The sequence below is a fragment of the Callospermophilus lateralis genome, chromosome 4, assembly GCF_048772815.1.
Source record: "Callospermophilus lateralis isolate mCalLat2 chromosome 4, mCalLat2.hap1, whole genome shotgun sequence".
Classification (NCBI taxonomy): domain Eukaryota; kingdom Metazoa; phylum Chordata; class Mammalia; order Rodentia; family Sciuridae; genus Callospermophilus; species Callospermophilus lateralis.
In genome coordinates, this window is record NC_135308.1 from 47,389,810 (window position 1) to 47,461,898 (window position 72,089).

General features: G+C 38.9%; 2 pseudogenes; one reads left to right on the forward strand and one right to left on the reverse strand.

Moving 5' to 3' along the window:
* The first annotated feature begins 43,052 nt into the window (after positions 1 to 43,052).
* On the forward strand, positions 43,053 to 43,566 carry LOC143398217 (protein tyrosine phosphatase type IVA 1 pseudogene; annotated as a pseudogene).
* A 1,039-nt stretch (positions 43,567 to 44,605) lies between these two features.
* On the reverse strand, positions 44,606 to 45,325 carry LOC143398218 (transcription factor GATA-6 pseudogene; annotated as a pseudogene).
* Between the last annotated feature and the right edge of the window lie 26,764 nt (positions 45,326 to 72,089).

Below are 72,089 nucleotides of genomic sequence, written 5' to 3' on the forward strand. Positions count from 1 at the left end.
TTTGATTTGCATTTCTCTGACTGCTAGAAAAGTTGAGTATTTTTGTTGTCTGTTGGCCATTTATGTTTCTCCTTTCAAGAAGTATCTGTTTAGTTCTTCTGCCAATTTATTGTTTGTTTATTTTTTTGTGTTAAGCTTTTTGAGTTCTTCATATATTCTGGATATTAATCTCCTATGAGAGGTATAGTTGGCAAAATTTTCTCCCATTCTGCAGGTTGTCTCTTCATGCTTTTGTGTCCTTTACTATACAGAAGCTTTTTCATTTGATGGCATCCTGCTTACTGATTCTTGGTTTTATTTATTGAACTTTAGGGGTTTTGTGAAGGAAATCAGTGCCTGCATCAATATGATGGACTGTTTATCCTATGTTTTCTTCTAGCAGTTGCAAAGTTTCAGGTCTAATTCCTACACCTTTGATACACTTTGATTTTACTTTTGTGTAGGGTGAGAGATAGGGATCTATTTTATTCTACAGATGGATTCCAGTTTTCTAAGCACTATTTATTGAAAAGGCTGTCTTCTGCAACACATACTTTTGGCATATCTGTAGAGTATCAGATGTTTCTAAGTATGTGGGTTTGTTTCTGTGTCTTCTGTTCTACTCCATTAGTCTCTTCATGCATATTTTGATGCCAATACATGTGTTTTTGTTACCATATCTCTGTAGTATAACTTGAAATCAGGTATTTTGATGTCTCTTGCATCAATCCTTTGATCAAAGCATCAAATTATTGCTTTGGCTATTCTGAGTCTCTTATTCTTCCAAAAGAATTTAGGGATATTTTCCCTTTGTTTTTTCTGGAATAATGTTGTTGGTATTTTAATGGGGATTGCAGTGAATCTATATTTTGCTTTTGTAGTGAGACCATTTTGACAATATCAATTTTACCTATCTATGAATGTGGGAGGTCTTTCCATCTTCTAAGGTCTTCAATTTTCTTCTTCAGTGTTCTATAGTTTTCATTGTAGAGATATTTCACTTCCTTTGGTTAGATTAATTCCCAAGTATTGTATTATATTGTATTATATTATATTGAGGTTAGTGTGAATGAGATGGTTTTGCTGTTTTATTTCTCAGCATAAATCATTGTTGGAGTATAGGAAAGTAACTGATTTATGAATATTGATCTTGTATCCTGCTTCTTTGCTGAATTTATCAGCTCTACATGTTTTCTGATGGAGTCTTCAGGAAACAGATAATTTGACTATAGGATCATGGCTTCAGGCAACAGATAATTTGACTACTTTTCCTACTTGTATTTCTTTAATGTCCATGTATTACCTTATTGCTTTGGTTAGTTTTGAGAACTATATTGAACACAAGTGGTGAGAGGAGATATCCGTGTCTTATTCCTGATTTTAGAGGAAATACTTTCAGTTTTTTTTTCTTCTTTCTGTTTAGTGTGATATTGACTTTGAGTTTGACATATATAATCTTTATAATGTTGAGGTAAGTTCCTTCTATCCTGGTTTTCCAATTGTTTTTAATGTGAATGAGTGCTGGATTTTATCAAAGGCCTTTTCTGTATCTATTGAAATGATCCTTTGATTCTTGTCCTTAATTGTATTTACATGATAAATTACATATATCGATTTGCATATGTTGAAATAAACTTGCATCATGGAATAAAACTCACCTGGTCATAGGGTACTACCTATCTTCTTATTGTGTTTTTGTATGTGTTTGCCAATATTTTGTTAAAGATTTTTACATCTGTGTTCATCAGGTATGTTGTTCTGTAGTTTTCTTTCCTTGATGTGTCCATCTGGTTTTGGTATCAAGGTTATAATGGCTTCATAGAATGATTCACAGTATTCCATCTTTTTCAATGATATGAAAAATTTGAGAAATATTGATGTTAGTTCTTTAAAGGTTCTGGTAGAACTCAGCTGAGAATCCATCTGATCCTTGTCTTATCTTTTTTGGAAGGCATTTAACTTCTGATTAAATTTTATTCCCTGATATTTATCTGTTCAGGTTTTCTGTATCTTCCTTATTCAATTGGGCAGGTCACATGTCTCTAGAAATTTGTAAATGTCCTCCAGATTTTCCAGTTCATCAGAATATAAATTTTTAATGATCCTCTGGATTTCAGAAGTATCTGCAATGACATTTTCTTTTTCTTCTGTGATTTGTTTATTTAGGTCTTCTCTATTTCTTTTGGTTAGTTTGGCTAAGCGTTTATGAATCTTATTTATCTTTTTGAAGAACCAACTCTTTGTTGCATTGACTGTGCAATTATATTTAATTCTTAATTTTAGTAGTTTTGGGTCTGATGTTAATTATTTTCTGTCTTCTACTGATTTGGGACTTAATTTGTTCTTTTTCTAAGGCCTTGTGGTAGAGCATAACCTTATTTATTTTTGATCTTTCTATTTTTGTAATGTAGGCACTCAATGCTGTAAATTTTTCTCATGAAACTGCCATTATACTGTCCCAGAGATTTTGATATGTTGTATCTCTGTTCTCATTCATTTCTAAGAATTTCTTGATTTCTACTCTTATTTCTTCTTTGGTCTAGTCTTCATTTAAGGGAATATTGTCCAATCTCCATGTGTTTATGTGCTTTCTTTTTATTGTTATTTATTTCTAGTTTCATTCCATTATGATCTGATAGGATATATAGGATTCATTCATTCATTCTCTTTTTCTTTGTATATACTAAGACTTACATTGTGACAAAAGAATATGGCCTTTTTTTTTTCAAAAGGTTCCATGCACTTCTGAGAAGAAAATAAATTCAATTGTTTTGGGATGAAATATTATGTAGATGTGACTTAGGTCCATTTGATTTATAGTATTGTTTATGTCAGATATTTTTATTGATTTTTCTGTTTGGATAACCTGTCTACTGATGGTATAGACCAACAGAATGTTGAAATTACCTGGTATTATTGTTTTAGAGTCTATCTGAAATTAAATATCAAAAATTTTAAATGTAATTAGGTGCATTGATATTTGGAGCATATGTATTTACTATCCTTATATCTTCTTGTTGGATTATTCTCTTTATTAATATGCAGTGGCTTTCTTTTGTGTCTTTTGATTAATTTTTGCTTGAAATCTGCATTCTCAGATACTGGAATAGCTGCTTCTGCTCAATTTTGGACTCTATTTGAATGGTATATTGTTTTCCTTTCTTTTTTCTTTTTTTTAATTTTAGCTTGGGGGTGTCTTTGCTTATGAGATGAGTTTCTTGCAAATAGCTTACAATTGTGGGAACAAAAAGTAGAAATGTTTCAGAAAGGCAGATTTTAAAGAACTCCTTTCGTGAGTTTATGCATTTTCCTCCCACATTTCTGCCATTTACCACAGATTGAGTAGTCAGCTCATGACCATTGACTATATTAGGGCTTAAAGGTGTGTGCCAGGGGCTGGGGATGTGGCTCAAGCGGTAGGCGCTCGCCTGGCATGCACAGGGCACTGGGTTCGATCCTCAGCACCACGTACAAATAAAATGAAGATGTTAAAAATAAAATAAAGATGTTGTGTCCACCGAAAACTGAAAAATAAATATTAAAAAATTCTCTCTCTTGCTCTCTCTCTCTCTTAAAAAAAAAAAAAAAAAAAGGTATGTGCCAGAATCCTGAGTCACTCTCTGAAATGTAGTGGTGAATGATCAACATCCGGATTGGATGCCCTAGTGTGACTGGAATCAAAGACCAATTTCTTTAAAACTTCTAGATCTTTAAGGCCATCTAACTCCTCTTTAATCTTACAAGTTCCTAGAGAAAATACACTTGGTGGTAATCCTTGTCTTAAGATCCCTCCCCAATGTGGGAGCTCTGCTTTCTTTTATTACTTTAATAAATTCTGGTAAATTATTCTTACTCTTTTGTCCATGCATCTTATTTTTTTTTTAAATTTTGTGCCTCAGAGAACCTAAGAATTCTTATTTCTCTATTAGATTATTTTTTATCCATTCTGCTTATTTATGTCTTCTAATTGACGAATTAAGACCATTTGCATTCACTGTTATTATGCATAAGTGTTTGTAGTTTCCTGCCATTTGGTTCATTTGCTATAGTTCATTCTGTATTGATTTCTAATTAGTTGGTTGGTTTATAGTGATTTTCATTGATTTGGAAGATTTGGGGTTTGTTCTGTGGTTCCTCCACAAGTAGTATATTATTCAAGTAGTATAGTCTTTGTAGGGCTGGCTAAGTGTTCATGAATTCTTTTAGTTTATCTTCATCTTGGACAGTTTTTATTTTACTATCAATTTTAAAAAAGATAGTTTTTTCTGTGTTGGCTGGTAATTGTTTTCATTTAGGACTTGGAATGTCTTATTTTAGGCTCTCCTTGATTTGAGATTCTTGAGTTGACAAGTGAGAAGTGAACGCTATGGGTTTGCCTCTAAATGAGACCTGATGTTTTTCTTTTGTAGCTTTTAATATTCTATCTTTGTTTCCTACATTAGGCATTTTAATTATGATGTCTTTTGGAGAATTTCTATTTTGATCTTGTCTATTTGGGGTCCTATGTTCATCCTGCATATGGATATCTATCTTAATTCTAATATGGGGTAATTTTTTTCTGTTACTATCTATTTGAAGATATTCTTAATCTTTGTAGGCATATCTCCATGGTTTCTTCTATCCCAATGACTCTCAGGTTTGTTCTCTTGATGCTTTCTCAGAGTTCTTATATATTCTGATTTTGGTCTCCCCACCCCTGCCCTTTTCTTACATACAGGATATATATATATCCTGTATCTAGTGCCTGAATTTCTGTCTTCAATCCTGAAGATCTAGTTTCTATGCAGTCTAATCTGTTGGTGATACTTTCAAGTGAATTTTTAATTTGATCATTGTGTCTTTGATTTCCGTGAGTTCGGAGTGGTTTCTTTTCATTTATTTATTGAAATGTTCTTGTATCTCCTGTATTTGCTCTCTTAATTCATTCCTTAGTTAGATCTTCTTTTACTTCACTGAACATTTCAATAATCCATTTTAATTAATTTTCTCTGGAATTTCATCCACTTCCATGAGGAATATTCAGAAGTAAAATTATTAAATTATGAGAGCTGTAACCTAATTGATCCACTGATATGTATTAACTGGGTGGTAAATGTAGGTAGCAGGTAGGTCTTGGCTGGAGGAGGTAGGTCATTGTGGGGTTTCCTTTGGGATTTATATTTTGTCTCTGATGAGCAAATGTCTCTTTTGCTCTCTTTGCTTCTGCCATGTTCTGAGCTGCTTTCCTCTCCTTGCCCATCAGTTGGCCTCACCTCAAGCCAAGAACAATGGAGCTAACCATCTGTGAAGTGAAACATCTGAAACTCTGAGTCCCAAATAATCTTTTTCTCCTCTACATTGTTCTTGTCAAGTCTTTTGGGAACAGCAACAACAACAAAAAACTGACTAAAACAATCTCTATTCTTTGGTTTGTTGGTATTTTAGGGAAGTGGTAGAGAGAGAAGGAAATGCCTTTTTCTCTATGCAGACCCTAAGTAATTAATGCTAAGGCAATGAATTGATATTTCATACACCTAAGAGATAAAATTCAGTCAAAAGATGATTTACTCATATAAACTATTCCCTAATATTCTGATACTTCCTTATTGGGTTGTCAACTGTTGCAAATGTAGTTTCTTACTTTGCTTCAAAAGTTTATTTAATAGAGACCACTTAATGTCTACTTCCTTGGACAAAAAACAACTTTCCCATGTTCATTTCATCACTGCTTTCTGAGTAACAAGATGATAATGTTCTATATTTTATTATTAAAATAATGGATGAAGTTTATATGTAGGATTTGGTATTTATGCTTGTTGTTTGGGAAATTAAAAAGCAATTATTTTCTAGAAGAGAATTATTTCATAAAATGCATTTTCTTCACAGATTAAAAGGATAAAGTTGCTTTGAAAATTTTATATTTTTGTTAGCATCCTTGAAATATAGACTTAGTGTATGCATGTGTGTGTGTGTGTGCACGTGTACAAACGCACACATTTTATTTAGCATGACCGAGGCCTGAATGCCCATAGATTCATGAACCATGTTATATAAAAATATCAAGACATTTTATCAAACCCATAGTTATCAAGATGACCTAAAAATGCAGTAGTCTCTTCTCCAAGGATCTTCTGACACACTCACATTCTTTATTTAAATTAGTTCCATAATATTTTACAGCATTGTTTTTATTAAAAATATTTTTAATTTCCCAGTTTTTCTTAGAAACATCTGAGACTACATTTAAAAATAATTTTCCTTCCTTTCCCTTGATAACAACTACACAATCTAGCTGCAAAGTGGTTGGGAAACTATTTGAGGAATCCGAAAAGTAAATACCATCAGTCAGATCAGGGCAGAAAACCAGAGTTTGAAGTCCCATCAAAACAGATCTGAGTTTATCATTTTATTATTTCCCTCAAATGGTATCTAGTTTGAACATAGCATGCAACCCTAATGGAAGACAGAGCTCCAGAGGAAGCCTTCTGATTCTGGCTCCAGGAAATGAGACAGCAACTCCTAAGAAGCAGAGTGTAGAAACCTCCTGTCGTGCTCTTCCTTCTTTACTCCACTCTCTCATGATTTTCAAGAAATCTTGAAAATGTGCAGTAGAATGGAGTAACTAAAGCTCCAAACTATCTCACTGAAAGTTGGAAAGAAAGATAGCCCAAAGACAAATAAACTTCATTTTAAAGTGAATTATTCTTTGTGAACAGATTAGAGAAGATTGCTTTTGAAAAAAGAATTCCTATACAGATCTAGAACAGTGTTTATTTCTAGCTTGTTAATATCATGATAGAGATTATCAGAAAAATTAATTATTCAGGAAAGAAGAAAAAGTTTAAGTATTCCAAGCACCTGAAAATCAGTTCTGAGACTGGAGGATGCATGTGATAGTCAAAAACTAAAAACTGTCAGTATGGCCTGAGAGGAGCCTTGGTGGGTAGGCTGGTAAAAGGTCTTTTGTTCTATCTTAAGAGTTTGACCTCTATGGCCAAAACAAATGTTAAAATTTAAATGTTTTAGGTAAACCTTTGTATTTTGAACTATTTCTTTCCTCATATGAAGTAGATAAGAATGGAAAATAGATTAGGGAAGTACAAGTTTGGCTGAAGGGGAAACATACAAGGGTAGCTTCCTAAAATAGTTCCAGTAGGAGAATTTGAATGTGTCAGAGACATAGTAGAAAAGCTGATAGATTCAACTTGTTCTTGAGAGTTCAGATAAAGAGTGTTTGGGTTTTACTGAATATGTAAGAGAAAAAAAGCAGCTGTTGTCTAGAATCTTTGGTTTTAACCAAAGGTCCAATGTTCTCTCTGATACGCAGATGCTCACTCACAATAGGTGTGTGTGTGTGGAGGGAGGTTCACCAGATTGGCAGTGAGAGAAATGGAGGAGGGATGGGAATGGGAAAGACAGAAGAATCAATCACACACAAATTTCCTATGACCAGTGTAACTCCACATGATGCACAAGAAGATGGGAAGTTATATTCCATGCATGTAGGCTATGTTAAAATACATCCTACTGTCACATATAACTAAAAAGAACAAATAACAAATTAAAAAAGAAGAAAAATAAGTAAAACAAAAATTAAATAAGGAAAAGAATCTTGTAGGTGAAAGAAGGGTGGATAATGTGGATAAGTGAAGTGTACTTTTGTAAACGACATATACAGGTTAGAAATAAAGTTTTGCTAGCCACCTCTGAAGGTCTCCCCAGCCCTCTCACAAGCTTATCCCCTCTTTTCTGTTCACTTTAAATATAATCACTAGAAAAGTTAACTACTCTCCTATTTAATTGATATCAATTCTCTATTCTTCTTTATGGTTTTATAACAAAATGTGCTGAACACCATAGTAGTTTCTATAATTTTTTGAGACAAGGTCTTTCTATGTTGCCCAGGTTGGTCTTGAAGCCCTGGGCTCAAGTCTTCCACCTCAACACCCAAGTGCTCAGATTGTAGGTGTGCACCACCATACCCAGATTGTGCTTTTTATTCACTGAATAAATCGTAGCACTGAGTCTAGTGAAAGCAAAGTGAAGTGTGAAAGAGAATGTTTCTGAGGAGAAAATGAATTATTGCTAGCTATATTTTTATATCTAAGAATATAAATATCAAAAGTTAAGAAAAGAATGCAATATTCTTTATTATCTAACTCTCTGACATACCTTCAAAATCTATTTTTTTCTATACATTTGGCAGCATACAATTTGATCTCTTTTAATAAGACAATAATTTTATAATATTGTTTTCTACATGTTTAAAAGGCACTTCATTATTTGCTCTAGCATGATCAATCAAAGTTTGTCTTCATTTTTTTTAATTGCCTAGTGTGGTACACTGGATTACATAATTGATCATATAATTACTGTCCTACATATTTACTGATGAAAAAAAAAAGAATCTTGTAGGGATTCTGACCATGGAAATGTAGAAGGAAGAGTTCCCTTGGTGAGCAAACTCTTGGGGGGTAATAGACACCCTGTTTCCCACCTTTAGGTTGCCCTGTAATCTCTGTTGAGATCTAATAATATAGTTAATATATGTGCGATGTCTAGCTGGTATGGCAATGTCCTGAGAAGCCTACGTTTAGAGCCTCATCAAGCTTAAATCTTGATTGCAGGCACATAGCTCCTGGGAATAAAAGAACTTTTTTGCTACAACGTTTCATCAAACTCTGGTGCTTCTGGATCTGCCCACCTAACAGTAACTTCAAACAATGGACTTTCTAGAGAACTGCACAAAGCTCCTAATATTAACTGTAGAATGTAACTGCAGAATAAGCAACCTTACTAATAGTCTAAACGATAATGTAGTTATGGTATTAATGACCTAATGTAACCTATTAATATCAATAAACGTGGCGGCTTGGACAAAGAGCCACTCGGCCGCCTTCCCTGCCTCTGCACCCTATCTCTGTGTCTCCCTTTATTATTTCCTTACAGAATCTTTGGTTTTAAACTTCACAACAGGCTTAATTATGTTCTATTTACTGAGATATATAATAACAGAAGCAGATTTGGGGGAAGACTATGAAATCTTTTCTATATATTTTGAGTTTGATTTGCCTGGGAGAAAGTCCAACTGAAGAAAGGACACACTACATATTTTCTGGGACTGAGTTCAAAATGAAAATGTGAGGATCTTTGTCCAAAACCTCTTGGGGATTTCAAGACAGTGAACACAAGGCATCAAACCAAACCCCGAGCCCTGGGAGCACAGGGTCTGCCCAGGTCCCACTCCTTTGAGTCGGCTCACTAGGAATCATGTAAAGAGGTCTGAGCTCAAATATCAGTTTGAGAGTTAATGGAAAAATGGGATTGTATAAATTGCTTTAGGAAATAATATACTGAGAAGAAGAGCCAGCTTTGGATTATGCCCTGTGGAGTCTTGATCCCAAATTTGAAAGATTGTAAGAAGTGACAGAGTGACCAAGAAGGAAGTTTTTACTACTTATGTGAAGGAAAAAAAAAACCCACAAAAATCGTCACTGGAGAAATAAAAGGAATAAAGGAGGAATGGTAAATTCTACCAATATGCTGAGAGGTCATAGACTGAAAAGTGTTTGATTTAGTGGCAGGAAGGTCAGGGCAGATCTAACAAAGATGTTTTCAGTGGTGCTCTTGGGGATGAGAATAAGAAGTCAAGGGCAAAGATTAAGTTAGATGTGAGAATAGCAGAAAATGAAATAGCTAATAAGTTTCTGTGATGAGGAGGAAAGAAAGGATAACAGATAAAAGATGATGATAGTGTCAGGGAGAATTTTTCTTTAAGATAGGGAGTCTTGGAGCATACATCTATTCTTTTTGTTTCTTTCTGTCTACCTATCATCTTTGTCCAAAGTCAGAGAAGAGGACTAGGTGGAGCAAAATCTTTTGTTACAATAGAAGGCAATGGAGTGGAAGTATTTATTTCTCTAGATGTGGACATTGAGATATTGAGGGTCTTACTGAAAGTTTATGTTTTTCTTGGTCAAGTTATAACATAGGTCAGGAATTAAGAAAGAGGTGGTAAAAAGGAAGTAAGAGAGACCTGGTGAAAGAAAATTGTGCAGTTTTGCATGAATGGATTTAAGACAATTATATTACATTTTAATAGAGATAATAAATAGAAAAAAATCAGATTATTTTATATGTACTTTTAGAAAAAAATAAATCAATATTAAAAAATAGCCTTTTAAAAGTATTTTTAAGCTTACAGATAATTTAAAAAAATAGTATACTAATATTGATGACATCACTCTTAACTAAAATGCCTAGTTTATTCAGATTTCCTTAGTTTTCATCAAATGTCCTTTTTCTATTTCAGGATACCATCCACTACATTGTATTTTATCATCTTGTCTCCTTAGGCACCTCTTGGCTGTGACAGTGTGTAATTGATGACTTTGTTTAAAAAAAAAAAAAAAAATATATATATATATATATATTTTTTTTTTTTAACTGAGCAAGAAGACTAACAAGAAGAAAGAAAAAAATAAATATTTAAGCTAAAATAAGCAAAGCAAAAAAACAAACACAAACAAATAAACAAAAAACCTAACAAAATCCAGTACTTCAATATTCCTTACTTTTATACTGAAGAGCAATGTATGAATAATCTAAAAAGCTCCCTATTGTTTCTTTCTATTATAAGGCTGGAAATTTTTTCTGTTTGTTTTTCTTTACTTTTATTCTCTTTCAGTGTTTATTTTAAAATACAGATAGCTATCAGAATACTTGTAATGTTAGTAGTCAAAAGCCATCCTGTTATTATAAGTCGAACATAATTAGAACTCTCACCTTCATTGACATCTATGGTTTCAACTAAGACTAAAACTAAGTATCATGATCTATTTCTTCTATTTGGATGTGTTTAAAAGAAAAACTCATTTATTTTAAAGAGATATCAATCCAACAATCTGTTCATGATAATGAAAATTTATGTTTGGCTTACTAAGAAAAAATACTCACAAGGTTAGAGGGCTAAAATTTAACTTTTTTGTTCAAACTGTGTGACATGGCATCATGGAGACACAGACTGGGGGAAAGAATTGCTAGTTTATAATTGTATATAAGCTTCACATGATTCATCACCAGGATGTGATGAATAGAACCAGTGACCAAGATTGTCATATAATCATAACCTTTCCAGGAAGAGCAGAATTGTAAGGTACCAGCAAGCAAATATTAGTTTAATTAGTTTTACCCAGAAAGGAGACAAATAACACCTTTTGGAGTGAGCTTTATATAAATGTCAGAGTGGAAAGAGAAAACAAAGCATATGTGGATATGTTTTATGTGATAATAGAAGTGATAAGAGGACTGTAGGTATCTTTTGATTAAGAAGTTGAAGAGCAGCAGAGTATGCATGCTAAAATGTGTCCACTTTGATACAAGGATTATTTTGAGCTGAAGCATTTGAGAAGAAGCAGATACAGGAAAGTTCTCTTCCCTCCCCACAGTACCAAAAGTACTACCTACATTTACAAGGGTGTCCCTCCTACACTCTCTACCCTGAAGGACAGAAGTTAATAATTGGAGATAGACTTTAGATCATTTAGACACTCAGCCTGGAGATATCAGAAGTATCCATATAACAAACTTTACTAACTAGCCTTTATCTGTTCCATGAGATTCTCAGGAATTTCTCTCCCCACAATTTGCTGCCCCTAGAGACTCAACGTTCTTTTCATTTATCTTGTCACTTCTCTAAAAATTATTGTTCTTTGTTGGAGATGCTATATAAGCAAAAGTTCTAAGCCACTTCTTTCAGAGTTACTTTTTTTTCCCTGAGGAATATACATGCTAATAAACTTATGTTTATTTCTCTCATGTTAATCTGTCTTTTGTTATAGGAGTCCCCACTGAGAACTCAGAAGGGTAGAAGGAAAATTATTTTTCTCCCCTCTGGTCTATTGGATAACAATGATATAAACATTTCTAAGATTCTTGTTTTATAATAACTCATTTCAGAATTATTTGCCAATTTCTAGTCTAGTGTATCAAAATGCCCATAAGCTTGTATGCATATGAGCACTGGTTGGGAGTCTCATTACTCACTTAACAAAGAGAACTTTGCTAATCCCATAAAGGAAAATGGATATCAGGTTCCAGTTTTGAGTAGGATAAAGTAAGCATACTTATTTCCCTTCCTTCCCCTTGATATCAACTATACAAATTAGGCTAAAATGATGGAGAAACTATTTGAGGAGTCTAAAAAGTCAATATTGTCAGTCAGATCAGGGGAGAAAACCAGAATTTGGAGTTCCGTGAAAACAAATATGAGTTTACCATTCTATTTTCCTCTAATATTCTCTAATTTGAACATAGCCTGAAACCCTAATGTAAGCACAGTGATGTAGACAGAGCTCCAGGAGAAGCCCTCTAATTCTGGCTCCAGGAAATGAGACAGCAACTCCTAAGAAGCAGAGTGTAGAAACCTTCTGCCATGCTCTTCCTTCTTTTCTCCATTCACTCATGATTCTCAAGAAATCTTGAAAATGTGCAGTAGAATGGAGTAACTAAAGCCCCAACTATCTGACTGAAGGATGGAAAAAATATATCCCAAGGAAAAAGAAAGTAATGAAGAGATCAGAGGGTGGAATAAGCTCAAAAAAGTAACCATATGAAGTTCTTTTTGCACTTTACTCTTCAATTTGGAGACACATATGCATGGATTGTGTCTTAATTATCATAATAAATTTATCGAGAACTGAATAATGGATACCTATTGATCCACTGGGATACCAGCTGACCACTAGGCTGCACCAGGGGAAATATCTAAAGAATTCTACAAGGACTAAAAACTGAGTCAACATTGGAACAGGGAGGCTGAGAAAGCATGTTAGTCCTTGCAGTCTGAATATACTATGTTCAGACTTACTATGTTCAGTTACTATGGAATAAGAATATCAGTATTTCCCATATGATTTAAACTAGATACAGAATTTAATGCTGTAATAATAGAACTGCTCAAAAGAAAATTCAAAATTATTCAGAACACAAATAACCACAATGATTTCAACTTGCATAAGACAGTCAGCAGACACCAAATCTAGCTGTGATCCCAAAGAAGTTACATAGCTCACTATCCCAGTTTGCTTATCAGCAAAACAGAAATAACAGGAAATGTCCCAAAGTTATTGTGACCATCATATTAGATATTTATAAAAATTATATTCACAGTTTATCAAATTTTACACTTTAAATGTGTGGAATTTATCATGTCAATTATATCTAAATAAAATTGTCAAACAATGGAATATTGTTGTCTTGTTACTTAATAAAAATTAATATATTTTAAATTTTGAATTATTTATATTTTAGTAATAGTGACATATAACTTATAAAAGCTGGAACTTAAACTACCTTAAACATAAGAGAATATGAAGATAAAGCTAATTCTCTGAAATATGTGATATTATTAATCATTTTAATTTAACCATTTATTTTCCTTACTTGTGATAAAATGTTTCATAAAATATTTATTGATGAATAATTGACAACTGCACAGAATGGAAGCATACAGTTTGGGAAGGTATGACATATGAGTGCCCATGTGAAACCAACACCACAATCAAGACAAGGACAGGTGTGTTACCCCCAAGGCTTTCTTGTGTCTTTTTTTAATCCACTTCTTGTCTCCCTCCACTTTCTGCATCCTCTTGTTCTTCTCTGACATTCTGATTTGCAGCTTTATAGTCTACTTTTTGATATTAAGCTTTGGTTTGCTTTTCCTAGAATCTTATACAATTATATAGTTGATACTTTTGTGTTTCTCCTGCCTTTTACTCAGCACAACTAAGATTCTTCCATGTTGTGTATATCAATACTTCCTCTTTATTTCTGAGTGGCATTTTACTGAATGGATATAGGAAGATGTGTTAATCCATCATCTGCCTTAGCAGACCAATGAACAAACAAATGGGTGCATTAGTAACTTTGCAGAAAGGTGCTATGAACATTTGCTCTATACATCTTTTTTTATGGACATGTGCTTTCTCTTCTAATGGGTGAATAGCTACCTATGATTGAATAGAAGTGATTTAAGAAACTGCCAAAATGTTTTCCAAAATCACTGTATAGATGCACGAATGATCCTGAAGGATCTTCTCATATCCTTGTCTGACTTTGACGTCTAGGTAATGATAGCCTCATAAAATAGCTTGAAAGTATTTCCTTTTTAAGTTTTTCAAAGAACTTTTGAAGGATTGGTATTAGTTCTTCTTTACATATCTGGTAGTGAAGCTATTAGCTACTGGACTTTCCTTTGATAGAAGATATTTTATAATTGATTCTGTGTCTTTACTCATTATTGGTCTTCTCAGATTTCCCACCTGTTCATGATTCATTTTGCATAGGTTGTATGTGTCTAGGAATTGACTCATTTCTTTCAGTTTATTCAATTTGGGGCACATTATTTTTCATAATAGTCTCTTCTGATCTTTTATATTTCTAAGGTATCAATTATAATGTCTCCTGTTTCATTTCTGATTTGTCTTTTTCTTACTCTTGCTAAGGTTTATCTATTTCATTTATAGTTTCAAAAAACAATTCTTAGTCTTGTTGATCTTTTATATTTTTTTCTAGTTTTCACTTCCATTATTTCTGCTCTGATCTTTATTATTTCTTTTCTTATGCTGACACTGGGCTTAACTGGCTTCCCTTTTTCTGTTTCTTTGCAGCATAAAGTTGATCAAGGTCTTTCTTTTTTGTATGTATTTATTTCTGTAAACTTTCCTCTTAGCACTACTTTTACTGTATCCCATAAATTTTGGTACATTGTGCTTCCATTTGATCTGTGAAAATATATTTTTTTAAAATGTCCATTTTAGTTTCTTCATTGGCCCATTGGTTGTTCAGTAAAATACTGTTTAATTTCCATGTATTTGTGTTTCCCCCCCACCCCAAATTCCTTCAGTTATTTCTAGTTACTAATGATTACATTCAGAAAATATGTTTGAAATAATTTCAGTCTTCTTACATTTGCTCTGGCTTGTTCAGTGGCTTAACATATGACCTATGGTGAAGAATGGCCATGTGTACTCAAGAAGGATGTGTATTCTACTGCTGTTGGATGGACTATTCTGTATGTGGGTTAGCTCCAATGGGCCTAAACTGTTATTGAAGTCCAGTAGTTGTTTTTTTTCAGATTTTCAGCCTGGATGATCTGTCCACTGTTCAAAATAGGATATCAAAGTCCCTACTATTATTGTAGTGTAGTCTCTCTCTCCCTTCAGATCTCTTAATGTTCATCTTCAATGTTTAGGTTCTCCAGTGTCAGGAATATGTATAGTTACAATTGCTATAACTTGTTTAGGAATTGACCCTTTATTATTTTATAATGTTCTTAATGTCTCCTTTCACAGTTTTTGAATTAAAAACTTTTTCTGATAAAAGTATGCCTACTCTTGTTTTGGTTTCCATTTATGTAGGATATCTTTTTCTGTTCTTTAACTTTTAGTTAATAGGCATCAGGTGAGTCTCTTGCACGTAGCATAGAGTTGGGTCTTTTATTTATATTTTTGTAATTCATTCATTCATTCATTTTTTTAAAATTAAGGAATCTATTCCATTTATTTTCAAGGTAATTGTTGCGAGGATTACTACAGGAATTTTGTTAATTGTTTTCTGTCCATTCATTCCTTTCTTCCTCTCTTGCTGTCTTCTTTTGTGGTTTCATAGGTTGAATCCTTGTTATTTTGGTTTCAAATGGTTTATAGATTTTTGTTTTGTGGTTACTATGAGGCTTACATGTAATATTTCATAATAATCTATTTCAAATTGATAACAATTTAACATTGATTGCATAAAAAAAAGAATTCTTCTTTCCCCCATTTAATGGTTTTAATGACAAAATTTACATCATTTTGCAATACGTTTCCCTTGACAACTTATTTTAGCTAAATCTTTATTAATAATAACACTTGTATTTGGGATAAAATTGCTCTCCATGCCACCATTACATGCCACATATGAACCTGAACATGGCTCTGTATTACTTGGACCATATGGTTTTGTGCTGTTGTCACCTGTGTGTTATTAATCAGCAGCCTTTGGTCTCAGGTTAAACCCCTTGTACCAGTTTCTGTAAGGCAGGCCTGGAGGTGATAAACTCCCTCAGGGTTGGTTTGTCTGGAAAAGTTTTCATTTCCTTCTTATTTCATAAAGACAGTTTTGCTGGTAAATTATTCTTGGTTGGCAGTTTTGTACCTTCAGAACTTTGAATATTTGTGCTACTCTTGCCTGGCCCTCAGTTTCTGCTGAGAAATCTGCTGATCGTCATAGTGAGGCTCCTTTGTATGTGAGTTTTGTTTGTTTGTTTCAATCCCTTGGTGCCCTCAGAATAATTTGTCTTTGGTTGTTGATGGTTTGATTATTGTGTTTCAGTGTTCGCTTTGGGGGTTGAATTTGACTGTAAACTTCTGTGCTTCCTGGACCTGAACGTTAGCCTCTTTTCCACAGATTGGGGAAGTTTTTATGTTTTTTTTACAATATGATTTCTGCCATATTTTACCTCTTCAATTCCTGTCATACATGAATTAGGTCTCTTGATGGTGTGTCATATTTTCTGAGGACTTTGTTTATTCTCTCCCTCTTTGCCTTCTTTTTTTGCTCTTCTAACTGAATAATTTCAAATGTTCTGTCTTCAAACTCACTGATTACTTCTTCAGCTTAATTTATCCTGCTGTTAAAGCTTTCTATGGCATTTTTCACTTCAGCTGTTGTATTCATTATTCTAAAATTTCTGTTTTTTATTATTGATATTTCTTTGTCACACTTCTTATTTTGCTCAAATATTTCTTTTTAACTTTTACTTATTTTTAATACATATATTTTTCTGGTTCATAGAACCACTTACTTTCATTCTACCTGAACCTAGGTGTTCCTAGCCCTGCCATTTCATATGTGACATGTAATGGTGGCATGTAGAGCAGTTTTATCCCAAATACAAGTGTTACTATTAATAACAATTTAGCTAAAATAAATTGTCAAGGGCTATGTATTGCAAAATGATGTAAATTTTGTCATTAAAAACATTAAATGGGGGAAAGAAGATATAGAATTATTTTATGCAATCAATGTTAAATTGTTATCAATTTGAAAATTGAGAGAGATGGTGGGGCTTCTTGCGAAGTATCTTGGAATGCTAGAGAAGCTGGATGTTCACCTCTGTAGCAACCATGGTCTCTATGTGGCACTATTCCATGTTGCGGGAGGAGGAAAGAGCAATGTGTTCAAAGTGAGACTGTCTTTTCCTTTCTGTGTTTTTTAAATTCATTTTTTGTTTGTTTTTTAGAGAATATTATAATTATATATAGTATTTGGATCTCTATGTGCTTTTTATCCTATAATGTAAACCATAAAGTTGGCACACGCTCATTTATAATCTGTGGGGATTTTACAAAGGTAATCTTACCCATATAGTTGTGAGTTGAACTTTTTGGGGGAGTTGTGAACCTGAAATCTCTTATTCTGTTATCTTCCTGATGTTCACATTCATTTTTAATATTGAAGTCATATACTGTGGTCTTGCTGCAATCCATTAGTTCTTGTAAATTTCTTAAACAAATAAATTCTAGTGGTTTTCTACCTGGATAATCATATTGTCTGTTAATAAAACTATTTGATTTCCCTATTTCTAACTTTCCAAGTTTCTTTTCTTGCCTCATTGCATTGGGTAGAGTTTTCAGTGACATGATGAATAAAAGCTATAAGATTAGAATCCCTGAATTGCTCCTCATCTTATTGGGAAAGGTTAAATCTTTCACCATACTGTTAAGTATGATTTAAATGCAAAGAATATGTATGAAGACTTGAATTGGGTGTCAACATACCGTATATACAAACAGAGATATGAAAAAAAATCATAACACCAAAAAAAATAGAAGTCTGATTCTTAGTGGGATTAGGAGGGTGGCATGGGAAGACTAGATGAACTCTAGATAGGGCAAAGGACGAGGAGGGGGCAAGGGGTGTAAAAAAGAGGGTGGAATGAGATGGACATCATTACCCTATGTACATGTATGAAGACACAAATGGTGTGAATATACTTTGTGTACAATCAAAGATATGAAAAATTGTGCTTTATATTTGTAAAATGAGTTGTAGTGCATTCTGCTGTCATATATAACAAATTAGAATAAAAAATTTAAAATTTTTTTAAAAAGTAGATTTTGGTAGATAACTGCTATGGTTTGGATATGGTTTGAATGTATCACTCAAGGGTTCATATGTTGAAATTTAATCACTGTGGTGAGGTATTAAGTAGGTAGATACTTAATATTATGATGTTCAGCCTTGGGGATGTAGTTAAGATCCTCAGGGTAGATTTCTTCATGACTGAATACTGCTGACTTTAGGTGCCTTTCAACAGATGAATGGATAAAGAAAATGTAGTATATATACACAAAGGACTATTACTCAGCCTTAAAGACGAATGAAATGATGGCATTTACAGGTAAATGGATGGAGCTAGAGAATATTATGCTATGTGAAATAACAATCCCTCAAAAGCCAAAGGCTGAATGTTTTATCTGATATGTGGATGTTAATTCACAATATGAAGAAGTGGCTAGAGAAGAATAGAGTTACTTTGGATTAGGCAGAGGGGAGTGAAAGGAGGGGAGGGGATTCATAGTAGGAAGAATAGTAGAATGAATTGGACATCATTACCCTTTGTATATATATATATATATATGATTACATGACCAATGTTATTCTACACCATGTACAACCAGAAGAATGAGAAGTTATATATATATATATATATATATATATATATATATATATATATATATATATTGTGTCAAAATGCATTCTACTCTCATGTATGACTAATTAGAACAAGTAAAAAATTATTTATCTCTTAAGTGATCAATGATAAAATTCATCAACAAAGTGATCTAGATCTGGAGTTTTCTTTGTAGACAGGTATTTAAAAATTACAATTTCAATTTCTTTAATAGATTGAAATCTATTCAGGTTATGTATTTCTTCCTATAGAAACTCTGGTACCATCAGTCTGTCTAGGAATGTATCCCTTTTATTCATTGATACAAACTTTTTAACAAAAGTTTATTACTAACCTTTTAATAGAAATTATTATTTGATCTTTTTTTATTATTGTTGATAATTTATATCTTTCTGTTTCATCAGGCTTATGAATGTTTTTCAAAAATATTTTTATTTCATTAATTCTCTCTCCATTCCTTTATTATTAATTTCCACTCTGATTAGAATTTACCAAACTTATTATTTTTATTTTTTATTCCCTTTTCCACCTACTGTGGGTCCAAATTACCTCTTTTTATCTATTAGGGTGGAAATTGAGATCATTGATTTTAGATCTTTCTTTTTCTCTAAAATAAATGAATAATTTGATATAATGGTGTTCATTTTTATTCAGGTCAATATAAAATAATTATGGATCAAACAAAAACTTAAAAGTAGACTTAAAATATTTTACCATCCTTAGTATGTTAATACTTTCCAAAAAGTTGCAGTTTTTTCTAAAGACAATTCTATTTTTTTATTTCTAATTTGGTTCCATCGTGTTCAGAGACTACCTCATGTATAAAATGAATCCTTTTAAGTCCAATGAGACTAGTTTTGTATGCTTCATTTTGGCCTGTTTTACCATTATTAGGTTATTTATTTTAAAATATTTTTGTTCCTTCATCTCTCTCCTCTGCTTTGTAAGATGCAAGGTGACTTTAAAGTGTCCCACAGTTCACTGATGTAATTTTGTTTCATTCTTTTATTCTCTGGATATCATTTTGAATGGTTTCAGTTGATGTCATCAAATTTACTATTCTTTTGCAGTATCTAGTCTGCAGTATCTAATCATTTCAGCGTAATTTTTTAATCTCAGACTTTGTAGTTGTAATTTCTACAAATTTTATGTATATCTTGGTATATTTGGAATGATTTTCATGTTGGTATTTACCTTTTTAATATCTTCAACAGGTACAGTATCGGTTCAGTGCTCTTGTTTACTAATTCTAGTATTAGTGTCTATTGGCTCAGTTTTGATTTATTGATTTTTTTGTTCCTCACAGACTTTATATGCTTGGTCATCTCTGATTTGATGCCTGAGATTGTGAATTTTATCTTTTGGGGTGGTGCACATCTTTGTATTAATCTAAATATTAATTAATTAAATATTATCTAAATATTAATCTAAATATTCTTAATTGTATTTTCAAATTCAGCATAGCAACATAGAAAGCAGCTTATGTCTTGTTCTAAAAGATTTATTAAGCTAATGAAGGGAACATTTGGGGATAATTTTTACTTCTGTTGAGACAACAACTTTCAGAATTATGGACCCAAAATCTCATGAATTATGAGATTTTTCTATCTGGCTGGAGGAAAGAGTTATTATGCTAGGCCTCATGTGAGTATTGGCATCACACCCTCTAATCGTCTTAGATGGTTATTTTCTGAAACTCAGTTTGTTTCCACATATGCATTAGCCAGTCTGTATTCTGTAGATCTGCAGATTTGTCTCTTTGTGCAGGTCTCTCCTCTTAAATACTATGGTTGCACACCATGTTTTCTTGTTCTACCTGGACATTTACTTTTATCTTCTTACTTTGGGAATCTACTGGGCTTTGCCTAAGTTCTTACTCTGCCAGGGTTGGTACAGATCCTCTCAAGGCAGTACCCCATAGCAATCACAGGGTTTGCTCCATTTGTTTCCTGTCCCCTAGGGACCACCTTTTGTTGTCTGATGTTCAATAGCTTTGAAACAGATGGTTTGTATTTCTCTTTCTCCTCCCTCTTTCTGCCTCTGTCTGTCTCTTTCTTCAAGACACCTACTGGTTTGTTTTCATCAAGGAGGACAGATTCTGACTCTGTTATTCCATTTGAGCCCAAATTGGAAGTTTATGTTTAGGCAAGGAAGACTTTGAATAATGTCAGGGAAAGAAGGTGAGTTAAACACCTTGAGGCAAAGGGACAGTATTCAACATGCTACTGTAAACAGTAAAGGTGGTCAGAGAACGGCCTCGTAAAAGGGTCAGGAGGTTTTCTGCTGATGTACCAAACAGTGTTGCTGCTTTTGTAGACTACAAGAAAGTGCCATAAATATACTTACATAGGATCAAGGGGTGGATTATTTTAAAAGTGTAGTGAAGTAATGAGGTTAAATTGCCACTGAATGCTTTCTAATGTTTTCAGTGATAAGTGTTGTTCTTTATTACGTGTGTTTTGCTTTTTGCTTGGTATTTTTCGTATCATGTACCACTTCATTTCATAGAAGGTTTCTATTAAAAAGTTAGAGGATATAATGGCCATTTCCTCAATGAATGTTATCATCAAACACTAACCAACACTGATACTTACTATAATGATTGTTCAGTAAACCTCTCTCTATTAGACCATGTCAAATACAGAGTTCTATCAACAAACAATATCCTGAGACTGGAAGGAAAATAATAAAGGCAAAAAAGCCATTCAGAGTCCAACTGGCCTTCCCTGTTAACTGATTTAACAAAGTATTTCAAAGAAATTCAAAACCAACCTCTCTGCAGCATAACCTGTGGCTTTTCTGTCCATGGTGCTAACCAGCACAACTCTAATTGTGCTGGGAACCTGGGAGAGGAAAAGAAGAAAGAAGCAATTTTGTTTAATAAAGACAGAGAGACAACTCAGAATTAAAAAAAAAAAATGTCAGTTTAGGTAAACAGCTACCTGAAAACATGTTTTAGCAGAAACTTCTTAATATTCATCCTACCCAAACTTTAAAATCTTTCATTTCTCCTCACCAAGTGCATGCATGGTGCTAGAGAGATTATTTTAGTATGTTTTTGAAGTCAAAAGAAAATGAAGTATCACATTCAAGAAAGAGCAAGCTGCAAACAAGTAAAAATTCACAGTTTTGGAAGCAGGGAGATTGAATCACTTTAATTATTCTCATATAGCTTCTTCCATTTTCCTTTAATGGCACAGAGTAATAAACAGACAGAATCTTATTCACTATATTATTTATTTTCCTTCTTGGCATTTATGATATACCAGAACACAGTGACCACATCTGATTCACCATACAAATTAATGTAAAAAGCATTAGTTGCTTAATAATTCTCATACATCATCCAACTTTCTGAGAGCACCCAAATCCCATTGTTTTCTTATGTATCTTCTCTTTGCTTTAATAGAATTATCAGCAATTATCCTCTCTTTTTTCTTTTTATAATTATATTTATTTATGTAAGTATACATGCATACTTTTATCACTCCATATTTCTTGGTTTTAAATATCAAACCTTGAAATACCTGATGAAATAGGAATATGGGTTAAGTAAATCAAGTTAAACCCCTAAACATAATTTCATCCAACAAATCCACATATAACCATGTAACTAAGACCCCCCCACTTTTTTTCCGGAACATATATATATTCTCATTTTACTTATTTTCTTTATTAAACCTGGTAGGAATTTGCGTACCTACAAGTGTATCTTCTAGTTTTTTGTTGATCTGTGGGTCAAAGTAATTAATTAGTTAATTAAATTATCAAACATATATATATGTTAGACATTTTCCCAGGTGCTGGAGATATATATATTTATATTTATATATTTATATATTAGTTTAGTTTATATATATATATATGTTTATATATTTAGTTTATATATAATATATAAAACTAATATATAATATGGTTCATTAGAAAATGTTAGTTTGTCATTTACTACTTAAGGTTTTTTTTTCCTTTTTGTTTTGATGTTGAGGATTAAACCCAGGGCCTTGTGCATGCTAGATACCTGTTCTACCACTGAACTATATTCCAGGTCCCCTTAAGTTGAGACTTAAGTGTTGAAGATGATGATGATGATGATGACAATGATAATGATGATTTGTGCCTATTCATAACAGGATGGAACAACTAGAAAGGGATGGGCTCTCTACTCTAAGTAGTGTAAGCAATATAAGAAAATGTGCAAATATCTACAAACACCTGGCACTCAGGTATTTAATTGTGATTAGATTGAAAGGGACTGCTTGGAGGGTTAGGTAGGAACCTCCTAAGAAAGAACCATTAGAATATGGATACTTGTTAAGCAATGGTAAAGGACTATAGAAGGAAATGAATTAGAATGAAATTTAGAAATATTAATACAATATGTGAATAGAAATATGTATATAAAATATGCATACATATGTATGCATATTATTTATATATGCATGCATACATATATGTATCTGTCTATAATCAATCTATATTATAGTAAGTGACTGTAATCCCATTCCCAAACTATTATGAGACCACGTTTGTAGTAAGAGACAGTGATCCAGATTATAAATCTACTTCAGAATAAATAACATGTAAGAACCATGTTATGAAGATCTAAAAGTATAAATAACCATCAGTAATTTCAATTTATTTGTCTGGAAATGTCTTTACCAGTATCCACTCAAATGGGCATAATAAAAGCAGGATTTATAATTAGTGTTTTCAATACTAAGTTTTTGTGGATCTTGTTGCTACATAATTTATTAATGTTCATTGTTCAGCCTATCATTTTATAGATTTAAAATTTTAATCTGCTTAACTATTTCATTAAATTTACTGTAAATATAGTCAAACTATTAGTCATTTATATTTGATGATTATTTTTTTCTCCTTTTTTAAATTTTTTATTAGTTTTCATTTCTTAAATTTTAATTGACACATAATGATTTCACATATTTATGGGTACAATGTAACATTTCTTTTTTTTTATTTTTTTTAATCAGTTACACATGACAGTACAATGACCTTGACATATCATACATTTTAATCAGATGGGATATAATTTCTCATTTTTCTGAGTGTACAGGATACAGTTGCTTGTAGAAATAGTTTAGGAGAACAAATTTGCATTTCGAAAGAAAGAAGGAAATGTGAAGCTAAACAGCAAAAGACAGGTAATAAGATTATACAGCAGGATGCCTAAGAGACACAACTAAAATATTAGAAACAGAAATTCAGTCATTTGGCTACATGGGTAGTATCAAAATAGTTTTCTGATGTGTAATTTAATCTACAACCTAAGTATAAATTAGGGAAAAGGAATAAAAAGAAGTTATCCTTTTTTTCTAACAAAAATCACCTGAAACATATCAAAGAATATAAGAGTAATTTTAATCAGATATATTGGTATATGTTTAATCAATATGTATTTGTTGAGAATCTGTAGATATTACTATAGGTTCTGGTGATACAACAGTAAACAGAGTCCCTTCTATCATGATACTTATAGTATTTGGTCAGAAGAAGTGATAAATAACAACAAATGACAATTGATAAATTCATGGATGTTAATACTAGGGGAAAAGTAAGTAAAGATGTTAATTAGCAAAGGATGGCAGGAGATTTTATGTAGCTCACCAGGGAATATGTCGCCAAAGAGAAGGTATTTGAGTAGAGCCTGAAGGAGTGAGAGAGCACATTATGCAGGTAGTGGTGAATGACTGTTCCAGGCAGAGGAAGTACCAAGTACAGAGGCTCTAAGGTGTTGACATCTCTATTTTGAATTTTATCTAAAGTGAATTTATTCTTCAGAATATTGAGAATAGGAGCAGCATAATTTTGCTGAACCTTAAAAAAGCTTATGCTAGCTTCTATGTGGCTAACAGACCACGGAATGACAAGGATACAGCTGGAAGACCAGTGTGGAATCTCTCTGTCAATAGTTCAGGTGGAAAATATCAAAGTAATTTGGTTGGGAGTACAAACAGTGACATAATGAGAAAGGATAGGATTCTGGATATCTCTTAAAGCTAGAACCTATGAGATCTTCTAACTGAACGGATGTTAGGTCAGAGAGAAAGAGAAGAATGAACCATGGGTCAGAGAGAAAGAGAAGAATGAACCATGAATCCAAGATTTAGGTCTCACACATTGGAGTTCACAGATGGCTATCATTGAGTTTGGGTGGCTAGAGAAAGTTAGCAGCTTTGGGGTGAGGTAGTTATCACATGGCTCATTTTGTTTGAGGAATTTTAGATGCTCAAATTGTCTATTTGTTATCTAGAGAGAGATGCTGTAAATAGTTGAATATATGAGTCTAGAATTCAGAAGAGTAAATGGCTGGGATGCAAATTTAAGAAGTACCAGTGTTGTTGAAGGCATTTAAATGAATGAAAAAGAAAGATGTATATTCTGTAGTTCAGCTGAGGGCTAGGGATTTAGCTCAGGGATAGCATGCTTGTGCAGCATGTGTGAGACCCCAGGTTTGAACCCACCGTTGCAAAATTTTTTAAAAAGTCTAATTTCTATAGTTCAATTGAGAAACATAAATGTGAAGAAATGCCTTGTTCTTAGGGAGGAAGATATATTTTGAAAATATTGATTTTCTCCTAGATTAGAAGACACATTTAACATGGTCACAATCAAAATACTAAATGAAGATTTATCCCCCTTTTTTTAAACTGGGGAAAGAGATAGTGAAAAAATAAAACTGTACCATCTTTACTATTATTTTATAGTATTCCCAACAGTTTTTTTAGTTTCTTCTTTTATATTGCACCAAGAATAAATAAATGAAATAAATGGAAAAATGACCCCAAATTTTAATTTAATAAAGTAAGTAAATTGCTCTTATCTGCAAATATAAACTATAATGAGTAATTGTGAAATACAGTAAAATCTTGATAGAGGCATGGAAGAACTCATTATAAATGTCACTTCAGACCTGGGAAAAAGAGAAAGATCTCAGCATAACAAATGTCCAAGAATCAGTTTGATTAGTTTCACTGAAAATAATGCAAAGTTCTCTGTAGTTAAAAATGCCACGAAGGCAAAAGATAAATTATAAAACAAGAAAAATATTTGCAACACAATAAGAAACTTCCTAATATGCAAAAAAAGCTCTTATAAGAGTCCATAAACAAAGCAGAACTGGTAAAGGAACAAAATATCTGTTGAATGAATAAAAATTGCTTAGAAGCATATAAAATGGGACTGAGATAATAATAATTTTTTGCCAAATAAATTTAAAGATTAAGAGTTTGATGCACACAATATTGAATGGGATATGAGAAATATATACTTTGATCCATTGCTGTAAGTTTACAATGATCCTAATTTTTTGAGGCATAATGTGATATTTTTGTTGTTATATATGCTTATGTATATAACACACATCTCAGATTTTTGTCTCTACCAATGTGAAATTGAATCTTAGCTTTGTTATTTTGTTTTGGGACATTTTTTCAAGAGGAACATAATTTTTAGTGAGCATAGAACAATGTGGTTAACTCTGATATTCAATGTCAACACATAATTTCAGAAATGATTTTCTATTGTTTATTAGAAAAAAAAGTAAAAACAATCAAAGAATAATTTTCAGTGTTAGTTAACTGAGTAAAAATGACAAAGAAGAATGACTGTCTCAAATAGTAATTTCTAAAGTAATTTTAAACCATAATTATTGCAACTAGTATTATAAACCAAAGAGCTCTGCTTCTGGGCACATCTGGCTCTCCATCCATTGACAATAAAATGATCTACAATAAAATAGATGAAATTTGGAAAAGCATTTTAATAAATATAAAAATACAATGAAAGATCTGCAGATAGTTTACAGAAAACAAAGAATAAGAATGAGAAAGGCAAAGATAAATAAACAGAAAAAAAGCACCAAGGAGAGATTTAATTTAGGCAACAGAAGAGAAATTAAAAGGAAATTACTACAATATATCCTGAGAAGGATTCAAGAACTTACTACATTATTAAAACCATAATTCCATGAAAAAGGCAAAACTAAACATTAAGAGGATTAGAAATTAAAGGTGCATTTACAAAGCCACTTAATAGCATTGTAGAAAATTAGGAGGACCTGTACTTCACTGGTACAGAGAGATCAGAGAGATGAAGAGGGGGAAAATTATGAAAGAAATGGTGCAGAAAAATTCTCCCAGAAGAAAAAGAAAAAATTACCGAAATAAATAAACAAGAATCTGAATAGAATTTGGCTTGTTATTATCAATATCAAAATAATAGAGAGCAAAAGAATAGGTTTTGAGTTCTCTTTGACCAAAAGCAAGCAGTGCAAGCACAACACTGTACGATATGAAAACTATGGGGAAAATGAGAAAGGAAAACAAATCAAAAAGTTACTATTTGGATTCAGAAGAGGTAAGGAGAGGAGTTAGGCAGAGGACTATTTTGTTATGTAATAAAATCTTCTGGTTTTAATCAAGTGCATGTATTGCTTTAATTAAAAAGAACTTTATTAATGATAGTGGAATGTGATGATTATTATTATCCAAAGTACAGATATGAAGACATGAATTGGTGTGAATATACTTGTATACAACCAGAGATATAAAAAATTGTGCTCTATATGTGTAATAAGAATTGTAATGAATTTCACCGTCATATATAAATTAAAAAATTAAAAATTTTTAAAAAACCCAAAACATCAAAAATAAAGTTACTACAATTTCACATCTTTGCAGAAAAAAAAAAGAACTTTAAAGTGTACGTGTTAATTAACAATAGTCCCAGAAGGGTGAGTTTTTTAAATTGTGTGATTTTAATTTAGTAATAGATTTAGTAATTTCTTCAGGATTTTAATTAAGTAATTTCTTCAGGATTCCATAATAATGGAATGCCATAATAAGTACTTGAGAAGCTGGAAATTAAATAAATTATACTTCCTTGGACTTATATTTTGTAGAAAATAAAGAAGAGAGAGAAAAAGAGAGAAAGATAAAGAGAAAATTTCTTAAAATTTCTACAACAGTATTAAGAAAACCAAATTAAGATTGGGTTTTTTGGATTTGGTGATCGATGGAGTCACTAAAAATATGGCTTTGGGATTGAGGTAGACACAAGAGTTTCCAAGTCAAATGAAGAGCAAGGGGTAGAACTCCCAAGGAGTACAGGCATTTTTTTTCTTTAGCATGAAATGAATCTTATAATCTCTCTTATCATGTGACCTCTCTCCATTATGTAATTATTAAAGGAAATGTTATTGACCCCAAAGTAAATCCTATTATAAATAAGTTATAGATGATGTTTTTCTGAAGTTAATGATATTTTTCTCATATGGTAAAAGGAATTGATAATTGTCTGAATATTGCATTGATAAATGACTGCCCTAACCACAAAAATCACAGATATTATGATGCAGCCCCATCATCATATAAAATTGGGCAAAATATTAGATGATTATCATATTCATGAGATGCAGAATATTTAAGTGTAAGTCTTGTGAAAATTTGTCTATGATATAAATAGTTATCAATGCTTTGATTTCCAGAATATTTTTCTCTTAATATAAAATAATCTACTACATTGACTCTCAGCTGCCAAGAAACTGCATGATGGTTTAGCAGATTATCTTGTCAAGGCAGATGTCAGGAATTTATATTGATCATTTCTAACAATGATCAAAAGTAAAGAGGGGAGGGGAGGGGAGGGGGGATAATAGAGGATAGGAAAGGTAGCAGAATACAACAGTTACTAATAGGGCATTATGTAAAATTGTGGATGTGTAACCGATGTGATTCTGCAATCTGTTTTTGGGGTAAAAATGGGAGTTCATAATCCACTTGAATCTAATGTATGAAATATGATATGTCAAGAGCTTTGTAATGTTTTGAACAACCAATAAAAAAGATTTAAAAAAGTAAATTTTATCTAAATGTAGAGTGAATGTAAAACGTTTCATTGTTCTTTTCCTTTTTCTAGATTATTATGTAAGTCTTTTTATTATTATCACTATTATTTTGTTGTTGCTGTTGTTGTACTGGGGTTGAAACCCAGGGCTTTGTGTATGCATTCTAGGCAAACAAAGCACTTACCACTAAACTTTACCCAGCACTTATTTATTTTTTTTCCAATAACTTGAGATGGGATTTCCTTAAATTGCCCATGCTATGCTCAAACTTGTGATCCTCTTGCCTCAGGCTTCAAAATGGCTGGAATTTTAGGCATACACTACCATGTCTTACTTATATTACTATAAAATTTTAGATTTTGATTGTCATTTAATTTTTGCACTCAGATATGGAATATTGTGCCTATATTTTCAGTTCATAGCACACTGTGATTAATCCACACTATGATTAGTCTCTCTTCTGTGGATGCATGTGTATTGTCTACATGATTGTGTGTTTGTATGTGCATATATATAAACATGTATGAGTACATGGAAGTATTTGTGTTTGTATTCTCTTTTTTCTTCATCCCGCGTTTCTTTTTAACTTTCTGTAATCAAACATTATAATATATTCAATATGTAAGATTTCTACTTTTTTGTATATTATTGTAAAAATTGCCTTATGCTTTGAGGTGAATCTACTTTCTTTTGAGACAGGGTCTTGCTAAGTAGCACAGGTTGTCCTCAAACTTGTTTCCTCTGCCTCAACCTCCTGAGTTACTGGGATTAGAGGCACGTGCCACCATGCCTACTTCATGGGTCCACTTTTAATTGATGTAAAGATAATTGTTCTAATGAACTCATTCTTCCCTTTACTTGTTAACTCAGGAATACTTTTGAAGATATATATATGCTATATACTTAGTCTATCACTTACAAGTCCTACCCAGTATTCCTCAATATGAATCTACTAAAATTTACTTATCTCCATTCACCAAGTGATAGTTAACAAGATTAGCTTCATTATTTCATTACTACCAATAAAACTCATCATTGTGCCTTTGGATGGTTGTGATAACTTTGTAAGGGTGTATATTCAGGAATAGAAAGTTGGATCATATAGTCTATATGTATTTAAAATCACTATGATTTGTGAATACTTGGCAATATCAAACTTTTTACTTACTTTCCAAGCTAACAGTACAAATTGACATCCCATTTTTAAAAATTTGCATTTATCTCATTACTAATAAGTGAAAATATATAATCACATGCTTTTTATCCTTTTGGGTTTCATTTTTGTGATTTGTATATTAATACCATTTATCTGTTTTTATTGTTGAATTCTAGAAATTTCTTCTATATCTTAAGTATTAGGCCCTGATTGTTTTACATATTGTCAATGTTTATTAATCTTTCATTTGTTTTAAATTTTGTCTGTTTTATCATTCATTAAAGAGAAATAGCTATAGTGTTATCACTGCTACCCTTAATCACTGCTTTGGTATTAGAATTTTCTCTTCAAAATTCATGTTGAAATTTAATTGCCATTGTAATAATATGAAAAGTTGGGACTTTATAACGAGGTGATTAGGTTACAAGAACTCTCGTGCTATCTTGGGAGTGGGTTAGTTATCACAGGAGTGGATTTCTGATTTAAAAAAAAAAAAAGATACATTCAGTTGGATTTTCCCTTTTTCTCATGAGCTTGCTTGCTCTTCCACCATATCATGGTAGAACATGAAGTTCTTCTCCAGGTGCTGGTGCCATACTCTTGCTCTAGAACCATGAGTCAATAAACTTATTGCCTATGAATTACCTAGTTTGTGGTATTCTGTTATAGCAGAATATAGACTAACTAGAATATAGACTGTTATAGCAGAAAATAGACTAACAGAATTATTTCTGCTTTATGGTTTTGTATTTTAGGAGTTTTTCTTAAAAAATTATTTATTTTTACTGATTTTTAAATTATGTAGCATGTATCAATGAAAATGTTATGTTTTTCAATATTAGATTTATGTTTTGTGGAATTTATGATGATGTTTCCTCTATTTGCATTTGCACTGGTGTCCTCTTCTGCTGCAATCTCAGGAGCACAGCCTTTCCCATGGACAATACTATCACCATTCTGGTCTTCTGAGCCTCCACCAGAGTGACACAATAAATTCCACTTGCAATGTTCAATTCTTTCCCACCTCACATCTCTAAAAGTTTCAAAATTCCTACACCAAATACCCCAAATCACCAGAAGTTCCTGAACAATGTGATCAGACTCATAAAAATAAGGAACTTCCCATGTGGTACCAATTTCTGTTCTAGTCAGCTTTATTTATTCTTTTTTTTATTATCACCAAAAGATCTGACAAGATTAGAGGAGGAAAAGTTTATTTGGCTCACAGTTTGAGAGGTCAGTCTATAGATAACTGACTCCACACCTCTGGTCCCAAAATGAGGCAAAACATAATAGCAGACAGAAGAGTATGGGGCAAGTTTCCAATTCAATACTTGGCCACCAGGAAGCAGAGAGCAAACTCACCAATTACAAAATTTAAACCCCAAAGCCATCCCCCTACTCATCTACTTCTTCTAACCTACTCTTTTCTGTTTACAGTTACCCACCCTGTTAATCCATATCAGTGGATTAAGGAACAGATTAGCTTAAGGCTCTCATATCCCAATCCACTTACATCAAAACTTTCTTGCATTGTCTCACACATGAGCTTCTGATGGACACCTTATTTTGAAACTATAACACCTAATATTGGACTTTTTCACCTGTGATGACAAGATTCCACGGAACCCAGACTGAGAGCAATAAGAACGGTCCCTGGAGTGACACTATAGGAACACAATCTAATGAAATGTGACTGGGTAAACTGTGTTTCAGTTTTCAATGGATAGTGTGATGTTTCATTTTTGCTGGATTCCTTGGTTACTCCGTATCCAAACACAAAGACAATTCAGCCTGAATGTATTTGATAATGAAGAACTGGAAAAAAACACAATTCTGACTATGTAACAAACACATTGGCTACTTACACTGTGGACCAGTACAGGGACATGCTCTCCTAGGGGCCACACAGGGGGTGGTAGTCTGGTGTCCCTGCTGCCTGTCTGGTGTCCCTGCCACCACCACCTGGCTATGACCTTTGCAGGACCCTGTGCTGCATTGACCTTTCTGCTCCCCCTTGAGAGGACAAAAGTGAGGAGGCAGCCTAAGGATGAGAGGTGAGGCCACAGGGCCTGAAATACAGGGGCGAAGCCCCAGCCCCTCAGGAATGATGGGAAAGGGAGGGACGGGTGTCTGTTTAGGTCATTGCCAAATATTTGGGCTTAGATTTTTTTCATATGGCATAGACCAAATTTTTGTACATGTTTTGCAAATGTTTTATCAATATTTGTTCAACAGTCAGTTACAGTGATCCTTAGACTCAACTGACAGTTGCCAATAACCCTATCACATAGACTGGTAGTCAAGCTGCTGCTGTCACCCCTTTGCATCCCTGTATGAAAGGATTGTGGCAGTTGCTGCCACTCCTGCATTCCTGATAGGACACTTGCCCACAGCTTTAGGACTATGTTATCTATGATGTCTGTGAAAAGCTTGCCCTACCACACCACTGCTGGTGCTTCTACTAGGCCATGATTAGGTCTTTTCAGGTGTCTTGGTTTCCCAGAGGACTCTGCTTGGCCACTTCAATAGTCATGGGCACTGAGAATATTTGCTAGACCACAAACATTCTATATGTCCCCACCCAAGTACTTCTGATGTTCACATTCTTTTCTTTGAGGAACTCCTCTCCCATACATGACAGCCAAGATGGGGGAGCACATTAAGCCTGTGAAGACTGCCATGAGAGTGCAAATGGGGTTCAGCAGGCTGGTGCCTGGCTACTTTCCTGCACCCACCCTTTTGTCCATAAATGAACAATGACTTTTATGCTTATTGTGCTAGTCCGACACCTCTGTCCCTTGCACTGCTCACTTTTGCTGCAGCATAGGCCCCAAGAAAGCCTCTTGTAGATGGTTTAATTATCTATTCATTACTTCTCTCTTGAAGAGAGAAAGAGCTGAGCTGCTTCCACCATGAACTGGTGAAAACAAGGAACGCTGGCCCAGAGAACATCTCATTGTCAACTCCAGACCCACTATTTGAGCTCCTGCCCCTAATGGAAGGCTCCCTCAGCTTCACTGGAGGTTTTCAGCAGGTGCAGAAGAGCAGAGCAGGGGACCCAATCCTGTGAATACCCTGTTTCAGCCATGGTTGATCCTATATTTATTCCATCACTGGGGCCAAAACACACAGAAAACTCACATTTCAGTTTGATCACCCAATCTCACTATTGCTGTAGCAAGGTTGTCTCTAGGGCACATCACCTAATAAATGGTTTATTAATAAAGAGTCCATGAGATGAGCCGACTGGCCTGTTTCATAGTTACATCACAGTAATATTATGTATGTACTGTGTTGCACGTGGAATACAAGGCAAGAATGAGAAACGTACAGCAGTTCTCCCTTTCCCACAGCTTTGCTTTCCATGGTTTCAGTTACCTGTGGTCAGCAGAGCTACAAAAATATTACTTGTCTTATTCTCAGAGAGAAGGACTGCATTCAGATTAAGTTTATCATAGTGCATTGTTGTACTATGTGATTTTACTATTAGTTATTGCTTCTAATCTCTTCCTGTGCCTGCTTTAGAAGTTGAGCTTTATGCTGGACGTGGTGGTGGATACCTATAATCCCAGCAATTCAGGAGGCTGAGGCAGGAGCATAGTGAGTGAGATTCTTTGTCTTTTGTACTTCACTAACTATTCTACACTTTAATTTCTCGGGTGGCTTACACCCTCCCCAGCAGGAAGAACAACTCCCCAACAAGATGCTGGCCATTCCCCATGCCTCTACAATGATTTTTGTTTAGAAAAGCACTTGAGATGTTCCAATTACCAGTCCCATAAGACCAAGCTTTTATTAAGTCACACAATGTCTTTAAGATTAATCCTAATTATGGAGTAGAGTGATGTCAGCTTCTCAATATCCAGGAAGGTCTGTTTTGGAATTTAGAAAATTTACATACAACAGCAGGACTCATCCAAATAACCCCTGAACATCAGAGAGAGACCTCAAGCCTCCTTTCCAACTTGGAGGAGTTTACACCCCATCCTCTGTCTTGGAAGTGTGCCTACACTCTTTGAGCTGGTGGCATAATGACACAGAAATTAAAGCCACATGATCAACATAATAAAACTTCAGTACTCATTCAGATTATGTCCAAGTCACAGCTGCCACCACAATCACATAAAATAGAATAAGATTATGTAAATACACTTGTGGAAGAACAAAGACCATTGTTGCACTCCTCGTGTGGAAATATATTGACCTTCTTTTCCTCATTGGACCTCTTGTATTTCCTTTGCCTTCTAGTGGCTTGAGAAATATGAAGTGCCAGTAAAGGGCTCAGAAATGACTATAGACATCTATGACACTGCCTCATAGATACTTGAAGAGTGGTCCTTCAGTTCTGCTGTGAATGGTTCATTATCAGGACCAGTGCAGATTGCTGCATGAAGGGCCTGCTTCATCCCTAACTGCCTTAGGAGGTCTTGGAGTTCTTCCATGGGTTTCCATCACAGGATGCCATGGGTGACTCCGCCACATTGTCCCAAGCATAGTTTCAGGAAGCTATCACCAAGAAAAATAAAGAGATGGCAGTGTCCTCATTTACAGTTTAATATATACAGCTTAATGTAGGGCAGGTGGTAACTGATATGCTCTTACTCTGTTTACTCTATAAGAATATATCTTCGGCACAAGTGTCCCATCCAAAAGAGCCATTCTATTGTACTTTCTATAGCTTTTTGCCTAAACTGATTCCCAGTTCTACCAGCAGAGTATCATCTCTCATGAAAATATGCATGTGCTGGTGGGGAGGGGGCAGATCCTCACCCTTCTCTCCCAATGACCTTGGCTAATGTGTCTTGGCCTTTTCAGTTATGACTATAAACTCTCTGTCACTTGGCACTGACACCTAAATTGGATCATCCAATCTGCTCCTGCTTCTTCAGAGATATCAGATTCACAGGATCTCATTTATGGAAGTCCAGTCCTGAACAGATATTCCAAATTGTAAAATCTATGATAACCAGTCACCTCCCTTTCCTTTGAGTAATGAAAAGGGACAGGAGAGGGCCCAAGTGCAGCCAGAGGAATCATGGTGGGTGAGGAGCAGGAGGAGGGTCACAGAGAGACAGATGGGCTGGGCAAAGAGTAAAGAGTATCACCCTTTAAGCCTCTGGAGACCCAGGGAGACTTAATTGCCATGAAGCCAATTCCCAAGACAAAGGAGTGAAAACCTTGCAAGAGAGGACGGGGGTCTTCATTGCCTGAAACTCTGTCTAGTGTGTTGGTGAAACTCTCCATTGAATTTTTAACTTGGCTTATTAATTCCTTCCTTTATGAGGATTTCTGACTCATGCTTCTTCAGGATCTCTATCTCCTTATTGAAATAGTCTATTACTTCTTGAATTTTCTCTCTGATTTCATTTCTTATGCCATCTTTTACCTGGTAGATTAGCTTAACCATGAATTTTATGAAGCCATCTCTGACATTTCTTCCACTGTGGTGTCAATGGAGTCTATTGTCCATAGTTTCTGTTATTTGGGATCATTTGTTCCCTTGCTTTTTTATATTGTTGGCTTATTAATTCCTTCCTTTTGAGGATTTCTGACTCATTCTTCTTCAGGATCTCTACTCCTTATTGAAATAGTCTACCCATCTATCTGGATAGGTCTGATGCTGTAGAGTTTTTACCTTATGAGTTTATAGTGCTCCTCTATGTCAATAGATTGGAGTGGAGGGATCCCAATCATAATTAGTAATGTATGTAAACATTATATAGCAGTAGACTAAGTCCTTAGATCCTATTTGGTTAGCTAATGTTAATTGGTACAATATGTAGATAGTGGGATGAGCAATTTCCATTAGTAAAAACAGTAAATAATTATGCATTATATGTGGCTTAAAATCAAATAATAGATGTTGTCTATGGTTTCCACCATATTAATTATTGCTATGGCATTGATGGTAGGTGTAGATGCTATGTATCTCAATTAGTTTTAACAAATATTAAGGATAGAGTTGAGTATGAGGAAAGAAGGAGAGAAAAGAGAGTAGAAAACTGTTTGCAATTTCAAAGGGTGAATAGGGCAGATGCAATTGGTACTTAGGATATGTTGTTAATGAGAAAATGAAGAGAAAACAGAAGAATCTAAAGGAGGAAAGAGAGATTGAAATTTTGGTGTCAGAAATAGAAAATAGAGAACAGGAGATAAGGGAGACAGAGTAGTGGCAAAGTCGATACATAAAACAAAATCAATATCAGCTAATCAGAATTGCTAACCCTGAAAATACAGAACTCAGGAAAATTACATCTTCAGGGGGGAAAAAAGAAAAAAAGGCTAGAAATGAGGAAAGAGAAACAAATATGAATGTGTGTAGGAGTCCTGGGATCATTCAGTACACAAACAAAACAAAAGCCCTTCACAGATGTAGAAATACAAATGGTCAACAACTATATGAAGGATATATAAAGTAATGTTCAATAACTCTGTTAGTCAGAGAAATTAAAACTAAACTGAGATTTAATCTCACTCTAGTCAGAATGGCAATTATCAAGGACACAAGCAACACTAAATGTTGGCGAAAATATGGGGAATAAGGTTCACTCACATTGCTGGTGGGAGTGCAAATTGGTGTAACCACTCTGTAAAACAATAAGGAGATTCCTCAGAAAACTTGGAATGGAACCATCTTTTGACACAGTTATCCCACTACTTGGGTTATACCCAAAGGAGTTGAAATCAGAATACTGCAGTGATACAGCCACATCAATGTTTATAGCTGCTCAATTCACAATTGCTAAGCTAACGAACCAAACCTGGTACCCTTCATCAGATGAATGGATAAAGAAAATATGGTATATATACACAATAGAATATACTTGGCCATAAAGAAGAATGAAATTGTGGCATTTGCCAGTAAATGGATGGAACTGGAAAATATCATGCTAAGTGAAATAAGCCAATTCCAAAAAAACAAAACAAAACAAAACCAAAGGCCAAATGTTTTCTCTCAGATATGTGGATGCTAACCCATGACAAGAGAGGGTAGGAAAGGGAAGTATAGGGGTTGATTGGATTAATCAAAAAGAAATGAAGGGAAGGGAGAGGGTTGGTATAGGAAAGACAGTAGAATGAATTGGATATATTTGCCTATGCTTATATGTGAATACATGACCACTGTAACTTCATATCATGTACCACCAAAAGAATTGTATCCAAATTGGAATGGGTTGCACTCCATGTATGTATAATACATCAAAATATACACTACTGTCATGGGTATCTAAAAATATCAAATAAAAAAGAAAATAGAATGGAAATCAGTGGAGTAGAAGAAGGAAATAGAGGATGAGGGAGAAAGACAGGAAAAGAAGCAACTGTCAAATGAAATTGACTGAATTATGCCGTGTTCATATATGAATATACCATGATGAATTTCACCGTTGTGTATGCCTACAAAGCACCATTTAATATAATAAATATGTTGAATACAAGTAGAGAAGGGGAAGCGGAACAGAGGGAGGAAGGAGGGACAGATAGAGTAAGCACTGAGGACTAAAATGGAGCAAATTATTCTCCATGCATGTATGATTTTTGTCAAAATGAGCCCCACTATTATTAATTATTGTGAATAACTATAATGCACTAATAAAACATTTTTAAGATCGAAAAATTAAATGCTATGCTATGTAAGAAAAAAAGTGGGGCCCAGGTTTCTCCCATGAGCTACTTACTCCTTGGATGGCCATGCTGTCCCCAGTTGGCACAGTCCTGCTGCTGGTTGGTCGACTCTTTCTCAGGCTGATACAGAGGCAGCAGTACTCCCTGAGCCAACCCCAGGCTGCTCCACGCTGCCATAAAAGTGGGGAAAGAAATGCCTGAAAGAAGAAAATCTGTCCCACCCTCACGGCTCCTAGGAGCAGGAAAGTAGTGCTGCTGAAAATCTTTCATCAGGCTGATTGGGGAGCTGTTTTCCAGGTGTTGCTGCTACAGGGAGACTACAAAAAGGAATAGGCCCATCCCAATGGCACCAAGGCTGCTGTGGTACAGAGAAGAGGGCCACCACCTCCTCAGGATTATTGTGTTTCTATGGAAGAAAACCCAGGCACCCTGCAGAAGAAGGTTCTGGATCTGAAGAAGAGCTGGATCTCAGAGGATGACATGGAGGCCTTGCAGGGTAATAAAGCAGCTGTGGAAGCCTGCACCATCATTCAGACTGCCCCTTCTCCCCCTAAAACTGTGCACCATCATCTCCTAAGCCTGCCACAGATGATGCTGTGGGTACCCACCCACTGTACAAGGCAGTCGTCATCTGGTCTCCTACTGCCTCCCAGAGCAACTCTGGCCCAGTTTTACTCTGACTTTTCTTTCCAAACTCCATTTAATCTCTCATTTCTCCTCTTTATTATCATAATAAATCTGGAGAAAAGCTGCTAGCCATATTCACACCAGCGGCTGCCTTGAAATTTCCTCCAGCAGAGTAATGAGCACATCACCTCTAAATTCAGCCACAGAAACAGTGACAGAACATGTGCAAAATGTATATAATCTCTATGCCAGAATGTAGCATGAATGGCCTCTATTTGCATTTGCAATGGTGTCCTCCTCTGCTGCAATCTCAGGAGCACAGCCTTTCCCATGGACAATACTATCACCATTCTGGTCTTCTGAGCCTCCACCAGAGTCACACAATAAGTTCACTTGCAATGTTCAATTCTTTCCCGCCTTGCATCTCTAACATTTTCAAAATTCCTACTTCAAATACCAAGAATTGCCAGAAGTTCCTGAACAATATGGTCAGACTCGTCACAAAAAGGAACTCAATTGGTAACAATTTCTGTTCTAATTAGCTTTTTTAAAAAAAAATTATTGGCAAAAGACCTAACAAGGAGGAGGAGGAGAAGTTTATTTGCCTCACAGTTTGTTACGTCAGTCCATAGGCAGCTGACTCTATAACTCTGAAGCATAACATCATAGCAGAAGTATGTGGTGGAAGTATCCAGTTCAGAACATGGCCACCTGGTAGGAGAGAGAGCAAGCACCAGTCACAAAATATAAGCCCCAAAGGCATGCCCTCAGTCACCTACTTCTTCTAATCAACTTCTACCTATCTAGAGTTACCCCTCAGTTTATCCATATTGGAGGATTAAGGAACTGTTTATGTTAAGGTTCTTACACCCCAATCTGTTTACACCATATTTGATACTGGACTTATTCAAATATGATTTGTCCTATGATGAGAAGGTTCCATGGAACCCAGACTGAGAGCAATGAGAATGGTCCCAGGAGTGGACCTAGAGGTGACTAATGGAATGTGGTTGGATAAAGTGTTTCATTTTTCAACTGATGGTTTGGTGTTTGAGTTTTGCTGAATTCTCTGGTGATTGCACATCCAAACACAATGAGAGTTCAGCATCAATGTGTTTGATAATGAGGAAAAACTGGAAAAGACTTTGACACTCACATTGCCTCCTTCTACTGTGGATCAGAACAGGGACATGCTCTCCTAGGAGCCACACAGGGCATGGGAGCCTGGTGTCCTTGCTTCCTGCCACATCACTGCCACCACCACCAGGCTGACACCTCTGCACGACCCTTTACTGCAGTGACCTATATGCTCCCCCTTCAGAGGACAAAAGTGAGGAAGTAGAATAAGGATGAGAGGTGAGGCCACAGGGCCTGAAATACAGGGGATAAATCTCAGCTCCTCAGGAATGATGGGAAAGGGAGGGATGGGTGTCTGTTTAGGTCACTGCCACAACATGTTCCCAACTGTTCAACAGTCAGGTACAGTGGTCCACAGGCTCAACTGACAGTCACCAAACACCCTGTCACTAAGCCAGGTAGTGAAGCTAGCTGTTGTCACCCCTCTGGATCCCTAGTATGGATGGGTTGTGGTAATTGCTGTCACTCCTGAATCCCTTATAGGACACTTGACCACAACTTTGGGACTATTTTGATCTATGAAAAGCTTGTCCCACCACAGTGCCAACTGCTGATTCTACTAGACCATGATTCAGTGTCTTGGTTTCCCTGAGGACTCTGCTTGACCACTGCAACAGTTAAGGGCACTAAGGACGTTTGCTAGACCACCAGTACTCCACATGTCCCTATCCAGAGTGGAAGTACTTCTGATGTCTCTACTCTTCTTTGAGAAACTCATCTCCCATACATGACAGCCAAGATGGGGGAGCCCAATAAGCCTGTGCAGACTGCCATGAGAGTGCAAATGGGGTTCAGCAAGCTGGTGCCTGGCTACCTTCCTGCACCCACCCTTCTGTCTATAAATGAACAATGACTTTTATGCTTATTGTGCTAGTCTGACACCTCTGTCCCTTATACTGCTCACTTTTACTGCAGCATAGGCCCCAAGAAAGCCTCTTGCAGATGGTTTTATTATCTATTTATTGTTTCTCTCTTGGATACAGAGAGCTGAGCTGGTGAGAACCATGAGTTGGTGAGAACAAGAAACGCTGGCCCAGAGAACATCTTATTGTCACCTCCAGACCCACTATTTGAGCTTCTGCTCCCAGTGGAATGCTTTTGAAGGTTCCCAAAGCTCCACTGGAGGTTTTAAGCTGGTGCATAAGGGCAGAGCAGGGGACCCAACCCTGTGGATACCCTGTTTCAGCCATGGTTGATCCTACTTTTAGCCCATCCCAGGGACCAAAACACACAGAAAACCCTCACTTCAGGTTGAGCACCTAGTCCCACTGGAGCAAGAGCACATCATCTGAATTAACAGCTCATTAATAAAGAGATTCCTTGAGATGAGCCAACTGGCCTATTTCATATTTATATCACAGGAATATTATGTATGTTCTGTTGCACGTGTAATACAAGGCAAGAATGTTCTCCCTTTCCCACAGCTTTACTTTCCATGGCTTCAGTTACCTGTGATCAGCAGAGCTACAAAAATATTACTTGTCTTATTCTCAGAGATAAGGACTACATTCAGATTAATTTTATTATAGTGTATTGCCATTACTGTGTAATTTCACTGTTAGTTATTGCTGCTAATATCTTCCTATGCCTGCTTTAGAAATTGAGTATTGTCACATATGTACTTGTCACCATCCAGGTCACAGCCTCTATAGAAAGGAAACAGATCTCAGCACACAGGGAAGATAGAGCCTCATTCAAAACTTTAACTAAAATGTCCCAGATCAGATTATCTATTCTGGAAGAAAATTCTGGGCCACATTGGTGAGTTCTGTAGGTAGAGGTTTTCATGTTAGACTCTTGGATATCTCATCCACAAAGAAGTTCAGATTCAGTGGCTCTGTGTATGCTTCTGTAAGTGTAGCCCACAGCCCACAGTCTCCTGGATGAAGTCAGCCACTTTCGACTCTTCTCCCTACCAACCACCCCAGGCAATCTCATCACACTAAGCATAGAGAATCCCCTGTCTAAGCCACTATAAAGACATCAGCACTTATGTTCAAGATCAAAAGGTGATACTATGTGTTATCAGCACTGAGAACCATCAATGCCACAGCAACATCAAAATTTCAGGAGCAAGAAATGAATGTAGCACCAACTTCACAGGTAATCTTTCTTGATCCTGTGGTGGCAAGTCAACAGGGTATAGAGGTGCCTCACCTTGGAATTTTTGCATTGTTGGGTTCAGCTATAGAGCAGGTTGCACCTGGGCCTCCCTTTCCTCCATTTTGGAAACCAGCTTTTCCAACTGTGGATTGGTAATGACATCCTTTTTCCTAGAGATCACAGGGCATAGGAGGCACCAGAATACCTCCCCACCAAAATCCTTCTTCAGGGAAACTGACAGATAAATGTGGTAGATGCATCCACACTTCAGGCTCATGAGTTTTTTTAGATAGTCAAGGCAGGAAGGACATCAGCATAATTCTTGGAAGAGTTTAGCATGTGCCTCTTTGGGATTCAAATGCACAGGGAATGTGGTTGGATAATTTCCATGAACTCACTGACTATTAGTTTCCATGAACTCACTGACTATTAGTTTCAAAATCTATGACATTTTATGTGCAGAGTTATTATGTTGCAACTCTGTCTTTGCCAGAAAAACACCATCAGAGCATCTCCCTATGTCTTCAGGGATTTAATGTCACATTTGGAAAAAAAAAAAAAAAGACACAGATGTTCACTGTGCTTTGCACTGAGGTGGAAGAAGGACCTCTGCTCCTGGAGTTTCTCATTCTGTACTAATACATATGACCAGATATATGACCTGGTGACATCTATGTCAGAAGCAGTGAAGGTATTGTCATATCACCATGCACAAAGGACCCCTAGCAACTATCATGGATGCAAATAGAAGATCTGTCCCTCTGTAGCCCCTGAACAGCATGCCACACTCTCTGTCCACCACCCTTAGAATAGGTGATTCATGGTGACACTGCTTTTTTCTTATTTTGAGACACTATCTTACAGAATTGCCAGGACTGGCTTCAAACTTGCGATCTTCCTGCTTGAGTCTCTGCACTATCTTGGATTACATGAATGCACCAACCTGCCCAACATTATTTTTTATGTCTTCAAAACTGAGGATTTAACACTGGGACACTTTACCTGTGTCCTTTATCCCCAGCCCTTTTAATTATTTACTCTGAGATATGATCTTGTTAAATTGCCTCCAGTTGGCCTCAAACTTGTTCTCCTCCCTCAGCAATGCAGATAGTTGGGATTACAAATGTGTACTCCACCCTCTGTGGCTCATGTAATTTATAACTAACAAAAACTGCTAAAGATGCAATGTTGGACTTGCCCTGAATATTGGCTCCTTGGCTAAGGGCCTTCTCTGGGATGCACTTTCCTGGAACCTGTTCACTGCATGGACCCCACTGTGGCCTTTATCACTGCTGCCACCGCCCAGTAACAACACAAACACCCCTGCCCTATAGCCACTGACACCAAAACCACTGTATGTACTCCTCGGGAACAACTGCATGGTGATACCACAATCTTCAAGGGTCAAACAGATTCCTCAGTTCCATGGTGTGCTTTGTCACACATTTATGAACACCTGAAAGGCAGTGAACATTATTGCCAGGCAAATCATGACATCTATGCAGATAAATGAACTGTAGAAATTCATCTCTACTCTAGTGGGGTGCCCCCATAAAAGTATTTCACCTGGATGCAGAAGGGTTGAACTGAACCCACAGAGCATGTCTAGCCTGGACAGGGTGAACCTCATTGCACTTACTATCACCTCAGTGTCACTGGACTGAAGAATTACTGCTTCTTAAGAGGAGCTTCATTTCATGCCCCATCATACCCACTTCATAAACAAGGCACTGAGGATATACAATGGACAGTGTTGAAGTACATAGATCACTCTGCATCATTTCTTCAGTTATTAGAATTTCATTCATAGCCCTTTTAATGCTTTTTACCTAATTATAATGGATCCAAAAAAATTGTCTTGTTCCTGTGAGTGTCATATGAAAGAAGGAAAATTTCTTATGACACACAATCCAGCCAATGTGAGCTTGACCCAATTTACAAAGGAAGTTAAGAACTGTGGTGTTACTCTAAGAGTAAGCGTATGTGAAGCCACTGAGGACACTCCTCTGGTGGAGAAAGGAGGCATCCATGTGCTTGATTGCACTGTTGAGGATGTTGCACCACCCTCCAGCCAGATCATTTTTGACCTGCTAAGTCTTGGAAAAATTAACTTTCATGAACCACATGGCTGTTTCATTACTGCCTGTTTGCATTTGAACCTTGGGAGAGCTCCAGTGCTCTAGCATTAATTGATAGTGGAGTGAAGTTTGAAGATGCAGTACTTTCCCAAAGACAAGGCAGTGTGGGGCTTTGAACAGCAAGCAACTCTTATGTTTGGAGAAGTACGAACTGAAAATGCAGCTGTGCTTCAAAAACTTCAGTGGGCACAGAAGCAACTGTGGCATTCAGTAAGCCATGGTACCTGATGCTACTACCTTGGAAGTGTAACTTGAGATGGGGCCTAATTGGTTGTAAATATTATCCAAAGTTTTGGTGTCCTAGATGAGTCTGATGGAGCTTCCATAGGAGTATTAGAAAGCAGTTTCTTCAGGCCACAGGATGGACAGAATTTCACCCTCTGTCTTGCTGATGATAAACCACTTAGATATAGGGGAAAAAATTCTTGCTATTCTGCAATTAAAATGTATTACGCTTTGGGTATGAGTTGTCCCCCAAAGCTCATGGGAGACAATGCAGAAATGCTCACAGTGAAGTGATTAGATTATGAGAGCTGTGTTCTAACAGGGCACTAATCCTGATGGCTTAAATTTTATTTTCTTCCCATGAGCTTTCCCGCCCTCTCCCCCGTTCTCTCTCTCAGCTTTCCTGCTGCCATGAACTGGGAAACTTTCCTCTGCTACACACTTCTGCCATGATTTTTCTACCTCTGCTCAGGCCCAGAGCAATGGCACCAACTGACCATGGACTGAAGCCTATGTAACTATGAAAATGACTTTTCCTTCTCTAAAATGTTCTTGTCAGATATTTTGATAACAGGGACAAAAAAGTGACTACAAAGAAAATTGCTTATTTTTTTTCATTTTTTTTAAACTCTGGTGAAATTGTTTTCTCTATGACATCCCATTTTAAAATATTAATGTAAACCAACCTGTAGGCTACTCACACTGTACAGACTTGATCAGCATGTTCACAGATGCCTAGAGTTCCAAAAGCTTTGCACACAATTTCACCCTCAGGCTGCACCATAAGGTGGTCCTCGTGAGCCAGTTTGCACAGGACAGTCTAAGACTCTGGGACGAAGGCACATACTTCAGTGAGTGATGAGGGGCCAGCTAAGTCCATTCATCTTGCTATAGAGGGCAGTGTCATCCTACTGCCAAAGCAACATCTAGATGGAGCCGCAGTTCAAGCACTAGGGGCTCTGTCGCAGGTCCTCCAGCAGGTCTGCACTGAGCTTCCCAGGCAACAGGAGCTGGGCTTCAGCGTGGCTCTACAGGCTGCGCAGCACCAAAGTCTCCAAGGCTGCAGGCGACAAGGCAGATGTCAGTAGCGCACCCCTGTGGTGGTGGTGGTGGTACATTCATTCAGGGGCCAAGCAGCAGACATCCAGCTGTACTGGTGTTTCTGGCTGCCCATGGGGGCCAGCACCCCTCACACTGCCCGTGGTGTAGCCCCAGGCTCCCATGCTGTGCCATTGGCCATGGGAGGGCTCAACCACTACAGGAGGCATCTAGGTGTGTGGCCTCAGTGGAGCCAGGGAAGCCAGGCTCTGCGACCCAACCACCTGCCACACCACCCGTCTTCACGGCCTTATGGGGGACTGTGGGATGAGGCTTGGGGCCAGCCAGGGAGCACCCCTGCGGCTCCTGTGTAGTGGAAAGGCCCGCTACCTGCCCCTTGATGATACAGAGGCGGGGCAGCATGGAACACACGGGAAGTGCTGGGCACCTAGACCAGGAATTGGCTATCTGCATTGCTGCAGCTTCTGTGGCGGCAGAATATAGGAAGAGGCCAGGTGTACCATTGAAAGCTGCCAGTCCCTAGCTAGAGAAGGTGGCTACTAGGGTACAAAGGAGCTCAGCTTAGTGTCCTGACTGGACCATAGCAGCTTGCTGGTGGCCATGGCCTAGTCGAGGTCAGTAAAGAGCAATAAGTCCCCCCAACTTGACAAGACACTCCCAAGGAAAAGACCCCAGTGCCAAAGGTCCATGAGGATCCTTGAAAAGATGCAAGGCTTAGGGGCTCAGCAGCAAGGAGCAGACCAGGGGTGCCACCATCGCCTGCATGAGAGCTATGGTGTCCTGACCCACTCTGGAAACAGGAGGACCAGGAGGAGAAAGGAAAGAGGGAAGGCAACAGGGAGAGATCCAGCCATAGAAAGGCCCTGCAGGCCCTTGTGTCTGCAGCCTTGACTCAAAAGTGATTCCACAGCCACCAGCCACCATCAGTCAGGGCCATCCATGCTCTGGAGCTGCTCCACCACAATAACTTCTAGCTCCTGGGCATCTGCTGAGAATGGAGAAGGACAGCAAGGAGGGCTGCTCCTGGGCACTCAGAGAGGCCCAGGGAGCCTGAGGGAGAGTGCAAATCCCCTAACAATGCTTTTCATTTCTGCAAATTGATCTTTCATGAAATTATACAATATTTACTTATGTTTTTAATTCTGTTCTCATGTGAAAATCCTATCAATATATAAGAAATTTAGTAAGTTCACATGTCGAACAATCCAGCATAGTACTTCTATTTCTTAATGTGTTGCAAAACCAAAATGACAGGTACTAAGAACACCCTACACCATCTGTGATTCCTTCAACAGGCCAAACATTGCAGCCTGTGTGGTTCTCTGCCTGCTCACTTCCTGCTCACATCTCCCACATTCGTACCAGGCTGTCTCAGCTTTGCTCAGCAATTGATTTTCTAGATTTGTCAAATTTTATTTGAATTTTTGTCTAGATCTCGTGGTGATTATTTTATGTTAACTATAAATATTATTCTATACTATTATAGGAAAACTTTATTTGGAGAATATAAATTGTTTTATAAGTACATACCTTTAATGTCTAGAGAATAAAACACCAGAGAGAGCCTGGCAGTGCCTGGCACTATGACGAGCAGGGTGTATGATAAATGCAAGAGCAAGGGCCTGAAACTTGGCAGCAACAGAGGGATAGAGGTGGCAGCACTCAGGTGCCTGCCAGGAATCCACTGAATGCAGGTGATGCTACAAGAGGACAGTCTCCACCTGAGGGGTCTGGCCAGGCAGTTGCAGGGCCATTGGAGAGGCAGTCTCTAGTCATGGCAGGGGAGGTGGAACCTTCAGAGAATTGGGTCAGACATGTAGGATTATGGCTGAGTGTCCATGATTCTACAGCACCACTGCCAGGTGATAGAGTCCAGTGTTAGGACTGAGGGTCTTTCGGGTCTCCCCTTTGGAGGCCTAGAGGGGCTGGGTGTGAGAAGGGCATCTGGGATCAGAGGAGGCAGGAATACCTCTGTGCAGCTTTTAGAATTCCTTAGCAATTTACCTAAGGAATTTGTGAGCATTGGAATACTGATGGCCCCTGCACTGAACACTTGCATTAGACAACATTGGCTTTAACCTTAGTCCAAATCTGATCTTCTCCATTTATTCCTGGCACTCATGTGACTAACAAGCAAAATTTCCAAATTCTGTAATATTTTTACTCAATATTTCATTTCCATTTTCAGAAACGTTTCAGTGTTAGCGAACCTCACAGTGTATGGCTTCTTTGTCAGTGTGCCCTAAGTGCACTTGATTGATAGGAGGAGGGCTTTTATGCACCCAAAGTTAAATCCAGGCTCCCCACTTCTTCCTTATATGCGATGTTTCCTTTTAGCTTTATATATTCACAAATACTAATATTTATTGGTTTTGTATATATTATAAAAGGGTGTCTGTATATAGACATTACATTATGTACCTGTGTGTATAAATATTTCACAATTGGGTATAAATTTCTTGTTCAAATTAACATTGATGGCATTTTTAGATTTATAACTGTGGGTATCTCTCTTTCTCTCTCCTCCTCTCTTTCTCTTTCATACACAAGAAACATTTACTTTTCACACCTTCTACTGAGCATGCTCACAGTGCCCCCTTCCAGCTCCTGGGGGTCACCCAATGTGTTCATCTGCATTGACCCTGTTTATCTCTTTCTTTCTTTTTTCCTTTTTTCTCTTTCTTCTTTCTTTGGAAGTACATACCATTGTTTGTGTTTGGATTTGCATAATACTGACCTGATAAAATGAGATGGAAAGGGTCCCATACTCTCCAATTTCTTGGATGTTTCCCACTGTGCAACTGTCATGTAGACCTACAAGTTGTCTTGCTGACTCTACCCAGCCACTTTTCACCTCTTAATGTACAAAAGAGGGGTTGTTGTTACTTTTCTATTGTTTAATTACTTTTATTTTAGAATGATCTTCACACCATTTGTGTACATTAAGTACATTGAAAATTTTCTGTAGTATCTTTGGCAATCTGAATTTTGGTGTATTGCCGACATTGTGTGTGTGTGTGTGTGTGTGTGTGTATGGTGTGTGTGTGTGTTTCCAGGGATTGCAACCTAGACACTAAGCAAGAATTGTGCCTTGAGCTACATCACCAGCTCCCATGCTAATTCTTAAGGTGTTTTGGGTCTTCTCTATTTATCTTACCAAATCTTGCAAGAGAGTCCTTAAATTTATTGATTTTTAGAAATGAATGGGAAAAGTAGTAGGTTTCCATAACAGTAAAGGGACAAAGGGGATGATCAGATCATGAGCAATTCAGATAATAATAATAGTATTATTAGTATTATTATTATTATTATTATTATTATTATTATGAAAGAGCATTCACTGTACCAAAACTTTTCAGCATCAAGATTAGGAGCACTGCACAGCACAGATTACCAGCTCTTGCCCTTGTGATTCAGATGCTGGCTGAAAGCTTGGCTCACTGATGCTGCCCAGCATTGCAGGACTGTGAGGAACCACATAGGGCTACCATGAGAAAAGATTAATTCATAATTCAAAGGATGAAGTTTCCATTGCATGCTAGGGCTTTGGCATTACAGTAAAGTTGAGGAATCTTATGTCAAAGCATTGCAAGTTGGAGCCATTTGATTTATATTAGGTTTTATATTTTCATCAATTAGGAATTCACAAAATCTATGGGATTACATCCCAATGATCTCTTTATAACCTCATTAACACAGTAAGGTGATCTCACATAAAATCAAAAGACAGATAAACTTTAAAGTTAAATAGTGAATTTGGCATTTGATCTGAAAGCTTAGAATATATTTAGGCAACTGAAGTATATAAATTTAAGACCTAAAATGAAGAGAGAATCCTTAATATTAGTGGTGTAATTATTCTGAACTCATCAGTGGCATTTATGTTCATGATTTGTTGTGGTTTGGATATGATATGTGCACTATAAACTTGTGTTTTTCTGTTGTCCTCAAAATCTTCTCCATTCACTGACATGCATCAGCTTGATTATGATATACCTGTGCATACATTTCATTTTTAGTATTTATCCTGCTTGATGTTCTCTGAGATTTCACAATCTGTAGTTTGTTGTCTATCATTATGTTGTAAAATTGTTAGTGTTCATTACTGGAAATATTTTTAGACCTCTTTCTCTTTTCCTATGTTTCCCATTACAGATATTTATTTTGTGTAATCTTCCCAAGAACTTGGAAATGCTATGTACTTTATCATTCTCATTTTGTTTAATTTTCAGTATAATAATTTTCTATCGACATTGTCAAGCTCCTTTATTCTCTTCTTGTCTGTCTGTGGGCAGCCCATTGGTGACTCCATTAAAGGCATTCTTCACTTATGTTCTAATCTATTTCATTTCTGACATGCCCTTGGGATTCTTTCTTAGAGGTTGAATCCCTCAGCTTACATTTCCCATATGAAATAGCCTTCTGTCTACTCTGTCCTCACAGTCATTAATATGTGTTCATCAGCATCATTTTTAAATTGCTATGTGAAAGTTTTCAAATCAATGTCCTGTGGGAATCTGGTTCTGAAACCTGCAGGAATGTGGTAGGCTGGGAGGAGCTACAGTGCCTATTCATTTGGCAAGTAACCCCAGAAGACTTGGATGCTAGCTTCCCAATGTAGGTCTCTACAGGTCCATTTTAACTATTAAGAAATGAAGGCTCCAAAACAGCACACAAGCTATTCAAAATCAAAGCACAGGTGAAGGCAGGTGAGACAGAATGCCTTTGAATAGGACTTTGGCATTTATTTGTGGACTTAACACTTTGTATTTCTGAAGGGTTATGAATTTATACCATAAGGCCAGGAAGGAGTGAGATAGGAGATAGTCATAATTGTGTCTAGATAAAGACAGCAAAGAAACCACACATCTCAGCTTTGTGGTTCTCATTACAGTTGTTTATGTATCATGGGCTTCATGAGTTTTCAAAAACTTGGTTTCTTTGTGGGAGTAAAATGTTCATCAAAAGAAAGATAAACTTTAAAGTTAAAATAGTGAATTTGGTGTGCAATAAAAGAATAAAATTATGGCATTTGCAGGTAAATGGATGGAGTTAGAGGATATCATGCTAAGCAAGTAAAGCAATGCCAAAAAATACAAAGGCCGAAGAATGTTTTATCTGATAAGCACAAGCTAATCCATAGTGGGGGTGGGGGTGGGGGTGGCATAGGATAAGTGGAGGAACTTTGGGTTGGCCAAAGGAGAGGAAGGAGAGGGAAGTGGGCATGGGGATAGGAAAGATGTGGAATAAAACAGATACATTACCCTAGGTACATGTATGATTGCAGGAAGGGTGTGACCCTACTTCATGTACAACCAGAGAAGTGAAAAATTGTGCTCTATTTGTGTTCAATGAATGGAAGACCATTCTGCTGTCATGAATAAATTTAGATTAGAATAAATATTTTTAAAAAAGTGAAATTTGAAAATATTTTCTGAGATTTTTCCAAGTGAGAAAGATAATGAGCAATTAATTCTCTTCTCTTGTCCAATAAACTGAAAGGGCTCTTTGATGTAATAAAATAAAGATATTGTGTCCAACTGCAACTTAAAATAAATATATAAAAAAGAGTCTAGGCAGAAATAAATACTAATTCCAAATAAGATCTCCTGGTCTTTTGCAAAAGAGCTCATAACCAATCAGGGTCCAAGGCTAGTGTGCATGGTAGGTGTCCAGCACAATCCCCAGCACAATGAATGCATAAGTAGGTGTTTCATAACTATTTTATTAGCTCAATTAATGAAGAAAATGCATGAGTTAAATGCTCAGTGCTTGGTTGCTTGTAGATCAAAAGCCAAAACTGAGTTTCGAAAAAAGTAAATATTAAAGTCCTCATTGAAGAGATTCATAATCTCTGTAGAAAGTGAATAATCCAATTTAGAAACATAAAACAGAGCACGATACATGACGAAGTGTTAGCCTAAGTACAAAATGAAGCTATGGAAAAAAAGAACTTTAGGAGTGAGCTGGCATTGTTAGGGGAAGCTTCAAGAAACAGAGACCTAACAGGTGACCTAAATCAACTGGAAGGCAGCCAAACCAGGCGTTTTTATTGATCCTCCAGTGCTTCAACCTACCCGCACAACTGACACCGCCCACGGTATTCTCTCTGCACCACTCGAAGCCCATGCACGCTCACCTACCACTCCCCTGGCCCCCACCCCACCCCTGCGCGCCCGCGGACAACCGGGCGCACACTCACGCGCTCCGTCGCCTCTAGTATCCAGCTCCAAGGCGTCCCGGGCGGCAGGCCGGCCTGGGAGGGCGGCGGCACCCAGTCCCCATCAGCTGGCACCACGGGGACCAACGGTCAGTAGGACGCGGTTCTGCACGCGCCATTCTCACCCGTCACGCGTCCCAGCGGCGCCTCTTATAAGCGACCCGCCCGCCGCCCTTGGGAAGTCCTAGATCCTGCTCCGCCAAGCCACAGTCGCAGAGGTCAGGAGGCGTCCGAAGTTCTGAGGGCCGCCACCAACTTCGCGCCGCAGCCAGTTGCGGAAAGGGCGAACCCGGCAAGTCCGCCTTTGCACACCAGCCGGCAACTGGCTGAGCGCGCGGCGAGGCCCGCGGACGCCACGGGCCGCCCAGGCAGCCGCTAGAGCGCGTCCCGAGAGGCGCCGCATTCTAGGAGGTTGCCGCCTCAACGGCTCTTCAACTGGAGCCGGCACTGCAGAGGACCACCGTGGACAGTACGCGCCCTGAGGACGGGATCTGCACCTGCGTCTGGGGCCTTGGGGCGGTAGGCAATACAGTGAGCCATTCAGCCAAAGAGAGCACAGGACGCAGCACCTATTTCAATAATATTAAAACTCTCATAGGAGAGACGATTAATACAATAGAAGCAGATGGAGATACAAGGAAGCCAAATGATCATAAAACGTTGAAAGAGAACAGCGGGAGTTGACAGGACTCCACAATGGGCAGGAGGAGTGGTAAGATGCCGCCGTTGAATTGTACAGTGCATTTATTTTTATGTTTTAACCCATTGGTAAATTCACCATCCCACGTTGATTAGCCAGACTTTAGCTGGAGAAGCCAAGGCTCTGTTTCTCATGCACTACTGATCCATGCCTTTACATTTCTTTGTCCACCATAGATCAGGTCCCAGCAGCAACTCTATCTCTGGCTGTTTTTCAACCACCTCCAGCCACTCCAGCCCTGTGTCCATACACAGCTGCCTGAGAAATCTTCAGCCAGACCCATGTACTGACACTTAACTCTATGTTCTTTTAGAACATCCTGTGGATCTCGCTGAAGAGCTTCCAAATTAGAGCCATAGATTCCTGAAACTACAAGTGGAAGAGGCTTTGTTCTGATTGCACTGTCTGTGGAAGGCTTCTGATTGCCCAGAACCCAGGGAGGGCCTGACAACACTGAAGTCAGAGCAAGAAGATGCTGTCCACACAGCATGGACTCCGAGGTAGGAGCAATGGCAAAGACACCCTGTAGCCACACAGTGTTTGTTTCTGTTTTGTATGGTTGAATACTAGAAAGCAGCTTTGTCTTCAGCAGTGAATGGGATGACCCACTAGACAGTCACACACTGAAAGTAGGATACTATAGAAGCAGGTCTCTATAACAGCTGGAGGACACTGCTGCTTTTGAAACCTGGGGAGGGAGTTTTGAATCCAAAAATTTATGTCTGAATACAGGTCTCTTTTATAGTTTTCATATCTTAATGACCTTGTGTCAAGAGATCTGATTCCATGACTTGGAGTGTGCTGTGTTTGTAACCACCTTTTCTAGCCCTACGTGGAAAGTTGACCTTTGCCAGGAGATGAGCTCATTCTCCCCTTGTCACCAAAAACACTAGCCTTGGACCCTGATTGATTATGAGCTCTTTTGCAAAAGACCAGGAGATCTTATTTGGAATTAGTATTTATTTCTGCCTAGACTCTTTTTTATATATTTATTTTAAGTTGCAGTTGGACACAATACCTTTATTTTATTAATTTTTATGTGGTGCTGAGGATTGAATCTAGGGCCTCACACATGGTAGGCAAGCACTCTTCCACTAAGCCAGAACTCCAGCCCTGCATAGACTCTTTCTGCTCTCCAACAAATTACCTGGGGTTGCCCATCTAAGAGGAAAAGAAATTCCTTTCTCACAGCCCTGGAGACTATGGAGTCCCAGATCCAGGTGCTGAGCATTGGACTGCTGAGGGCATTCTTGCTGTGTCTGCACATGGCAGAAGGCAGGAGGACAGGGCGTGGGGGCGGGGGTAGAACTCCCACAGGCACAACCTGCAGCCAGGAGACAAAAGTTCTTCTGTCATCTGCCAGGTGGAGGGAGAGCAGTGCACCCACTCTCTGCAGGTTCAGGATGTGCAGCAGCATCACCTTCTCTTCCTCACCGTCAACATCTGGATAACAGGGCACAGCAAGGACTGGATACTTCAAGAATGTTTTGTCTGGGATGAGTGTGTGCCCCACCATTGTGGGAAGATGCAGGGAGAATAAGAACCTTCTGCAACAGAATCCCGTTTACAGGAAGAAGAACGGATACTAAGAGGAAGAGGGGAACTGTGAGATTAGGATGGAGGCCAGTGAATGGTCCATGACTGGCAGCACAATAACCATGGGGGCATTGGGAAGAGAGGCTCTTCTTTGCTGCCTATGAGGGTTCCCAGATGCAGTCTGAGGTGTGGGTTGTGGGACAACAGAATGGTACAGATTGAAGTTGGGTGGGAGATGGATTGGGGAGGAACTGTCCCTTAGCTGGCTGCTTACAGCCATGGACTTGAGGTATGGGCAGGAGCTGTCACTGGAAGCAGGAGAAGATGGAAAAATCACCGCCATAGAAGGGGGGGTAGTGTCCATGGCCGTGTCCTCAGGCAGCACAGTGGGATGCTGGGAAAGATGAGCTGATGACTTTGCTATGGTGGTTGGGGGGACACTCCTAGCAGAGTCCTGGCCCTGGGTATTGGGGCTCTGAGTGGAAGTGACTAGAGCAGGTCTTGGAAGGAATGAGGAGAAGGAGGAAGAGGAGCAGCAGGAGGAGCAGCCAAAGGAGAGGGATTATTAGGAGGAGGAAGAGGAGGAGGAGGAGGGAATGGAGAAGGGGAAAGAGAAGAAAATGAAGGGGGAAGAGGAGGAGGAGGAAGAGAAAGAGGAGAAGGAGAATCAATACACATGGGAGTTGGGAATTCCCTTCTTGAAGAGGTAGGCTTGGAGGGGAAAGGGACCTGGGTATGAGGTATGGGAAGTTGGGAATTGGGAGGTGCCACAGGTCTTGCCAGGTGTGTGGTTTGGTGAAACACATTAGGGGTAACACCCACACTGGGACTGGGCCTGAAGGAAGAAAGAGGGTTAGTGGGAGGAGGCAGAGGAATGGAAGTTGGGATTTCCCCCTCATCTTTATTAGGTGAGGTGGAAGGTCGAGGGATAGATAGGTTCAGGGGCCCAGTAGGCTGGAACTCCAACTGCCTGCTGACAAGGATACTTGGGATGGGGGAGGGGACAGTGGGTGGGGGAAGTGGGCCTGCATTCCAGGCAGGGCCTGCAGGTGGGAAGAAAGAATGGACAGACTGAGTGGTGGTGCAGTCCTCCAGAGCCTCTCTTCTGCCCTGTAAGACCTCTGCATCAGCCTCCAAGTTCTTCCTCTTCGCACTCTGAACCTCCCTCATCAGGGTGCCTGAGTCTTCCTCTGGACACAAAAGTGGCCGCTTAGCAGGTGGGGACAGCTCATCTTGATGCCAGGACTTCAACAATGTCAGGGCCACTGGCATGGGCTGTTTTCTTTTCTTGGGCCTCCAGGTAGCAGCACTTTGTGGATGACAGCTCTGTGATGGAAGACAGGAAGGCTTTTGGCCCTGCACTCCCTTGATGGATGCCTAGGAGCCTGGAGAGATGGGACAATCAAGTTCATCTAGGCTCTCCTTGGCCCACTTGTCCTGCATTGAGCAGCCCTCAGCATTAAGCAGGGTGAGCACTCCTTGAGCAGGGCAGTGGTTCTGCAGGTGGCAGGGCTCCCACATGACAAGTTCTTGGGAGACACCTGGGCCCTCTCTGGAATGCTGTTTCCTTCTAGGGGCCAAGAACTGGGCTCCAGTGCACTGAGGTCTCCCTGAGTCTCCAGAGGACATGTTGGTGTTGCTTTCCCTTTGCTCAGGGCACCCCTCTGCAGATCCTCCTGCCTCTTTTGCCATTGGGGACTGCCCTGCTCCTCCTTTTCCTCCATCTTCTCCTCCTCCTTTCCTCCTTCTCCTCCACCTCTTCTTCCACCTCTTTCTCCTCTTCTTCCAGTTCCTCCTCCTCCTCCTCCTCCTCCTGGTGAACCTTGCCTTCTTCACGCTGTTCATGGGCCCTGAGCTCTGCTTCTTCTGAATCACCAACAGGGAAGTGAGCCGGTATCATGGGCCCCTCAGCCTAGTGGACCTGCTGATAAAGTGGCCTGCACTGAGGAGTGGCCTGCACTGAGGAGGAGGGATCCTTACAGTTGTCCAGGGTTCAAACATCCACGAGTTCCTAAATGATAGGTCTGGCTTTATGTGGAAGGACCTCCAGGTCAGCAGCAGCAGGATCCCCAGAGAGGAGTGCACCACCTGCAGGAGAGGGTCTCTGTCGCAGCCAGCTACATAAGGCACCCGAGGTCAGGGATCTTGGTGGACATGCCTGCAGGCAGGGCTGATGGAAGAGGCTGGTACAGCAGGGTGATTCCTGGGAGGAGTGGGAGCATTGCAGGCCAGATGGATGGGTGTCTGATGGTCTAAGAGGGCCCAGCAGCGTGGCCCGCGACTGTGCTTGCTCAATAGACTGCCCATTGAGGGAACCTGTTGCTCTTCTGATCCAACAGTAGTCAGAAGTGCAGAGGAGCTTGGCAATCACCAGCTCCCCTGGAGACCAAAAGCTAAACTCTGTTTAACCCTTGTGACGTGTGGCCGGCACACATGACGGAGAAGGGACTTGGGGCCAAGAAGGTTGGTCAAAAGAAGGCCTCCAGGGTAAAGAGACCCTACCCCCACTGTCCCCTCTTGGTCTGAGCTTAGTGCTCCTCCAGACTCTGCGCTGCTTCTTTTCCCACACCCACCACACAATTTTCTCACCACTTCAAAAAGTCATTCTGAGACTGCTTTCCTTTTGGTTATTTAGGCCGTCATTCTACATAATATCTCTATGGATTCTACTTGACATGACTGTAGCCATCCAGAGTTGAAACAACCATCAATTGCCCCCAAATAGCTCTAGTCAATTTTTCCTCCATAGTTCCCACCATACTATCAATTTAGAAAACCGTTACAATGGTCCCTGAAACTGTCCCACAGGATTCTTGAGCCAGTAATGGTACCTGACTGTGTGTGATATTACTTAGGTAAAATAAGTTCATTTTGTTTGGGAAGAATTCCCTTTCATCCTAACCAAAGCATATACATATCCTTCTCTCTAAACCATATTGAAAGTGTGCAGTATTCTTCCTGTTGCCTAGCATCATATTTTACTTGGGACACCCAAAGCCAGCACTGAGCAGCCCTTTGCTGCCAAACCAGCTCGATTTCTTCCACATACACTACATGTTATGCTCAATATTTAGACACATTAGCCCAGTCTTCCTGAGGTTCTGTAGCACCCCTGAGTTTCCAGTTTCATCAGGCTGCATGGGCTTCATGTGGAGAGAGGCGGACCCTGATCTAGCTTCACCTTTGGATCCCTGAGCATCACAACAGACAAAAGGGGGGGGCTCTGGGCACCATACACTGCTGTAGGGGAATCTTTATCCTGAACTCATTGAGGTCTCTGATCCTCAGAACCCCCCGGGGTGTCCAGGGGAGTCAACTCTGTGAATAATCCTGCTATCAGACATGATTGCTCCTACTTTTACCCCATCCCTGGGGTCAAAACAGGGAGAAACCCCTAGCTTTGGTGCCCAGTTGCTCTGTAGCAAGGGTGCCTCCAGGGCACATCTGCTGGATAAATTGTTCATTAATAAGATTTCATGGGATGTGTGAACTGGCCTATTTCATCTTTACATGCACAGGAATATTGCATATGTTCCCTGTGCCACACCAAATACCAGGAAAGAGAAAAGTGCAGAAGTTCCATTTCCCCCACATCTTTTGCTTTCCTTGGCTTCAGTTACCTGTGATCAGCAAGGCTCAAAAAGTGTTACTTGTCTTACTCGCAGAGACAAAGACTACATTTGCATGAATTTTATTAGAGTGTATTATAACTTCCATTTCACTATTATTGTTAACCTCTTCTAGTGCCTGCTCTAAAGTGAGCTCTTTAACTATGCATTGTATAGGATAAAGCCATGTATCCAGGGCTCAGTACTCTTCATTATTTCAAGTGTCCACTGGGGGCCTTTGAATATATTACATGCAGAGAAGGAGGTCTACTTCATGAGCTGTCGGGGGCCCAGATATTCTGTATTTGAAATGTCAGTAAAGCTGCCATTCCTCATTTAGCTTGAAGTGGATCTGATGGAAAAAAAAACAAAAAAAAAAACAGAAACAAGCTCTCCACAATAATAGCAGCCCACAGGCTCGAACATCATACAGATCTGAAGTGAGGCCTATCTGAAGGAAGATGTTATTTGGGTTTCAAATACATATTGGATACAGAAGACAGAAAAACTTTAATAACCTGAAAATTGATGTACATAATAAATCATTCTCTGGGTATTATAATCAATTTGCCATGCATATTTTAATTGATTTTTGTGGTTAGTAAAAAATATGCAGGTACAAATGAGTCATGTGACTTGTAATTTTCTCTAGGATAATGCTGGCTTATGCTCAGGGACTCCTTAACCACCCAGTGGGTCCAACCTGACTGGGACACAGACCCAGAGCAGCAGCTGCCAGCTGGAATGAGACTGTGGGGAAAATTCAAGTTGCCACATTCCATAGTCACCCAAGCTGGGATCTGACTGAGCGAAAAAAGGCCACCATTACTCCACCCTGCTATTGAGAATGCTGTCCTTCTCAGCAAGGGACCCAGTGTCCCTATGGGTACATGATGTCCCTAGCAGGGAGGTGACCCCAGACACCATTTGCTGTCCTCATCACTTTAAGAGAGTTCAGTTCCTGGAACCTCACTCTTACATAATTCTCCTCCTACAGAAAGCCCAAAAATCAAAATATTTTTTAAAACACATGATTAAGATCACCACCCTGAGAGTCTTGTCATACCTCTGCCTGATTCTGAAGTGAGTCAGATGTAGAGTAAGATCCTCCCAGAGGAGTTTTTGCATACAAGGTCTCTTCTTCCCTCTTATACATTCCGTCTCATTCTTTTTGTGACACAATCATTACTTGAATAAAGGAGTTGCTTGTGTTTCTGAAGACACATAAAGCACATCATGCAAAGCAGAGCAATTTATCCTGAGGGGGTGTACTTTATTGATTCAGATGGATTCCTTATTCTGGATTATGTGTTATGTCTGTATATGACCAAAATTAAATTTTGAACAAAAATTTTTAAAAGTACCCATTAGAACCTATTATTCTTGTTGAAACCCATGAAGCTATTTTTTAAAAGGATCACCTCTTGCCTCCCGTAAAACCACCTTCTTTGGAGGTGGAGGAAGTTAATTAATCCAAATCAGTTCCTCTATAAAGCATACTGAAGAGCACAATGATGGCTGTAAAAGGTCTTTTTTCTGTGATTGGGAAGATCCTATTGAAAGTTTGGAAACCAAATTCAAAATCTATTCTAATCAGTCAGCAATTCAAAAACAGGTTGCTTTTTCTCCCTTTTTAGTCACCATGCCCAGAGGAATATATATTTTAGTAATGTTACTTTATCTTTAGAACCACAACTTACACAAAATTCGATCCACTTTTTTAAAGTCTCAGAACTAGTTACTCATGGCTTTGCAAGACTCACAGGTGATTAGAATTTGAAGATTGAATGAAAACCCATCAGAGGCCAGGCTTGTCTGGGCAGGATTAGATATTTTATTTAGATATGTTTCATTTCCTAGGGAATAATTTGCATATCTTTCCAGCCACACTGATCATTTCAAATCAAAGACACATCCAGCTCTCAAAGCATAATGTTTATTAGACAAATTCAAAATTACACACCTGAACATAGTGAAAAAATACTCAGTTAAACCCTTTCAAATTGAGTTTGCCTGGAGTATTGCAATCAAGCCCCCAGGACTTCGGGAGACAGCCTGAAAGACAGATCAGGATATTTCTGTAGGAATAGGGGTCTCACTCACCTGTGATGGGGAGGGGAACCCTACACTTTTTCAGATCTCACTGTCTGAAACTGCTCAGCAGTCATTGAACAATGACGCCCCTCCCATCACTGATTGGATCCTGTGTTGATGTCATTCCTCTGAGCCCTCACTCTCTTTCCATAGAAGAGGAAGAAAGCAAAAATGAAAGTTCTGTTTCATCTCCTGGAAAACTGAAACACCAAGACTCTAACTAAACATGTCTTTAATTTCCTCATGTGTTCATGTGAAGAAAAAAACACAAATTAACCATTGAATACAGCTTGAAGCCACAAAAGTTAGGGCTGAAATATTTTTGTTCTTGGATATCCATTTCTCTTTCCTGACACAGAGGAATGCACAGAAGCACCCAAACCTGGGTCTGCACATTTAGTCCTCTTTTCAGAGTATTCCAGACAAATGTGCCTCAATAGGAATTGATATTTCAAGAGAATGAGTTAATTCATGTACGAATTATTTATTTTTTCCTGTAACATGGGCTGGGCATCTTGGGTATATTGGGAAAACGAAAGGTTCCCTACAGGTGTTTCTGACCTGAACATCTGTGTCCAGAAATGCAGGTATGGAAAAATGCCCATCCCGAGCTGTTCTGCTGAAATACTCTAGATGGGAAGGGCTCCAGGGTTCTGTCTCTGTTCAGACTGCAGAGCTGAGCAGAGGGGGTATGCGGATGCCCCTTTCTTAGGTAATTGGGTCTGTCAACCAGCACTAGATATCCCAGTACCTGCTAAGTTTGGAGTCTTTCTGATAGACTCACTGATAGACTCATGCTTCTGCTTGGGGACGCTCCCCCTTAGCCAAAAAGATACTTTCCAAGTTGAGAAACTCAGGCTCTTAGCTCACCCTAGCAGAATTTGTAACCCACTTCATTCTTACATACCATCTATGGACCCTGTGTATATCAAATTCAGGAAGTAGGATTTTCTGTCAAAAATAAAACTTAGATGACCACTAGGCCTTCTGTAAGCATATGTACTATACTTGCCTCCCTCCCCCATGCACACAAACACGTGCTTCCCAACTTGGTCTTTAGGTATAAATGATGAACCATAGCATATGTTTAAGGTGTATTACTTGATACATTGTGAAATGATTACCAGCAATGTATTTATGTCTGTCACCTCATGCATTTATGATTTTTTCCCTAGACCTAGAATTAAGAAACTTAAGATCTTCCCTCTGCATATTTCAAGAACATGAAGCATACATGTTGCCCAGAGTCACCATGCTGCACATTGGATATCTAGAACTTACTCAACTCACAGAACTAAAACCCCACACCCATTGAAAAATTACACCTTGATTCCCCCCATGTAACAAACACAGCAATACCCTGCCCTGTGGCCATCACCACCAAGGACACTTGAATGGCCCCTTCTAGGAACCACTGTGTGATGACGTCATGATCTTCAAGGGGTAAACATATTCCTCAGTTCCAGGGTGCTCTTGGCCATGCATTTATGAGTATATGAATGGCAGTGGGCATTTCTGCAAGGAAAATCATAACGTATGCGTAAATAAGTGAACTGTAGAAATCATTTTGACTCCACCAGGATGCTCCCTGAAGAGAATTTCACTGGGATGCAGAAGTGCTAATTGAAACCCAGAGAGCATTTCACAACCATTCTTGCCTGGGTAGGGTGATCATCAGTGCACTTCTTCAGTGTCACTAGATTGAAGAACCACCTCTCCATGTGAGCAGGTTCATTTCATGTCGCACACTCTAAACTTCAAACCCAAAGCACTGAGAGTATCAAGTGGAGGGCATCTGATGGAGTCTAGTACGTACACTGCGGCTCTCTGCAAGTCCTCCAGCAGATCTGTGCTGGGGCCCTAGGCACTGCAGCAGGACTCAGGCTTGGCTCTGCAAGATGTGCAGCACCTTAGTCTAGAAGGGTCCAGTCAGCCAGGCAGGCATCAATGGTGCACCCATGAGGGCAAGTAAGGCCTCAGGTGGTGATGGTGGTGATGGTGATATGTTGCGTTCAGCCTCCGAAAACATCAGGCTGTATATGAGCGCCAGGCTGTTCCAGCCACCATTGTTCACACTGCTGGTGTCCAGATGCCCTCCGTGGTGTACCCCTCAGGCACCCACGCTGCATGATTGGACATGGGAGGGCTCAGAGAATAGGGGAAGCCAGGTGCCAGAGCCCGCAAAGCCAGGTTTGGGGCCCCACCACGGGCAGCACCACCTCAGTTGCCTTGTGGGGGTCTGTCCACTGAGGCTTGGGGCAAACCAGTGAGCGTCGACGTTCAGCCTGCGCAGTGGGAGGGCCGCTGTCCACCCCTTGCAGGTAAGGCAGGCCAGGCAATGTGGAACCCACGCAGGTGGTGGGCACCTAGAACAGGGACCTGGACACGGTAGTGGCTGCAGCTGCTGTGGCTGCAGGATATAAGAAGCCGCAGGACGCGCCATCTTAAGCAGCTGGTTCCTAGCTGGAGAGGGCGGTGTTGGTCTGGTTACCAGCCCTTGGCTTTCAAGGTTCACAGGAGCTCAACTTGAGCCCCACCTAGACCACAGCAGCTTGCTGGCTGTCAGGGCCTGTCCAGGTCAGTGAAGAGCTTAGGTCCTCCCAGCTCAACAAGGCACTCCTTAGGACAGTAACCATGGCACTAAAGGTCCATAGGAGCTCTGAAGGGATGCCAGCCTTAGGACCTGAGCAGCAAGAAGTGGACAGTGGACCAGGGGACCCATCACTACAGCATGTCAAGCTATAGCCCCTGCAGTTGCTGGTGCTGCTGGTGCCATGCTCTCCATCCTGAAAGCAGGAGGACAAGGATGAGGAAGAGATGGGGAAGGCCTTGGAGAGCTTCTTCAATGGAAGGGCCCCAGAGACACCCAGCTGCAGCTCTGGGCTCAAAGCACTTGGGCAGACACCAGGCCATCACAGTCAAGGCCATCCATGCTCAGGTGCTGCTCTGAGCTAACTACTGGCTCCTGGGGTGAGAACTGAGCATGGAGACTGGCCAGAGGGAAAGATGATCCTGGATGCTAAGATAGGCCTAGGGTGCCTGCAGGAGAGCATCAATGAGGCTCATCCATCCTGTCCAATGACCTTGAATAAAATTATCCAAATAGTTATGCTTTTAAATCGTGTCCATGCCAAATCCCATCAACACATAAGAAGTTTAGAAAGATCAGATGACAAACAACCCATCATAGTACTTGTAAGATGTGAGTACACAGTATGTTGAGTATGATGCAAAAAAAAAAAAAAGACAGGTATAAGAACAATCTAGACCATGTGTGATGTACTCCTTCAGTCAGGTAAACACTGTAGCCTGTGTGGCTATCTGCCTGCTCACTTTCAGTTCACATCTCTTATATGCCTCAGCATTGTTTAGCCATGGTTTTCTGGTTTTGTTGAGTTTTATTGAATTTTTTTTCCTAGCCTTATGGTGATTTTATTTTATATCTTTCTATTACCATTATTCTGTGCTAATATGGGAAAACTCCATTTGGAGAATGTAAATTGTTTTCCAAATGCATGCCTTTAATGTCTAGAGAAGAAAAAAAAACAGAGAGAGCCAGACAGTACCCAGCATTATGAAAGGCCTGGTATGTAATACACATCAGGAACAAGGGCCTTAAACTTAGGGTAGGGTATAGGTTGCAGCACTCAGGAGGTGCCTACCAGAAATCCACCAAATGCAGGTAATGCTACAAGAGGACAGCCTCCACCTGAGGGGTCTGGCAAAGAAGTAGCATGGCCACAGGAAAGGCAGTCTCCAATCATGGCAGGGGAGGTGGAGCCTTCAGAGAATAGGGTCAGGCAGGATTGTGGCTGAGTGTCCGTGATTCTGCAGCACCACTGCGAGGTCATGGAAGCCTGTGTTAGAACTGTCAGGTCTCCCTTGTGGAGGTCCAGAGTGGCTGGGCTGTAAGAAAGGCATCAGGGACCAGAGGAGGTATGTAGTGCTTGTGTGCAGCTTTCAGAATTTCTTAGCAATTTACCTAAGGAATTTGTGAGCACTGGAATACTGATGGGCCCAGTACTGAACACTTACATTGGACAACACTGGCTTTTAACCATATCCACACATGATCTTCTCTATTGATATTGTCACTCATATTACTAAGAAACAAAATCCCCAAATTCCATGATATTTTTACACAACATTTCATTTCTACTTTCAGAAACTTCCAGTGTTAGCAAACCTCACAGTGCACGGCTCTTTCGTCAGTGTGCCCTAAGTGCACTTGACTGTTAGATGGACAATTATACATTCAAAGTTAAATCCAGGCTTTCTGCCTCATCACCATGTGCTATGTTTTGCTATAGCATTATGTATTTAAATACATAAATATATAGCAGTGTATCTGTGTCTGTATTATAGACAGTACATTATGTACCCATGTGCATAAATCATTCATGATTTAGATATAAATTTCTTGTTCAAATTTAATATTGATATCATTTTTAGATTTATAACTATGAGTGTCTCTCTTTCTCTCCCCTCCTCCATTTCTTTCACACACAGACACACTAACTCTTCTCACCTTCTACTGTGCATGCTCACAATGTGCTGCAACTCCTGGGGGTCACCCAGTATATTAATCTGTGTAAATAAACAGAGGTTTATTTATTCTTCCCCCTTTTTTGTAGTATTTATCTTTGCTTGGCTTTAGGTTTGGGTAATGCTGATCAGATAAAATGAGTTGGAAAGGGTCCCCTTCTCTCCAATTCCTTGGATGTTTCCCACTGTGCAACTGTCATATATACCTCCATTGTCTTGCTGACTCTACCCACCAGCTTTCACCTCTTTATGTGCAAAATTGTTGTTAGTCTTCATGTTTCTATTGTTTAATTATCTTTATTTTAGAATAATTATCACTCAATTTTTGTACATAAGTGCATTGATAACTTTCTGTGATGTCTTTGTCCCATATGAAGTTCTGGTGTGTAGCTTTCATTGTCTGTGTCTGTAGGTGTGTGTGTGTGTTTGTGTGTGTGTGTGTGTGTGTATGCACATGTTTGTGCAGTGCTTGGGATTGTGACCCAGACCACACACATGCTAAGCAAGCCAAGCTACATCACTATCTCCCATGCTGTTTTGTTTTGAGTTTGGGTTTGTTTGTTTGTTGTTTTTTTTTTGGGGGGGGGGGGATTTGAGAGAACAATTTGTTATAATGAACCAGAAATTCAAGATTCCACTGAAACTGGAACAGTTGAAAGAATATGGTTGAATTTAAACCTTCAAGAGAAAGAAGGGAATCAAATAAAGTTAACAAATGGAGAAGCCCAACAGTGGTCTGAGACAAACATGGTAACTGCATTCTGACATGGGCAGCTCCTGATCCTTGCCAATGGTGCCTCTCCTATCCTCCCCCACCACTCCTCTCCCTCTGCTGTGGTAGTCAAACCAAATAGCTTCTTCCTCTCAATTGCAGGTATAAGGCAACCCCATCCCTTTGGATATGATGCAAAGCCAAGAGGCAAGCTTAAGAATCTCATTTGAGGGTGGAAAGTGCACGTACCCCCAATCCAGCATGCAGGTTACCAAAGATGCACCTGTAGCAACTTCCATCAAAGCAGATACCATGTGTAACCTCTTACATGTTCCTATAGCAATGTCATTGTTCCCAATTTACTACATCGTTAACAGTGAAGCAAAACATTATTTTTCAGCTCCAGATTTTCTTAACACTTCTAAGAGGCTATTAAACAGGATGTATAAAAGAATATTATCTCGGAAACCAAAGCATCAAGGAGGAAAACTGGCTCTTTCTGGAACTTTTTGTGGGGACACAGAGAATGTCAATGTATGATAAGTGAAGGGAGGCAGAAGTAGACAAAGCGTTCTACCCACAAGGCCAACACATTCATGTACAAAGTCTGGATGAAGGGAGAGGGGAACATACAACATACAACACAGTATCAAAAAGTAAAAGGAACACACCAAATGCACAAGCTGGTGACAGGTGAGTCCATAGACCATTGAGATAGGTCCTTCCAGCATCAATCAGGTTTTTTTCTCATCTGTTATCTCAAGGTTATATATAGATGTGGTGAGTCTCTCAGAGAAGGAGAGGCAGGCAGGCTTCAATCGTTGGTTTCTGATCTGCCTGTGCCATGTAGGCATCCAACTCCACATCCAGGTGTCCTTTAGTTTTCAACATGTACGCATCCAACTGGTTGTCCAGCTGCTCCTTGGTCAATAACAAGGCAAGTGAGGGCACTTCTGCCCCATCCACCACCTTAGCCTCCAAAGCCCCCTCTTCCCTGACCTATCATGCCCCAACCTCTACCATTGATTCTGCCATGACCCAGGCTCCACGCCCTAGGCTCCCCCTCTCCTAGGACCTCCATGACCGCCAATACCACCTCTTCTTAAACCCATTCAGGGAGCTATGACTCATCTACCTCAGAGCAGGTTTTGATCTCGAAGCGACATCCTGCTCCTAAGTAGGATTCCGGTGGCGTGTCCCTCATGTAGTCCTCCTCTGGATAAGCCTCTCTGGATTATGGGCAGACCTCATCCTCCAATTGCTCCCCCAGCAGGGCCCCTCCATGTCAGCCTGGCTGTGCCTGGATGTTACTCTTACCCAGGTGCTGCTTTAAGCTCTGCAAGAAGCAGATATGATGACAAGAGACAGAAGATGTAGTTTCAAAGGCAAACAGAGAAAACCTAAACTTTGGGAAACTCAAGGGTTGATTTTAAGGACAAATATGAGGAAGGCCTAGAGCATCACCGAAGCCAGGGAAATAATACATCCACATAAATTATAGGAGTGTATCACATTTATAAATATACTTGTCACTTAGGAACATGTGAATATAGATAATTAAAATACCACATCCTAAGAGAAAAAGATAGAAGTACATATGCTTCAGAAGAAGCAAAAATAGACATTAAATGTGTTAAGTGTTTTAACATCAACTTGATAAAGATCACTGGCCAAATATACTGAACGAACAAAGCTCTCAGATAGAAACTGCATTTAAACACCTTAATTTTTCTCAGTTTCAAATGATCATTTTTTTTCCAATTCCAAGTGAGTACTTCTGAGAAGTTCAATCACTTAAGAGCCCATGAAGATATTCCTCTATTATATCTGACATGGTCAAGCTTAATGGAATGAAAAAGAAGAATACTTAACTAAGTTAATAGAATCCAAAACAAAAACAAACTAAAAAGCAGATGAAAAGAAAGTGAAATGGAGCAAATCAAGTGCCTCTTACAGGCCAGACACAACACTGCTGGCCTTGGACTGGGCAGCAAGCCTTTGCAGCCAGGGTATATTATGCTACTGTGCTGCACCACCCCTGTATCAATGCAAAAAAAAACAAAAAAAAAACAAAACTTGAATAAAAGAGAGGGAGTCAGGAGTCTTTTTAAAATGCATCCCACCAGATAAATATTTTAGACAGTTTATCATAAAAATCTTCTGATATGGGGTTTGGAAACAATCACCCAATTTGTTTTGTGTACCACATTAAGATGCCACTAAGAACAGAGGTCTGTAGCCTTCTGTGGGTATTTAGCTTACAACAGGTTTTTTTGCATTGGACCCCAGGGCCGTTTAAGTAAGATTAGGAAGGAGCTGAAGTTGTTGTTGGCTGTCTCACCACTCATTTAGAGACATCTTGGTAGTGCTTTTTTTTTTCTTTTTTTATTTATATATGACAGCGGAATGCATTACAATTCTTATTATATAGAGAGAGCACAATTTTTTATATCTCTGGTTGTATATATAGTATGTTAACACAAATTTATGTCTTCCTACCTGTACTTTGGGTAATAATTATCATCACATTCAACCCTCATTAATTAGCCCATGCCCCCTCCCTTCCCCTCCAAATCCTCTGCCCTATCTAGAGTTCGCCTATTCCTCCCATGCTCCCTCTCCCTATCCCACTATGAATCAACCTCCTTATATCAAATAAAACATTCCACATTTGATGTTTGGGGATTGGGTAACTTCACTTAGCATTATCTTCTCTAACTCCATCCATTTACCTGCAAATGCCGTATTTTATTCTCTTTTATAGCTGAGTAATATTCCATTGAATATATATAGCACATTTTTTAATCTATTCATCTATTGAAGGGCATCTAGGTTGGTTCCACACTTTAGCTATTGTGAATTGTGCTGCTGTATATAAACATTGATGAGGCTGTGCCCCTGTAGTATACTGTTTTTAAGTCCTTTGTGTATAGACCGAGGAGAGGGATAGCTGAGTCAAATGGGGATTCCATTCCCAATTTTCCAAGAAATCTCCACACTGCTTTCCATATTGGCTGTACCAATTTGCAGTCCCACCAGCAGTGTATGAGTGTACCTTTTCCCCGACATCCTCCCAACACTTATTGTTGTTAGTATGCCTAATAGCTGCCATTCTGACTGGAGTGAGACGAAATCTTAGAGTAGTTTTGATTTGCATTTCTCTAATTGCTAGTGATTATGAACATTTTTTCATATATTGATTGATTGTACATCATCTTCTGAGAAGTGCCTCTTCAAGTCCTTGGCGGATTTATTGATTGGGATATTTGGTTTTTTGCTTGTTTGTTTTTGTTTTTGTTTTTGGTGTTTAGCTTCTTTAGTTCTTTATATACCCTAGTGATTAGAGCTCTATCTGATGTGTGAGGGGTAAAGATTTGCTCCCAAGATGTAGGCTCTCTATTTACCTCACAGATTGTTTCTTTTGCTGAGAAGAAACTTTTTTTAGTTTGAGTCCATCCCATTTATTGATTCTTGATTTTAATTATTGTGTCACAGGAGTTTTATTAAGGAAGTTGGGGCCTAATCCCACATGATGGAGATTAGGGTCTACTTTTTCTTCTATTAGACACAGAGTCTCTGGTTGTATTCCTAGGTCTTTGATCCATTTTGAGGATCAAAGATCTAGGTGCTTTTTAGCACAACTTTCAGCACTGATTGTGCAGCCCTGATCAAATCCTGAGAATCAAAGGAACCAGTCGCCTGTGCTCCTCCCAGGGCTGCCATCATGGCTGAGTTGATGGTGGAGGGGCTCAGGTGCACTAGGTGAGTGGTTGGTAAATAAGTAAGCGGTAGAATGCGAGGTTCATCGGTTTAGGTGGACTGCCTAGCCGGTCAACCCGCCAGGTCGTCTGGCTTACCCTCTATGCCTTTACTCTGTGCCATCACAGCTGCCCTCGCCAACTCCTGCTCCGGGTCCAAAACAAAATGGCCACCCCACTCAGTGCAGAGTCCCATGCTGATTTTTGATAGTGCTGTTTGGGTCTTCTTTGTCTTGGCAAATCTTGCTACAGATTCCTTAATTTTATTGATCTTTAGGAAAGAGTGGGAAAGGTAGTCTGAACCCGGGACAGTCAAGAAGGCAGAAGGGGTGAGCAGAGCAGCTGTCACCAGGAGCACAACTAATCTAAGCTGGAGACTAAATTTAACTTTCACTGGTAGAGAAAACCACTGGTCCAAGAAAATGTTAAACTTGATTGTCATGATGAAGACCCATCTTCTGTATGCATATTATACAAGATTTAACCACTTCTCAATTGGATGCAAAACACATACATTTTTACCACTCATTCTTCAAGAACTCCAGAGGGGCTATTTACTGATAAACTCAGAAGATGTGAAAAACCCTAAGGTTAATGTAAATTCACTGTACCTCAGCTTTTCAGTGTCACAGCTGAGCAGCACAGCACAGTACAGGTGTTGCCTGAAGCTTGGCTCACTGCTGCTACCCAGAATTGCAGGACTCTGAGGACCCACATAGGGCTAGCCTGGGAAAATAACAGTTCATCATTCAAAGGATGAGGTTTCCACTGCATGCTTAGGACTTCGGCATTACACTACAGTTGAGTGATCTTAAGTCAAAGTATTGCAAGTCAGGGACCATCTGTATTTATATTAGGTCTTGTACCTTCACCAATTAGGAATTCACAAAATCCACTGGATTACATCCAAATAATCACCTTATAACCTCATTAACACAGTAAGGAAGATACATGAGCAGAGATAGAAGAACTTGAAATAATAAGAATGTATGTACATTTTTAAGGAAAGAAGAAGACCACTGAGGCAAAAAGGTGAGGGTAAAGGGAGGCCCTCTAGCTAGCAATAAACATCCTAGTCAGATCCAAAGTGAGGGAAAAGGTCCAGAGCTCAGATCAATCAGATTAGCATCAAACCAGGGTGTGGGTATTGTAGAGGTGTCAAGCCAAGTGTTCATGAAGATCCCCTTGTGCTCAACAATGAGTGCTTTAGATCCATGGTGTTTAATGCTGGGCTACAGGATTGAACCCTAGGTCTGGAATGGGCACTCCAAAACCAGCCTTCCATCCAGTCCTAGCAGTGCAGGTCCCAAGAACACTGCAGGCCTGAGAGTGGAGGTAGCTAATTGTGAAGACCTGTCCTGGATCCAGCCTACCTGTGGGAAAGTCCAAAACAGTCCTGGGAGCTATGACCCATGCACTGCACCTGGGGAAAGGCTGACCAAGGATTGAGTGGTGTGCCAAAGGGGTCTGGGGTGATGATGTCATACCCCCAAGTCCTGATTGCCCTGTGTTATCACTTGAAAATTGAAGTGTTGAAAGTTAAGCCATAGCCTGGACTGGACTTCCTGGGTTACCCTAAAAGAATGTGCTGATGCTGCCCACCAGTGGCCCTAAATGGAGTCTGAGATGTAGCTCCAGAACTCATGGATGCTGGTGACTGGCACTTGGTCCCTGAGCCTGATATGTACCCCAACTTGTGGAGAAGTGAGCCAAGGCAATGCTGCCAGTCTGCTGGGAAGCAGAAAGAGACTGGAAGAAGACAGTCTAGGAAGGAGGGGTGGTATCCAAGGGCTCATCAGCTGCAAGCTTTGAGTGTGATTGTGCACAGGCTCTGCTTGCCAGGAGAGAGGTCAATGGTGGTTCATAACTGGGATCACTATGAGCAGGAGGGCATCACAAAAAGAGATTCTCCATTGTTCCCAGATGCAGATTGAGGAGTAGTTGGTGGGACACAGGAATTGTTCAAATTGGAGTTGGGACTGGAGAACTGAGGTATTGGGGAGCCAGTGGAGAATGATCCATTTGCTGACTGCCTGTGCTTCCTAGGACCGTGGACTTGGGGTTCTGGACAGGAGCTGTCAGTGGGAGATGGTAATATCACTGCCGTAGAAAGGGGAGTAGTGTCAGGCTGGGATATACCTCAGTTAGTAGAGTGCTTGCCTCACATGCACAAGGCTCTGGGTTCAATCCCCAGAATCAAAAAAAAAAAAAGAAAGAAGAAAGGGGAGTAGTATCATGGCCATGTCCTCAGGATGCACAATGGGATGGTGAGCCAGGTGAGCAGAGGACTTGGCTGTGTTGGTGGGAGAGACACTGGAAGCACTTAAGTTCTGGCCATGGCTATTAGGGTTGCAGTTGGAAGGCACCAGAGTGAGGCTTGGAATGGAATGAGGAAGAGGAGGAGCAAAAGGAGGAGGAGCAGGAGGAGGAGAAGAAAATCAACACACATGGGGGTTGGGGATTCCATTCTGCAGGGAATACTCTTGGAGAGAAAAGGACCTGGTTATGAGGTGTGGGAAGGAAAACAATGAGAGGTGCCATAGCTCTGATCAGGAAAACAGGATGGTGAAACCAAGCAAGGGTAACTCCCACATTAGGACTGGGCCTCAAGGGAGAAAGAGGGTTAGTGGGATGAGGCAGAGGAAGGGAACTATGGATTCCCTCTTGGGTGTCTTATATAGAAATCAAAATCAACTTATGTATATCCAATGTATAGCAGCACAGAATAAATATTTCAATTACAAAAGGGAGAAATGGGCACATAGAAAGAAGAAATGGATAGAAGTCAAGACAAAAACCCGGCTGGGCCAACAAGTCCTCTATCCCCATGCTCAGCATCTGGGGCACATGTTGTCACAGTGGGCTCCAAAGGACTTGGGCAGCCTTGACCCTTGGCATCTCATGTAGGCTAGCTCTATCCTCAGCTAGTAACATTGCCTGACATATATTGCACATTACCAGCATCTTTTAATCCAAGGATTCTCTTCTGAAGCTTCAGTTTTCTTCTCACAGCTGCATGCATGACTTTCTCAGGGCCTACCTATAGGGATTCTCACTTCGTTATACTTTGACCTGCCAGGCCTTCCTTTGAAATCTTGTTGGAAGCCTTCATGACCACCTAACTACAGCATCCTGCATTCCTGCAGAACCAGCACCACATGGTTGAAGCCAGTGTATATCTCCATCTCAAGCAGTAGTGAAGCCTCTTGGAACCATGGCTGTGGCAGCCTTTGGGTGTCTGAGCCTGGTGAAACCCATTCCTAGTGGTTTGTCTTCTCAAAGGAATTTTTATTCTATATTATATGAATATGAATTGCTCATAGGATCTTGCCAATTTCTGAAATGTCCTTAAGTGTTCTCCCCTATTGCCTCTGTGTATTCTTTTAGCTTCACTCTAGTGACAGCAATGCACTAAAAACCACAACTTCCTAAAATCCAGTTTTACTCCAACTTTTCTGACCAAAATGCAAATTTGCCTTCTTCCTTCTGCTCTATATTATCACAGTAAATCTGGATAAGCTGCTAGAAATATCCATACCACTGCCTGAATGCTGTACTGCCTTAAAATTTCCTCCACCAGATTAATTAGTAGAGGAAATTTTAAGGCAGTACAGCCACAAAAACAATGACAGGTTATGTGCACAATGTAGACAATATCTTTACCAGGGGCTGGGTTGCGGCTCAGTGATAGAGCACTTGCCTAGCACGTGTGAGGCACTGGGTTCAATCCTCAGCACTGCATTAAAATAAATTAATAAACAACAATATTGTGTCCATCTACAACTAAAAAAATTTTTTTGAGATCTTTTCCAGAATGTAACATTAATGTATTCTAGTCCCTTTTCCAATAGAGTTCTCCTCCTGTGCAAACTCATGAGCACAGTATTCCCTATCAACAGTCCTATCAGCATTTTGGTCTTCAGAGCTTCCACCAAAACCACACGAAAAGCTTCCTTTAACCATATGAATGCATTAAGGAACTGCTTCATTTAGGGTCTTATAACCCCATCATTTCACCTCAAAACTTTCTTACATTGTCTCATACATGAGCTACCTCATATCGAAAACTATAATATCTTATAATGGTCCTGCTCAAATATGATTTATCCTCAGATGCAAAGACTCCATGGAACCCAGCCTGAGAGCAATGAGAATGGTCTCTGGAGTGGAACTTTGGAGGCTAGATCAATGAAAAGTGTTTGGATAAACTGTGCTTTATTTTGCAACTGTTGGTTTGATGTTTGCTTCTTGCTGGATTCCCTGGAATCCAAAAGCAAGAG